The sequence below is a fragment of the Tinamus guttatus genome, unplaced genomic scaffold, assembly GCF_059628265.1.
Source record: "Tinamus guttatus ecotype Peru unplaced genomic scaffold, ASM5962826v1 Tinamus_guttatus_pri_ptg000044l, whole genome shotgun sequence".
Classification (NCBI taxonomy): Eukaryota; Metazoa; Chordata; class Aves; order Tinamiformes; family Tinamidae; genus Tinamus; species Tinamus guttatus.
Genome location: NW_028288578.1, coordinates 564,217 through 634,703, shown reverse-complemented (window position 1 = coordinate 634,703; position 70,487 = coordinate 564,217). Strand labels below are relative to the sequence as shown.

The 70,487-nt window shown below is 43.9% G+C and overlaps 3 protein-coding genes across 4 annotated transcripts; 2 read left to right on the top strand and 1 right to left on the bottom strand.

Annotated features, from left to right (window-relative positions):
- Positions 1–18,756: 18,756 nt before the first annotated feature.
- On the bottom strand, positions 18,757–32,660 carry CMPK1 (cytidine/uridine monophosphate kinase 1). Its single transcript, XM_088536787.1, has 6 exons — positions 32,504–32,660; positions 23,797–23,943; positions 22,796–22,948; positions 21,532–21,608; positions 21,346–21,442; positions 18,757–20,715 (listed from the first exon to the last, which is right to left on the bottom strand). The coding sequence occupies exons 1-6, from the start codon at positions 32,576–32,578 to the stop codon at positions 20,674–20,676; spliced, it is 591 nt and encodes a 196-aa protein (XP_088392913.1). The 5' UTR covers positions 32,579–32,660; the 3' UTR covers positions 18,757–20,673.
- Positions 32,661–35,485: 2,825 nt separating this feature from the next.
- Positions 35,486–51,119, top strand: STIL (STIL centriolar assembly protein). The gene is made up of 14 exons (XM_010212774.2): positions 35,486–35,591; positions 35,702–35,889; positions 36,794–37,041; positions 37,839–37,922; positions 38,050–38,136; positions 39,775–39,922; positions 41,083–41,192; positions 42,023–42,137; positions 43,001–44,062; positions 45,240–45,381; positions 46,162–46,387; positions 48,007–48,199; positions 48,789–49,042; positions 49,889–51,119. Exons 1-14 carry the CDS (start codon positions 35,495–35,497, stop codon positions 50,712–50,714), a joined length of 3,780 nt encoding a protein of 1,259 aa, XP_010211076.2. The 5' UTR covers positions 35,486–35,494; the 3' UTR covers positions 50,715–51,119.
- Positions 51,120–52,336: 1,217 nt separating this feature from the next.
- Positions 52,337–63,810, top strand: TAL1 (TAL bHLH transcription factor 1, erythroid differentiation factor). 2 transcript variants are annotated; one of them, XM_088536560.1, is made up of 6 exons: positions 52,337–52,434; positions 54,894–55,018; positions 56,503–56,539; positions 57,648–58,076; positions 58,475–58,566; positions 62,772–63,810. In XM_088536560.1, coding segments are annotated over exons 3-6 (942 nt in total). In that variant the 5' UTR covers positions 52,337–52,434; positions 54,894–55,018; positions 56,503–56,537; the 3' UTR covers positions 63,191–63,810. The 2 variants fall into 2 exon arrangements, with proteins under 2 accessions (XP_088392686.1, XP_088392681.1); XM_088536555.1 differs by having other exon boundaries at positions 52,338–52,434; positions 56,390–56,539.
- The last annotated feature ends 6,677 nt before the right edge of the window (positions 63,811–70,487 follow it).

Genomic DNA, 70,487 nt, shown 5'->3' with positions numbered 1-70,487 from the left:
ATATTTTCCATTTAAGTGCAACTGTTTACTGGAAGAATTTGAGGAGTTTTGAAAGCAAAAATTGTTTTTAAGAGACACTACATGGAAAATGAGTGCATTCAATGCAGATGTACCCAAAATAGAAGAAATCATTATGAATTGCTGTCAAATAATTAAGAAACAATGAACTGCTCATTAACTAGGGTCTCCCCTCTTCTAAATAGAAGACTTCTAAACTTGTCCCCTAACTTAGGGATGAGTGAACTAGTTGTAAACAGTGTAGTCAACACTTAGATGTCTGCAGGATTTTTAGGTTCATTAGTTTTCCAATGCCAGCAAAAAAAAGTGAGGAAGTGTTCCTTGGTCTGGCATGCGATTTGTGACTGTCACATTTCATACATTTGCACATTATAAGACGTTTGTTACAAAACATCCCAGAGGACTTGTAGTCTTGCAACCACGTAAAACATTGTCTGGATTTAGAACAGGGTAAAACCCGTGGGAGCCCAGAATTAAAGGAATGATGCTGTTTGCTTGTTTTCCTTAAAGCAGGTAACTCATTACTAAGCAACAAAAGCAAGCACAAAACTTGCAGGGCTTCCAAGGTGCTGTTAGTTTTGCTGGCCAACAGCAGCTTTGAGGCACTGCTCACATATTTGCACGTATTTACACGTGCAGTGGGTGCATTTCTCTCTTCCGGAACCCACCACAGACTGTTGCTACCTGCCAAACCCCTACCGCACCCTGCACAGTAAAGCTGCACTTCACTAAAATCTTTTTAGTATGATAAAATTATTTCTTCAGCTAGATGATGCTTTTGTCTCCCAAATTTCTGCCTTAAAGAAAAAAAATGAATTTCATCAGTATAGTGATATCAGTTATATATAGTTATATCTTTTTAGGCTGCTTATGTACATATCTCCCATCTCTTTCCAGCTGATCTCAGCCACCTTTGGGATATGAGCCCCAGAGTCCCTCATCCCCAGATACTCCTTCCAGACAAGTCTCCAGGCAGCTACCTGGTCTATGCAGCTAGGGCTCCATCCCCTGGGGCTTTAGGTCTCCAAATCCAGTCCTGTTGATTATGAACATGGGGTTTGGGCATGCAAAAGTGTGGAAAAACCTCTCTGTTCTGCAATCTGCCACTGGTGCCAGAAATCTTCACCTCCCTTCTCCATGAGCTGGTACCCAGCCGAAGGACAGATCGGTTTTGATGGGGAGCAGAAATGACTCTAAGCCTTCCCTGGGCATTTTTCCAGGAACTCTCTGCCACTTTCCATCCAGTCTCCTGCACTATTTCCCAGGGCCAAGAGGCAGGCAGGCACCCTGCAAACAAGTCACCTGGGCTCCAACCCAAGCAAAGGATGTTCCGAGGATGTTCTACACTTTGCAGGGTATAACCCTCCTGTGCCTCATACCCTAAAACAGCACCATAGGAGCAACCGATTCCAGCCCGTTGCTACCTAGGTAAGAGTCTGACATCCTTGATGTTGAAGGTTGATGGGGATTTTTTCCATTTGCTGCAGACACAGGTTTGATACCCCATTGCTTTCAGTCAGCAGCACTCGAGTTAGCCCACTGAGCCTCAAATTGACAACTTTCCGCTCAAAACCCGATAAGTAATTGGGGGATCTGCTAATAGGGCTTGTCAAAATCAATTGGGGTTAAACACCTTTAGCTACAATAACAGTCATCTGACCCCAGGCTCCAGAAATTGCAGTGCTCAAAGGAACCTCAGAGGTTTATTCCTGGCTTCCCACTGCTTTGAGGCAGCTAAAACAGCAGACGATGCAGAGCCGGGTAATCCATTCAGCCCATCCCAGTGATGCACCAAAGTGACAGCTCCCAGAGTTTCTGCAGAGCTGGCTCCTCCTGGGAATTGTATGCAGAGGGGCAAATTTGCTCAACAAAACCTGTGCAACCAGAGTTTTCTTAAATTAAATTGCCTGAAGGAGAAGGTAAATAACATTTAAGTGGAGGAAAGCACATTAAAACCACATCTTTGATACACTGACCGATATAGCCCATGCTGCCAACGCCTGAAATGATAATATTTTTTTTCTTAAATAAATAGTTCGCAGCAGGATCCCAGCCTCCCTCAGCACAGGGAGGCTTCATGCAGCAGCAGCAGTCGGATTTGCAGCCCTCATCCATGCTGACAACAAATGCTTCCTCTCTTTGCAAGACCACCATCACCTCCTTCCTGGGAGCCTCCTGCCTGCACCTCCTTCCCTGCTGCATCTGTGCAGCACCTGTGACTGCACAGGCATCACGAACCTCAGGGATGGCTCCTTGGAGACCTAATCCTTGCCCTAAGACCCCCTTTTTGCCTTTGCTTGGAGCCCAAACTGGGTCTAGAACGCTGGGCAGTGTGGGGGCTTGTCCAGTCTGCACAAGAGGAATAGACAAGTTGTTAGTCACCAGCAAACTCCTGGATCTCTGCACTGGGCAAAGAGCATCTTGGTGGACTCAGTGGATATAGAAAAAAAGGGACAGATTGTCACCTTTTAACAGATATTGTTTCACATATGTCACATTTGGTAAAGCAAAACTGAATCCTTGCTGTCCAGCATGCTCTTCCCCTAGCACCAGCTGTTGGTCTCCTTTTGCAGAGGCCCACCAACCTGCACCTCCTCATGGGCTCATTTCTACCAAAATTCAAGAAATATTAAACATGGAAGGAAATTCAGAGTAAATCCAAGAACTCTGCACAGCCCCACTCCGGCTGTGCTCCAAAATGACCAGTGTCTGAAGCCTAAAACAACCGTCATGAGTCGATGGGCGCTTTGTCCCTCAGAGCAGTAGCTGGTGCCACATGGAAGGTATTCTGTCTAAATTAACTCTCCCCTTAAAACCTGAGCAAACATTTTCAGCTTGAGACTTAATATCCCTGGACATGCCTGCTGTCTCCCAGGTGAATCCCCAGATAAACAAGGTCAGCTCAGCTCTAATTCGGCTGTAAAAAGCTGTCAGTCAGCCTAGGAGGTCTGGTTACAAGGTCAAACAAGTTCTGAAGGTTGCTGGGGCCAAATCTGGCCTGTCACTCATTTTAAGTGCAGGAAGGTTTGTTTTCTCCTTACAATGTCAGGTATCCCAAATTTGAGATTAGCTGTCAGCCACCACAACATTGTCTTAAAAAAAAAAAAAGACAAAAATAAACATGTGCGCGCACATATCCCTGGCCCTGAATAATTCCACGTGCTGCTTAACCTGCTTGCAGCTGGGAGATGAAAAGCAGCCTGTCCTTCAAGAAGACAGAAGAGATATTCTCCCACATTTTGTGACAGTTCCCAGCACAAAAGAACCCCTCAGAGCACATAGTAACTTCGTTCAGTCAAAACACACAGGTTTGAATCATGATATCTCTACCAGAATAATCCACTGCTGAAAAGCCACTTTTTCCAACAGGAGGGTAACAAGAAAGGGCATCCTTCACCTCAAGGTTGTTGTGAGCAGAATGCGATAGTGGAGGCTGAATTCTTGGTGCCATGAATGAAACAGAGCATCTTTTCAAATCCCACAAGCCCTGCATGTTGCTACTGCTCTACATCATCCAGCTGGTAGATGCAGGAGGGACTGACAAGATTAGATGGGTCAAAGGAACCAGAGACAACATGAAAGGCTCCAAAGTCCAGCAAAAAGGCACTGGAGACCCACTTTTGACAGAAGAGCCAAGAGGATAGGACAGGATGGTCCATCAACCCTGCTGCTTAACCACAGAAACACAATTTGCCTCTCTTTTTCCGCCAAAGCACCTTTGACTACTAAAAGCTCTAGGAAGTGGGAATGAAGTCAATCACCCAAGGGCATCCAGGCAGCCTTTGCTCCTCTCTCCAGCTGCTCTGGCAGTACCAGTGGCACATCAGATATTAGACAGCAGAGCAAGCAGATCTTTGGATAGTCACTGGGTGGGAGTAGCATTAATTATATTAAATTGTTCTCCTTATGATACCTTTAACCACAACACTATTTAAGGCAGAAGTAGTCTCTTCGGTTTGGATAGTGCAGAAATAAGTCCACAGGGAAAGAGGTGGGAATGGACCTCTCAGGGCAGATTATCCTTCTCAAAAAAAAAAAAAAATCAAGAATCACAATAAAAACTCATTTGATTATTCACCTCCCACTAGCTCCCATGTTATCTCATTTCACCACTTCACCTTCACAGTGGTTAATCTTTAAATTGACAGCATAAATCAATCAAACTTTTTGGGGAGTAGCCAACACTGGTGTTAAACCTCTCTCCCCTTCTTTGGTGTTCAGCCTTCCTAAGGCATTTTTGAGCAACTTACATAAACACTTTGATTAACAAGCTTGGGGGAGGCAAGTGCTTTAAGCATCTGCTGTATGTTCTGTCTCTGCCTTGATTATCCTAGAAGCCTGTTGCATGGGATGGTGTTAGACAGGCATGAGAACTGGACCCGTGCTTCCACATTTGTCTGGAAAGCACCTGGACTGCTTTCAGGTCTGATGTGTGGTGCAAAGAGCTGGGTCATTTCAACTTCCAAAGCCTTCCCTTCCTGCAGACTGCCCAGGGAACATGGATAGTTAGATTAGAAAGAACCTTAGAAATAAAGTTAGAAATAGATGAGCAGGGGTCACCCAGAGCAATCCATGCAAGAAACCACATGGCATGTGCCAGGGATGTCTCCGCAGCTAGAGGGAAGGAGAATTTTTAAGTCTTTCTGTCAATAGAAAAGGATGGGGAGCAGGGAACCATCCCAGCCTCATGAAAAGAAGAAAGATAAATAAGCTTCCCAGGGGAGGAATTATTAGGCTATATACAAAGAGGCAAACCTGAAGGGACTTGTGCCAGAAATGCCTAAGGTGAAGCAGGCTGATGATGGATAGCTGCAACCTTCTGCTGCAACAAGACTGTAGCAAAGAGCACAAGGGCTGTTCTCATCCAAACACCCAGAGTCCCCACTCACCAGGAAGGGTTTGGGGGTTTTCCTGTTGTCATAGCCCTCAACTTTGTGTCATCCTTGTGCACAAGAAGTGCAGAGATCTCTGCCAACCTCCTGCCCTGCCAGAAGGGCAAGGTGTGAAGCAGCCTCGCTGGTGGTACCATGAACCCCATACTGCTCCCTAGCCAAGGTATCCAGAGAAAAGGCACCTTCTCGTTAGGGCACACAGCTTTTCTCTGCAAGACCACCGAAAGAGCCTCTTCACCTGAAAGACATCTCTGAGATTTTGTTAGAAAGTGGCCATTTCAGATGCACTGACTACATGACTAAAAGCTGGGTCATTGGATTTGTTTACGGGAAGAGACATCCAAGTAGGTCAATATTCATATGCAGCTGTACAAAGACTTGGCTTACCAGGTAAGTTGCCACTCCAGCTGCCCACAGCTCCACATTAGAGTTCACTGCTGCTCCCCATCCAGGGATTTTTGTTCATTTGTCTACTTTAACTTGAACTGTTTTGGTTACCCAGCTAAAGGTGAAGCCTTATAAAGGGGTTACAGCTGCATAGTACAGGTGGTCAGTTGTGGCACAGCTGGAAGAGTAATGGGGCTGGGGATATTGTTTTTTCAGCTTAAAGAAAATAATCATCTATATACTTAAACAAAAAAAATCAAGATAACACCACCTGCTGTCCATCCAGGAGCAAACTTCCCATGCAATAACTCATGATATAAAAAACAGAAACGAAATAAGCAAATAGCAGAACACTACAGAACGTCAAATGCGACAACCCATTACATGCAGGGCTCCATCTTTTCCCCAGAAAGTTTCCACTCCATGCCGTCCCTTATAGGAGCATCCCGTAGCCAGTTAAAAACATCCAGAAGTCTTTTTTTCTTGTTGTTGTTCTTTGAGTTCAAGGCAAGTTGTTCTTTTCAAAAACAAAGAAAAAAAAAACTGTACTTGAGCATTGCCAGTTTTTCAAATTTGACTTTGTTTCAGAATCTCTAAAACTGTGTTTTTCAACAGTTGAATCATTCATCTTTTTCCTATCTGTCCAGGACTTTATCTGGACATAACATTTATCTTCCCGGTCTCAAAGCAAAGGAGCAAATAGTCATTTCTTTTGCTCCCACAAGACTTTCACAGCATTTTCTGGCACTTTCCCACCCAGGCTGTGAATGTGTTCAGGCACTGAGCTTTTCTCGCTTTGCAGCTCAGCCTAAAACACCCAACACTCAATCTCTTCCCAATATAACATGCTAGAGAAAAAAAAAAAAAAAAAAAAAAAAAAGCCAAGCTGGTCTCATGCTTGCCTCAGTGTCCCTGGATTTGGCAGCAGTAACCTCACATGCTGTTTGTCCATGCACATCTTCACTCATTCCTCCAGCAACTTACCGGTAGATGCAGCTCCCTTGTCACCTGCATGTTTCAGCTGAAAAAAATTCAAGCTCTGGCAAAGGCAACAGAGCTGGTCCTCAGCTCCTAGTATCAGAGAAGCTTTGGACAAAGTTTGGCTCCTTCTACATACTCCCAATTTTCAGGAGACATCATTCTCCATCCCAGGGCACAGCATGATAGACGTGTTTGCCATCACCAGCAAATATAGCACACTGCAACCCAAACACATTCACAGTTTAAAGAGCCTGTTCCCCACCTCTCCTCCTGCCTCCGCCTGCTTGAGTTCAGAAATAGCCAACAACTACTAAGCACACCGACATAAATGTTAGTAGATTGATTCTAATAGGAAACAAAAATGTTTTGAGAAAAGCTGATTGCCAGGAAATAAAGTCATTCCAAAATTTCAGTGGGGGGTTATAAATCTCTTGGTTCCTGCCTTCTTCCAGAATTAAGGTTTTACAGAATTAAGGTTGCTGTTCGGAGGAGGAGGATTGCAGATGCTTGTTTCCACTTTTCATTAAAAAGGGCATAAATACTTGCAGTAAGTTGAAGGGTGAATTTTCTTAAATCTTAATTTTCTTAAACACTTAAACCTTGTTTTACAGCATTAAAATAAAAAAATCTGCATGGCAACTCCTAAAAATCTCCCAAAATCTTGTACAAAAAACTCAACTTGCTAGCAACCGACAAACACGTAACTCAGGTGGTTGCACTGACCACCAAAAATGCTTCTTCCAGCCCTGCTTTCTGTCATCCTTTTCTCCCACCAGATCTTCACTGCACACAAAGGTCCCTAGCAAAGTCCTGAACCAGCCTAGTCCTCCCTGCATTGGAGGAACAGCGAGACAGGTTTTGAGAAGTCATGAAAGTGAGCTTCTCTCTGCAAAGTCTACACCTAGACCCGAATTCAGCCTTTGGAGAGGGCAGGAAGAGGGCAAGGCAAGACTATTAAGTACAAGGGGAAGGCCAAGGTCTAAGATATCTGGGTATCTAAACCCAGAATCTAAAACAGGCATTAGTAAAACAAGAACCTGGGCTCCAGTAGACCTCAGTTGTCCATGTCCAATATTACCACCACAAAAGTAAGGCTGGCTCAAATCCTGATGAGGACACACACAAGCACACTAATTTACTCGGCTTTACTCAATGAGCTAATTTTGCATTCACAGCTGTCACTGTCACACTCTGCTGTATGCTAATGTGACCTTTTTCCCAGGACAGCATAATCCCCATGTTCTCCTTTAGCCTAACTTTCCTACTTTTAGGTCCTTAATGCTGCAAATGTGGTCCACAACTACCAGGTAGCTCATCAGCATCTCATCCAAGGTTCTATGGTGGCTCCAAACACACCGTGTTACATCAAGGGATCTGGACTTCTCACAAGGGAAATCTGGACTGCCTTATTTTTTCCAGACTACCAGAAGCAGCAGCTTTAGCAGCTTTAAGTCCTGCTGAGAAGCCTGGAACCAGCTCTGAAGACCATAGGTCCCCGCTCCAGATTTATCCTCATTTCCTCAAGGCTGAGCTCTCTCACCCTCCTCCTGGCATCTTCTTATACTTTAAACAGCAATAAAACCCCCAAAACAAGGTAAGGGAGCACCCACTACATCTTCTTTTAAAGGTGCAGAGCTGCCGTGCCACCCCTCCAACCACAGTGGGGTTTTGTTGTGGACCTTAATTTCAACCAGACTCAAATAGTATCCCCAAAAGCTATACATATATATATATATATATATAAACATTTGTGTGGGTGTATATATATACACATGCATAAATAAACAAAGCAGGAATAATGAGATGGAACAAGAGAGCTGATGACCAGCACCTCCATCTTTTATTTAGGCAGAGACCTGCATCCCCCTCAAACCTGATGGCCACTGCATGTGAAGCAGCAGATACACAGCTGGGTTAGATCTCCTAATCTGCACACATTGGAGACTACTTTGCAGTACTCACAGGTGGAGACAATTTCAGGCAGCTGGGCCCAAGATCAACAACACACATTTGGAGAAGACCACAGAGCGCCAAGTGCCCCTCCTGGGACCAGCCTGGTGCACTGCAGCCCAGCAGCACTGCATGCAACCCTGGGGGAACACAAGTGGGGAGCAGGCACCTCAGCCACGTGCCACATCCTTTGGCTAGTGGCCCTTGGCCAGAGGAGCCTCCCAGCTGCCAGGTGCACACGCTGGGATGCCTGTTTCAGTAAAGCTCATCTAACCAGCTATAAATACCAACCCTGACTTCACATTCCCTAGCAGCTCCCAGCCTTCTTCCACCAGATGTGCCAAGACAAGCTGATGCGAGGCTCCCTAATCTGCACTTTGTTGGTCTCTTGGGGCCAGTGGAAGCCCAGATTAGATTTTACAACTGCCTTGAACGTACACACAACCAAGATAGTCTAGAACCACAAGCAACTGCAGAATGATTTAGGAGGCCTTGAAGTTGCCAATTATTTATCTGGCTGATGATTTAGACAGTTTTACTGGCCAAACATTAGGATGAACATGTGGAACTAATCAGGCTGCATAAAAAAAGATCAAATTAATGTAAAATAAGTTAAACTATACACACAAAACTAAACCTGATTTTTCTTTCCAAAAAGAATTTAAGATACTTGGCTTGTTTAGGTACTAATTTTTGTGTTTAAAGTGCAATATGTGACAACAGAAAGCTATTTCTACAAGAACAACAAAACAATCTCTTTGCAATGAAAGGGGATGAGTGTTTATTGAGGCTCACTCTATTCATGACATTGTAATTTAAAAATAAGAATGTCAAAAACAATAATAAACCAATTCCCTTTTTGTTATCACTCTAAAATACAACAATTAGTGTTAAATCAACCAATACAAACACATATTGATGAGCAAGTTTTCCATTAGCAGGTATTGCAAGTCTGGTGCCTGTTAAAGAGGCAGACAAGATGGTTTAAAGGTACATGTTTGCTATCCAGCAGGTTTGGGGTCTTCTGCCACAGAACACCCAGATATGCTTCAAAAAGTCACATATACTCATCCTAAAAAGATTCCCACTTTCCACAGTGCTACAAGTTTTGTACTTAAATCTTTAGGACTTGGGACTCATATGCTTACCTGTGCAGTCCAGATTAGAGCCCTCCTCCCCCTGCTCCTCTAGATAGGACCTGGGCTAAACTCTAGCAAAGCATCAAAGGCACAAATATGGGCAAAATAAGAGCTTTCACTAAAAACAAACCCCAAACCACATATTTAGCTAAAACTTCATCCTTGGGGAGGGAGATCCACACACCATCAGCATCAAAAGCTCTTCCAATTTTTCTTTAGAAACATGCTTGAATATTATTGTATCCTGCAGCATTAGCTCATGCTGAAGTTTGCTCATTGACAAGTAAAGCAGATCTGTAGATCCTGAAGAGGCTGACAGGGCCTGGTGCTCAGTGACCTGCTGAAGGACTCCACTCTGGTGGCTGTTCAGTTTGGGGTTACCACTGCTGTTCCCAGCTTGGTCTCTGCTCACTTCTGAGCAGGAGGTTCCAGCCCTTGTCCAGGAATGAGCCCAATACTCACAGGGCAAGAAGGATGCAGACATGCAGCAGTCCTGCCGAGCAATTCCTCCTTCAGGAAGGAAGGAAAGTTGCTGCTGCTGCTCCTTTTAACTGATCAGATCTGGAGGTGCAATCATCTTTTCAACATGCAAAACAGATCCTGTTCGTTGGCCCAGCCAGGGAAATTGGCAGGGTCTGGAAGGGATCACCACTCTTCCCAGTGCAGGCAAGAGGGCCACAATGAGATTAAAACCAGGAGACCACCACAGTTCAACAGTGAAAGGTACCTGCTATGAGAATTCAGTTCATTCCCTGCAGAGGTCTTATATTTTACATGAGATGGTGCATGTCCTTCTATCAGATATAACATTTGCTCTCTGTACAGGACCATCCCCAAGAACCTCCTAGCAGCTGCTGGTAAGCCGTTTTCTACTTCAAACCAAGCAGTTTCACAGTTGCATTTCCCATCAGAGAGCAGCAGGGGACTGATTCCCACCTGTGTCACCAGCACCCAGCCCAAAGCAACACGAGACAGAGGGGTGACCTCAGCCAACAGCACCTCACATCTGTGCGGTGAGGGGGACCTGCAGACATCCCAGGTGCCCATCACTCCTATTAAGGAAGGAAGACAACAGGAATTCAGGCCACTTGGAAGATTGAGAGATTACTTCTTCCCCCTCTCTTCAGCTGCCAGGCCCAGGCACAGTTAGCTGGGCACTAAAGTTTAAGTATATGAACAGCCCATTTACCTCTGTTCATGTCACACACAACCACGTGCTAAAATGCACAAGTTGCTATGCCCAGAATTACAAGTTTCCCAGGGAATGGAGGTGACTTTCCCTGCACAGGGGCAGCACAGGCAGCTACATGCAGGGAGGCTGCCACCAGACTGCTAAATCACAGCAGCAACATCCTCCAGCAAGAGAGATTTAACTGGCCTGCTGCAGGTGTTTGGCAACTCACTTACCTTCCATTTCTCTTTCGCCTCTGGTCCTTTGCTCTTTTTCTGATTTTAAGCTTAAAAGGATGCAATACAGAGATGACATGTGAAGTACCATACAGTACCTAGAACTAGAAATGCATCCTGAAAACACTTGCAAAACTGCAGTTGTTTTTATTTATTTATTTATTTATTTCTCTTTAAATTAAGCTCTGGGTGCAGGGGGGGAGAGGGGGTGACACAGAAATCTTAAAATCTTAGTCTAATTAAAAATAAATAAATAAATGCTTCAAAACTTTTTAATCCAGTTTCATGTTCTTCTAGTGCCTGGCAGCAGGCTTTTTACTCACACAGGCTTTGTGGTGCCCAAGTCCCCTCAAGGAGCTCTTGAGTGACTCGGGAGATTCAGAGAGTTTAATATGCAGTTATGTCAGAGCAAAGGGACCAACAAGCAGCACAACGAGGCTCTGCAGCTCAGGAACCCCCCTGTTCTAGGGAGAGCCAGAGTTTTGGGCTTGGGATTCTGCTCTGGCTCTTACAACACAAGCCCTACAAAACACAAGGAGGTATCTCAACTACATATACTTGACACAGATTAATAATAATAAAAAGACACCCCTGGCAGCTTTCATTTACACAGTCACGCTCAGAGCATTCAGAGAAAGCAGTAGTGGTAGCTTTGCCCTAGGATTTCCCCAAGCAAACTAAAGCAGTAATAGCTAAAACCAGAGACAAGCCCTCACCTCTGCTCCTTGGATCCCAAGGGTACAGCACAGCATCTCCTTCCCCCAGAGGAAGGATCCTGAGCTCCCACTTGCACTTTATGACCATCAGTGACTAGAGCAGCCAATAAGAAGCCAGTGGGGAAAACCCCCTCTTCACCACAAAAGCACCTGGGGGATACTGTCTACCTGCTGGAACCAATTAGGCCAATTAGTAGCTCGTTAGTGTGACCTGGTATTTGTGCTAGGGCCACCTGCAGGTTTTCACCAGAACCTTTTTCTCTCCTCTACCCTTTAGCACCTCCCAACACCTTCATATCAAGCACCAAAAGTTCCACATGAACTTAAGGAAAAATTCTTGACAGTGAGGGTGCCAGAGCACTGGAACAGGCTGCCCAGAGAGGTTGTGGAATCTCCTTCTCTGGAGATCTTCAAAACCTGCTTGGACGCAGTCCTGTGCCACGTGCTGTAGGTGACCCTGCGTGTGCAGGGGGGTTGGACTAGATGATCTGTAGAGGTCCCTTCCAACCTTAATGATTCTGTGATTCTATATAAGCTGTACAGAAATCTCCATTTGCAGCAGCAATGACCTGTCTGCTCTCCTGTGAGCTCTTTTGCCCCATGCGCTCTCCAAGTCTCATCAACAACTTAGCAAGAGCTAGAGTGGGCACTGAGACATCCTGGGGGCCCACCAAAGAAAAGACCTTCCACACAGGGGCCTTATCACCTCCCCAACTTCATCGTTCCTTTTCCCCAGATCTAGCATTGTAATGGGACCAGGCAGCATGGTATTTAAGACAGTAGTTAATTAATTGCTCATGGTGGAGGAAGGACGACTGAGCTAATTAAGCATCTTAATATTCTTTCCATCTTTTCTGTCAGCTTCAGTGATGGCACTCTGCACACCCGGGCAGCAAAAATTTACTGTTCTGCCCATCACACCATCAGTCAATGGATATGTCACTTTTTACCAATTTTCAAAATGAGGTTTATCACCATTTTTTTCATATTAAGGTCATTTGTACATCATCATTTTAATTAACTTCTGTTCCTATTAACTTTTAAAATACATGCTATCTGAGACATAATTATCTAGAATTTTTCATTCTGCAGTGGCAGACAGGCACTAGAAGGTTGGAGAGAACTACTGAGATATGTCATATCTCTTGGGAGCTGGTCTGGACTCTCAAACTATTTTTGCTTCTCAGACTATGCCTATAATTGTGTTAACTTGATCTTGAGGCACTTGGCTTCCAATATGAACAATTTCCCCAGAAATATGACATTTATGAGTTACCCAGGGGAAAAAAAAATCTCTTCTAAACATTTTGGGCAGTTTGTTCAACATCCTGACTAATCACCAAAAATAGCTTTGTGGTAAATCACCCTCAAACCACTGAACTGAGGCAACAAAGGTCTTCCAGTGCCTCATAAGCCTCCCTTTATAAGGGACCTTGCCCTGTTAACTGCATTGAGTGAGAAGCTAATTTGATTAGATCTGAGCAGCCCTTTGCAAGCAAAGGATAATTCTCCCTTTGCCACTTAGTTGGCCTGTGTTTGTGATGAGTTTCCCAGTCCCTTTGTATATTAATTTCCCCATCTGTAATAGAGGATGCAGCAGGTTGCTTAAAGAATGGGTGCAGGAACATATCTAAGTGCAGAGGGATAGGAAACCCACTGCAAAGGACCTGCTAAACTCTTGCTTAGCACCCAAAAGCGATGCCCTGCTGCCTGCCAGTGCTAACAGAGTGATGTAAAGCTGGGCCAAAGTGTCACTAGAGCAGCAGGTGGAAAACAGGTTAAACAAACGCATCATGGCCCTGACTACAAGTTGGCCAGCAGCTCTCCAGTCATTCTTAGGGGAAACAAATTAAGCTGCTGCCCCTCCTGAGATCCTGTCTAGCACAGGGTTTTGCAAGAAGCAAAACAGGGTGTTAAACCTCAGCAAGATACTGCAGAATAAACCAATTACACTCTTGTCCTTGCTTCTGAAGCTGCAGAAATGTCTTCTTCATATGTCTTCTCCTTCTCAGACATGTTCCTGCAGATCAGCATAGCTGAGCATATGTAGGGGATTCCTGCTGGTCTTGGTCCTGCTCATGGCCCATGTTCATAATTACTGGCCATTTTCACCCAAACCCATTAATCAACAGCTCAAACAACGTAACTCAAGTTTCAGCTCTGTAGTCAGTCATTTTTGTCTGGATTTCCCCCGTGGGAGGGAATCAGAGCTACCACCCCTCTTTCCTCAGTAACTTCACTTCTAGTGCTCCTTTCTGCCAGCCCAGGACAGATCTCCCTTCTGGAGAGTGGATTGGGGCACTCTGGGATGGAGAGATGCCAGGAACATGTCTCAGCTGTGGTTCCAGATATGGGATTTCTTTCTCTAACGAAAAATTTCACCCAAGTCAATCTCAGAAAGTTGCCTAGTTAGTTCAGGACAGGAATCACAAACCTATTATGATGGAAGTGGCACAAAACATCCCTGATAATTAAGTGGCTCTGACTAGTTGCTTTCATTAGATGCAATTAAATAAGCTGACAAAAAAAGCATATCTTCATTGTTGCCAAGATACTAATGTAGCAAATCTCTCTGAACCTAAAATAAGTTCAAAATTATCTGTTTCTTTATTGGGATTTTTTTTTATAGCTCACCAAACCTAAAACAAAACAAAACCAGACTTTCAGATCATGTATTCCAATATATGAGAAGTGCTCCTCAGCCTATGAAGGACAGTTTTAACCTGCCTCCTATTCTCTATGAGCCTAGCACCCCTCCTCGTGGTAGATTTAAGCAATTGCGGTACGAGCCAAACCACATCGCAAGAAACTGCGGCTCTGTTTCCAAAAACAGTGAGGCTGAAAGACTGAGTCAGGCTTCCAGGTTTGGCAGCAAGCACCGTCTTTTCCAGGTTGTGAACGTCTACAAGCTACAGACATAAACAACTTTCCATCTCACTAAAAGTCAAATATAAGTATGCGTTTCAAACATAATTAAACTGGAGGGCATAGATATGTGTGACACGTTGAAACAGTTCAACTACCCAATCTTAATGTTTGTTTAAAGGTTACTTTTGGATGAAAACTGGTTATAGAATAAATAACAGATGCTGAAGGCAGCCATTATGTATTTTTGCAATTAGCAGAAAATCTTGGTACTTTTCTTAAAGAACATACATAATTTTGTGGGATGTTTATTGCTGGAAGCCATCTCTCCTCCCTGGCAAGCGCAGCATCCAAAAGCCCAGGGAACTTTTATAAGAAGTTGCTCATGGTAAGCCAAATGCAAAGCTTGCTTCAGGAATAGCACTTAAAATCATGAGCTCTGTGTCACAAACGAGCAGCTGAACAAATGCACTTCTGCAGAAAATTTCAAATGGACAAAAACACAATAAAATCAACTGCTTCTATTTTCCTGTTACATTTCTGATTGCCCATCTGCTGAATATATCTTTATTTGAAAAATGCTTCCATAGTGCTGTGCATTGCTGTTGTCATCTATGCCCAGAGGCTCCTCCTGAGGTTCAGCTCTGGTCTCCCCTCCTGGGATAGGGAGATGCTATTCCTTGGGAAACTTATCCCATCCAGAAGCTGTGGCCTGGAAAGAAGAATTCAAATATGGAAACAGCTACAATTCCCGGGAACTATCGCAGCAAGTTTTCTTTATGGAACACTCAGCTTTGCTATTTAAAAAACAACCACTACCACCAAAAAAGACAGCTTCTTGGGGTAAACCGAATGGTTTTCCATCAACATCAGAGTTTTGGGTGGCAGTATTTGAAGGCAAACAAGCAACAGTAAGAATAAGCACTTGGGGCAGTTCTCTAATATTGTATCACTTTGGATGCACTGGATTTCATGGCTCAGACAAAAACATCTCTGTGTGGGGTGCAAGGTGGAGCTGGCAGCTTAAATTCACACCATGTCAGTCCTCCCTGCGGAAGAAAAGGTACCAAGGATTCCCATCCCACCCAAATGGGACCTCAGGAGGTATTCAAGCAAGGACAGAGGCAAGTGGGTTAAAGCATAACACAGACCTCAGGATATTTGGTGACCACAATGTGGGGCTTCAATGAGATACCCTTTAGAAAACAACAGGGGTAACATTCCATATAGCATCCTGAAGAGATATCTCCGTGCTCAATAAGTAAGGAGGTGCATTACATATTACACCCTCCAAATGATGACTTGTTAGATCCTGGTAGTTCCTGAAGGCTCCCCAGAAAGAAAAAGCTTTACAGCTGAGATTTGACACAACCGAGAATCTTCCAAAAATCTCTCCTCACTTCTCATGGCGTTGAATGGATGTATATGTTGAACACAAGTAGCTTAGCTGTGTGTACAGAGAACGAGCAATGTGCTCCATGAAAAACCATTACGGACCCCGTCCCCACACCACATTTACTCTGGTAGCTGCACAGAACCCAGCAGCATGCCACTTCCTAGCATAAAGACAACACTTGCATTGTGCTAAAAAGCCCTCAAGTACACAGCAGATGGTATCTTCTGGGCTGGCGCCTTGTATTTTCCAAGCGTTGTCTCAATGCAGCAGCTATTACAAGAAACTAAACCAAACCCTTCTATTTGTAAATTAGAAAGAAAAAGCCCAGCTCACTGGTATTTGGTTTAGGACTGAGCAGTTCACACAGTGCTTAAGGAGTATTTTAGACAAAAGCAAACTTTCTGCCAAGCATTTGAGGGGAAAGAGAAAATTTCTGCTTTGGTGTTTGAATGCAATTAAAAGCCAGGATGACAGAGCAGCCTGGCAGTGCTGCCCACAGTGAATGAGCTGTGCATCCAGCTCTTCACAAGCATGACTCAATTTGCCTTCATTCCACCCAGTTTAGTTTCTACAGCTTTACCCTGGAGTCAAACTCCTGCTCCCACAGCTCCCTGCAATTGAAGGTGGCAGAGACGAGAAGGGGATACAGCCAACTTCTAGGCAGCGAGTGCTTTCTACACAGCATAACCATGAAAGAATGAGCAGACTAAATGCAAGTATAGCTGTGCAGGAGAGACATGTATCTAAAGCTGAAGGCCGATTTATGAGGCAGAGTTGACTCATGATCTTCCCCCCCTCCTCAATCATCTCACTTGCACCCACCAAAGCGTAACAGGTCACTGCTCCTGCCCCGCGACCGAGGCTTTTTCATGCAACTCCTGCTGACACAAGACACGCACTGCTGATCTCACTCATACAGAGAGAGGACAACAGGTACTGCTGTCATACACAGAGATTTTCCATAGTTAAAGTAGCAGCCAAGTACTAGCACAATGTGCTTTAAGCCTCTTTTGTAACACATAAGGTATTAAGCTCACTGGCAGAAACAGGAGGAGGCTCCAATTCCTCCAGCTAATGCTACTCAGAATTTTTCTTTTGCAAGGTATATACTAACTGGTAACAGCACCCCTTCCCTCTTCTGAAGGGCTGCTGTAGACTGGAGAGGTGAAGAAAAGACATTAAAAGGCAAAACACTAAGAGGAGAGAGAAAATACTTCAGTTGTGCGGATTAGAGGACTCAGTGGAGACATCTGTTGTCACCAACAGAAATACTCTATAGACCACAGGCAGAAAAATACCATCTTAACTAAGTGATCCATGAAAAATAGATGAGAGCAGCAAGATTAAATTCACCTATGACCCTAGAAAAATAGATGAGAGCAGTAAGATTAAACTCACCTATGACCCTACATCTCCATTGGAAAATCTACAGTGGTGTGCAGATAAAAGGAGCCCAAGAACTACCAATCTACAAAATCAAAAGTCTTACTATTTTTCTTACACTCTCATTACCTGATCAGATGAACCATCTTCGCATTATCTTGCCGTTTTCATTACTATTTGTTAACTCCCAGGATCTTTGGATCATGCTCTCAGGTGACCACTGTCCAGGTGCTGCTGGGTTCATCTGGCAGGAACAGCCCCTATTCCAGCTTCTGCCAAGACGACTGAGCAGTCACAGGCTCAAACAAATCTGCATCGCAGGAGGGACAGAAGCAGTACTGAACTTCAAACCAAGTCAAAGCTGCACTAAGCTGTAACTTTCCTAACCATAACAAGACAACAGTTGGCAGCATCCAAACTGAGGTTTTTCCATTCAACTCTCCTCATTCTCCTCACTTCAGCCCGGGTGGCAGCACTCCAGTGTTGGAAAACACGGCATTTTGTACAGGATCTTGGAATTCCCTCATGAACCATCCTTTCTTATTAAGGGCAGATGTTGCTAGCAGGGAGTATCTTGCATTGAGGCAACGCTCCACTCCAGGCTTGTGATCTTCTGCACTGTAAAGCCTCCCACCTCCTCTCCGTCCACTCCACATCCCCACTCCAAACCAGCACCTTTCAGACAGGGACTCAATGCTAGTCTCTCCCTTGTGAGAATGGGAAAGCTACTTTTGGGGCAGACTAAACTAGCTCCTACCACTGCTTTGTCCTCAAAACTCAGCTCCCTGGGAGGCTCCAAGTCCTCAGGGTAAGGTTTCAGCACTGGTTTTTAAAAGACAGCTTCGGGATATACAGTTTTACCAGCAGAAGGTTACCTTTCCTATCGGAAATTTCCCTGCTTTTCCCATCACTGCAGTTCTTTCCAGCATAAAATTTCAAGTTCAACACTTTGTTTACTGGAAATCTACATGTGAATGAACAGCCAATTTTGTGACAAATCTTTAGAGCCAAATGTGAAGGCTTTTAAAACAAGCCTGGCAATTTCTCAGTTTCTTTTCTAGAAAGCCTCTTACACGATGCCAATGCTGCTTCCACTAACATCCAATACACTTTTGTCCCTCGAGGCAGAATCATGACCTATGTCCAAAAATAAGTTTGCAGCCGAAGTACCTGAAAAGCACACATTTTAAAAATTACAAATACACACACGCAATCTCTATATATATAAAAATACCCCTTGTGACAGATGATTGCAGACCAAGCACTCATATTAAGCCACTAAACAATTTATTCGATATTCTCAAATTCTTCGTACAATTTTGCTGTGAAACAGGTACAACACATTTGTGTATTACCTTTAATCTTCATTTCAATCACTAAGTTCAACTTGAAAAAATTGGCATTACATTTAATGGCATCTTAAATAAATAAAATGACAAACAAAAATCTGATCTTTGCACAGACACAGTACAATCCACTCCAAATTCAATATTGCCAATTTTTTTTTTCTAAAAGCTTGCTGTAATATTTTCTTTTTTCTTTTTGGTTTCTGCACTTAAATACACAGAAGAAAATATGATGAGAAAAGAGATCATCTATTCTGAGCAAAACTTGTAAAAAACACAGTATTTCAGAAATAAAAGAAAATATCTCTCTAAGAGTAGAGAATCCTGTTTGAAGTTTTTATGGAAAAATCCTGATTTTAACCTTTCTATCAAAAGTGTAGTTCCGCTGGATCCTATCCTATGTCAGTATATTTATACAATAGGAATTAAATTCCATGATCCTTAAGGGGAAATTCATAAAGGGAAAGCAGCAGCCTCCCAAGCCAACAGAAGTAGCCATGGTCCTTATTTTCTGCAGCAGTAAACGTGGTGTTTGTGCTCAGCACATTTTTTCCACCGCTGCTGGACTGGAAAAAAATATGGTCATTTTCTCTTTGCTTCTGTATCCTCTCTCCTCCCCAGTCCAACAAACCTAAGACCCTCAGTGAAATGAGAAGATGCAAATACAAACCTGCCTACATGGATGGGCTCGCAGCATGAGGACCAACGTGCCTGATGGCAATCAGAAGCTAGACTTAATTCAAGCTGACTTTATCTAAACAGGATTTTAAAGAAAAGCTGAATCCCAAGATTTCCAAATTGCATTTCCCTGTAGCTTACAGCATCTATAAGCATATTGCAAACTAATTACAGTGTCAGTTAATGTAGCAAAAACCACCCTATTGCTAAAACTAGTTGAAATACCCATCTTCAAACCTTGCAGTTTGCTTCAATGAAAAATTAACTTAGGGTGTGCAAGGAATGCATGATTTGCCCGCCACAGACCTATGACAAGTATTCAAGTCATATGGGGAAAACCAGTTGTTTTAAGCAGAAAGCAGAACTATTCCACAACTGTGCAAACATTTAAAAAACTGTTTGTTTCAACTACTGATGCTGACTGTACCTCCCTATTCAAGAGAATGCAGTAAAGAAGGATCTGATCTGTTCACAGAACTTTTTAATGCAGATATTTTCCCCCAGCTGACCACATCTTAACAAAAGTGCAATAATTTACAATATCCTTTCAAACAAACAGCTATTAAAATTATACAATTTTAGGGAAACAAATTCACATGTTTAACCATAAAAATATTTCTCCAGGTAATAAACTTCAGAGTATTCAGCAACACAGTATTTCAATAATAATACAGAAAATGCTTTCCACTGGTTACAAAAGACACAATCAGAAGATTGTTTATTACATACTATTTAACAGTTGTTCCACCTCATAAAGACCATGCTATAATTAAGAATGTAACTATCTTATCCCAAATAATGAGCACAGAGACAGTGGCCTGACTTTCAAATAATATTCTTATCCTTTTGCAAAGACAAGTAAGAGGTCAGGGCCATGTTATCCAGGTACTCGAGGGCTTACGACAGTTTAAACCCAGAATTGTAAGAAAGCACCACTTTCTGTGAAGTACTTCATATGCCTATTGCTAAACAGCATATAAATAGTTTTGTGATAACTGCTAAAACAGATTCTCATACTAAATGTAGTTCAATTCACAGAATTCAAGTTTGGGAGTAACTGGGAAATGAGTGGCAAAATTATACTTGGAAGAAGAGCATCTCCTAAATTTGGTCCAAACACCCAAAGGACAAGGACACACAGGTCCCTCATTGCTTAACACTGATGTTTACCCAATCCTAAAAAAAGAAAGTAAGTGTATGGCAAAAGGGCTGCCCACGAAAGGCACAGAACTGTGACAGGATAAGCGGTCTCTTCAGAGAGATGTTTTGACCACCGATGTTTCTGTTGTGTGAATAACTGAACTAAAATTAATGAAGAACCCTTAAATTTGTCTACTATAGCCAGGAGAAATGATTTCCTATTTAGAAAAGCAAATTGATTTCTAACTGTTTTTCCAATCATCACTGAATGTGTGAAATAAAAGAACTTTTAAAACAATTACAAAGAGTGGACTGCAGTAGCAGCTATCAAGCAAAATTCAAGCACAGGTTTAAGGTGAACCTTCAAGCTGGGAACTAGCCTTCTTTTTCAAAAATTTGTACAACATTTTCAAACACCTAAAAGGAGAAAAAGATTGGTTAATTTTATGAAGTATTAAGTAACCAATTAAGTCCAGTTAAACCAGCACACAAAGTAATTGATGCTATTTTTATACATAATACATATGTCTCTATAATATATATTGCAATACTAAATTATTATATAGAGATGGAAATATATATGCATGGGTTTTCAGAATATTCATAATTTTTAATAGCAGAATTGGTATCAAATCCAGATTTGCCTCTGAACTGCTAATATTTTAATAGGTGTTCAGATGTCTTACATGTCTGTCCACATGCATCGATGTGTGCTCTGTAAGCAAACTCCAATGGATTCCTTTCAAACAAAACATCACTTCAAAAATATATTCTAAAAAGTTAACAACAAGCACACAAAGAATTTCTAGAATTTCTAGGACTAATAAAAGTTTAGGTTCATCAATGCAAGTTGCTTCTAGATTTACTTAAAATACTCATTAAACTTTATTTTAAATTCTAAATTACAGACCAAATAATAAGCAACCTATAAACAACTCTGAGGAACATCTGTAGTCAGATGCATGTATTTGTATCTCAGTGTCTCTCCACTTCAAACATTCAAGCTAGAAGAGAAATCTCTATTATGAATTTGCATTATATACTTACCTCGTCAACAGATTTAGAGGCATCCACTTTTCTGACTTTCCCCATTCTCTCGTACAAGTCTATTATAGGCTTTGTAGACTGCAGATATGTATGAATTCTAGAGAAAGTAAAGGGGAGGGGGAAATTACTACATAATAAAAGAAAAACAGGAAAAAAGGAAAAAAAAAAGTATTGTATTTGTTTTACCTCTTTTCCAGACTCTCACGATTATCATCACTCCTACCACTGCTCTTCCCCCTTTCAAGACAGCGACCAACACATATCTACAAGATAAGAAATCCAGAGGGATTAGCACAAGAAATAACAACATGCAGTCTTAAAAACATAAACAAAACCTCTGAAATATAATATTTTTGAAAGATCTGTTTTATAAGCAGGACATAAAATACTGGACAGATCTGACTTACATAACTTTGAATTCATATAGAAAGCTAAACTCTTCCAGAGAAAAAGGAGGATAGCTTTACAATTCACCAGCTATAACTGAGCCTCCAAAAATATGATTGAGGTCAGGAAAAATAAAAGCAAAATCTCAAGCTTTGTGGTGTAACTAGGTGTCCAACTGGAGACATTTAAAAAAGAGAAACACTTGACCCTCACGGATGTGTTCTGCCTTTCTAAAAAGCACTAATATATGCTTGAGGGGAGGAAAAAAAAATTAAAACACCTAAAACAACCATCACCAGACGTTCTCCCAAGAATTCATGTAAGGCTATATATCAAATTATTAGAAGTTAAGCTGTTATAACTTGATGCTGCATTTTTTAAAAATATATCTAAATAAAAAATGAATTGTAACTATATTTAAACTACCAATTAACTCAGGAAACTAGGGCAAAGGGTAAGAGGAAGAAATTCAGTTTAAGGTTTAGGGATTCTTGAATCAGTTTCCTTCCCTCAAGGGCAATGACTTAAAGAGAACGCATATCATGGCACTTGTTAAATGAATATAATGTATCACTGTCAAAATGCCCTTGTAATGACTTGCTGAGTAAAGTGTTGATTATTATGTTTTCTAGCAGAGCTCACTACTATGAAAATTAAGATTTATGCTATCAGTACTTCAGAACTGAACATTGGTAATGATTTCACATGAAAAAATAGTTAGAGTATATAATGGTTTCTGAAAATTAACCAAATAATTGTTTAAATATATATACATAAGTATATATAAAAATAAAGTTTTTATAAGAATACAACTCTTTGAAGTAGCTGTTCAATACAATTTATTTGTACAAAAAGGGTAATTAATAATTTGCTATTTCAAAAACACACAGTTTTTCATCTCCCGAAAAACAGTGTCAAAAATCCTTGAAACTCGCAGACCTAAGTCTTTCTCCTACTCTTACACTAGCCCATTAACACTAAAAAAAATCAGTTTTATTGTTCTCCTTGAATGAGTCTCACAATATAGCAAGTAAGGAAGTTACAGAACATCACAATTCATTACCTCATTGTCACAGTCAAAAAAGAGAACAAAAGAAACATCTGCTTTTCCGTCCATGGTTTTATTCCAGCCTTGAAGATTATCCTCATTTCTGGGAAATCCATCAATCAAGAACTTGTTCTTTTGGGAATTGGCAGCCATTGTTTGATCCATAGCCTGATGAAGATAATTCAATTCAGGGTCTCTTGCACATAAACCTATTTTTCTACTGATTAAGTTACCCCAAAAATGTTCAAACAGCAAGCTAGGAAACTTATCAGGAAATTATTGCAAATTAAAAACCAAACAAATTAGAAAACTGTTGTCTTCAAGGAATTTTAATTATTTTACTGATGTACTAATACAGACTTCTTTCAAACTGAATTTGTTACTTTACATGGCTTAAATTTGATGACACACACAACCCTAGCTTTAAAAATTTATGTTCTTCAGGATACTGAAATGTGTTTTTACAAAACAGAAAGTGCCAGTGTGTCCCTGGCCTAGAGTTAAGTTCCATGAGCAATAGAAGTTCCTCCAGCCTCAAGAGAGATATTCTGGCAGAGATTTGGACATCTAATAAGGATAAAGGCCGAGCTATTCCTTTGGAGGGAATATTAGCAGATGTTCTTCCTTTCTATCTGGCCGCCCAGTTTGATTAAACTTACAGAAACTTAATACCTGTAAGGCCACTAGTCTTTTATCAAACACAGATGAACTAACCAACAGGTTCAAAAACTAGTTGAGGGAAATAAGAAATATAGAGCTACACAAGAACATGTGCATTGGCTCATTTCCCTAGAAAAAAAATCTTTTTAGAAAGTTCTGTTCTCAAATATCATCACCTACTAGTTGCTTCCCAGCAAGTGATAAGCATGGGAGAAGCAGAGCAGGTGATATGCACCTACATGTCTGTTGTTTCATCCTACTCACGTGGCAGGGCAGGCAGCACTTTCAGAACATGCCCACTCCTTTATTGCTTAGTCCACAACAGTAAAGGAGCAAGGGATTTGCCCTCTCCTTACCCTCTTCAACAAGCTGATTGTTATTTCCACCGGTACAATTTCACCCTCCTTAATGTAGTTCTCAATGAGTTCTCCATACTGTGAGCCTGGCCTTTTTCGTTCGTCTCGAAGGAGGTCGCCAGCAGAAAGGTGTGTGTAGCCATATTTCTGAAATGCAAAAATGAACAGACATATAAACACTAAACACACGCAGAAAGTTTCAGCAGCCAGCAGCATCAGTCACGTGATCTCCTTAACTTCCTAGTGACAGATCTGTTTTATCTCCACAAAAGCTGAACAGGATATGAATTCTTGAAGAAAATGGTCAAGATTAATTTGCCCACAGACATTCATGATCCATTTTCAAAACTAATGTTGACATCTTTGAGAAGGAGACAGTCTCAAAGTCTCCAAGGTGCTTCTTGGAATGCTGTGTGTGTGGGGGGAACATTTAGCGATCACTAGACTTGACAAAGTCTACAGCCCATCCTAGCAGATCAACTACTTAAAATGTTTAAATGGTTATAAGTCACTGGATAAAGCTTCATTTACTGAGTGAAGAGGTTTTGCCAGCGTCTTTCCTTGGCAGGGTTACAAGACAGGCATGTGCTTTTAACTAATTAGCTACTTTAACTAAAGAAAAGCACATGAGCCGCCTCCAGCTCCTGTGAGCTTCAGCTGAATTCATGTTTTGAGCACAGCACTAACTCCAAAATTCATAGGTTTTTGTTGTGGCTCAGACACCAGCTTCCTGTTCTGCCTCGGTCAAGTCACTGACTTTAGCATTGCAGGTGCACTGACGCTTAGAAGCAGCAGCACCTGCTGCTGCTATGAAAACACCCCTGCACACAGACCCTTCCCAACGCAGCCGCACGTTCCTGCCCCAGCACAAACTCCTTCCACTGGATGGACACGAGTGTCCACTAAACTGCAGAGCACTCTAACCTGTATTAACTCTAATCTATATTAGCGCTTTAGTTCAGATTGTGCACGGCCTCACAAGACAGATAATACAGGGGCATTAAGAAGCAGCATCATTTCTCTCAGTGACTGAGGGAGACTGCAAACCCAGAGCCCCAGCTGCTTCCTCACCAGAGAGGTACAAGGACTGACAGCAAGTCTCAGAAGAGGCTGAGAAAGGGGACCTCATGCTGTGAGGACAATGTGCACACTAAATGAAATGAGCAAAGCTGTACAGGATTAAAATATTTTAAAATCCGAATAAAGTGCCCCTGCACATGCTTCTTGCTGCACTCACTGTGCTTCAGACCCCATCTATATGTGCCAAGCACATTCTTCAGGTAGCAGGTGTTCTTCTAACTTACTTCAGGCCAGACACCGAACACAGTCCATCCATCTGTTAACTGGCCTGTAGGTAAACTCTCTCCTCTACTTTTTTCCAACTTCACTAAGTTAATAACCTAAACTAGCTCAGTATACAGAGTTTTTCTGTTTTGTTTTTAAACCATTTTTAAATGTTTAAATTCTGCATTCTTCATGTATTCACTCAGAACAAACAAGAAAATGAGACAAGGGCATCACTCCATAGCTCACGGAGCAGAAGTCACGCAGATCCTGAAGGGACAGGATCAGCCCCATTGCTGTTTCCTGTTCAACTCCCACATCTGCCTCCTCTAGGGCCAGCGACAGGAGCTCACGTCCCCTTCACACCCTGCGTGACCAAACCTGCTAGTCCAGCTGTAGCTGAATGCACAAGTATTCCATTACTGCTAATTTTATTTCCGAATATGCAGTTCCCATGTTTCCAACTTGTTTCCCAGATAGAAGCTGCAAGCAGTTGGCATTAAAAATTAAAAAAAAAAAAAAAAAAAAACGACACATGTAAATCTGTCCTTCTCCCACAGTAGGTAGTTGAGATAGACACATGAACCTTACATCAGAATTAGAGAATAGCTCTTGGTGGAAGCTCGGATATTGGCTACTACCATCTCACAGTGATGAGGTGGCAGACGGAGGTAAATAGCTAAGCTGGTGCCATGAAGGGAAACAGAGCAGTGACATCAGATTTGAATGCATCGATTTTACACTAATATACACTCAAAACCACAATTACCCTTTTCCTTGACCTCAAACTATAGCCCCCTCCAAAAGCCAAAAGTTTTGTTAATATGAAATATCAAGGAAAGCCATTTGTTACATTTGATTTTCCTGCCTTGGGCATTGAAACTATGACAAATAAATACTCAGTGCTAAATTACACATACACTTATACCACAGAGAAGTAAACACATAGTTATAGTGGAATTTTCACAGTACAAAGCAATAATTTTCTCAGCTCATTTAATGCTATGATAAAACTACCCAGTTTTGGGTAGTACTGATTGTACTACCCAAATGTACCATGCTCCTTGACCAGATACAGTCTGCAAACAGGCAATAAAGACATCTCATTGGTGATTACCTCTGCTAGCTACACATCCAAGAATGCAAGACAAACTATACATACATATAATTGGCATAAAGTTCTAATGCAAAACAACAGCATCAAAAAATAGTCTTGAGGGGTATCAGCCTGGCTGTAGCAACAGCCCCTAAAAAAAATAATTAAAAAAAGGAGCCTGAACACCATAATAATGGGACTAAACACTTTCTATGGCTGTGAGATTGGGATTTAGAAACCTGGCTACCAGAATAAGTACAAGGGAATTACTACACAAGCCACTAAGTGAGTTTAAAAGCATTTCGGTTACTTTCTAGTTCCACTCTCGGAAGCTTAAAAAGTTAGTTCTGCTACAGTCCTAATTTAAAAAAGGATATAATTACCTAAATCTCCAAAACTGTACGCAGACAAAAAAAAGGGAAGATTTTACTCTAAAAAACTGAAGAAAAAGGTCTACAGACATCTGTAAAAGCTCATCATGCTTCTGCTTAAATGTGCATTGCTTTTCAATATGCCTATTTAATTGAAAATCCAAATATTTAGCTATGAACTAACCAGAGTAAATCTTTTTTATAAGCACAAAACTTAATTCTGTTGAACTTTACATTAACAAGTGGCTCTTCTTGCTACAGTTAAAAAATATATATATTTTTAGCATTACATTTCTACAAAAGAGAAAATAGGAGGCAAATATAATCCCTTCGGTTTTTGAGGATTACAAAACCATTTAATTTTCCTTGGCATTTTCCTTTTCATGCATGAAAAAGAAATTGAGTTAGACAATCTTTGGAATTCTGTCCCTTTGCAAACTAAAATAGTTTTGAATGGCTGAACGGGAAAGCAATAGTTAGAAGCATTTTAAAGTGCTGCTGTATGAATAGATTTGTTTTAAATAACTGTAAATTGTATTCTAGAGTAATTTTCAGAATGGATTAACTGGGTTGTAAGAAAAGACAAACTGCTCTTTGAGAGACGAGTGACAAAATACCTGTGTAATGAATACAAGAGGCAATGACAACATGTCAGTTTAAACAACACGAACAAGCAAAGGAGAGATGCTTAACTGCTAAACAGAAGGCTTCAGAGATGCAGTACTCATTCTTGCTATTTTTAATCAAGCCACGTGTAAAGGGCCCTTATAGTTTTCTTTCATCTTAGGTAAGATAAACCCTCAGCAAATGCCCTGGAGTGGACAAAATCTTAACAGCCCCAAGAGCTGGTAAAAAGAGTTTGTGATATTATGGAGCAACGACCTGGCAAAAACTCTCTCATCTTGCTGAAGTCTGGACCGTGTCAACATGACTTTCCTTAAAAGCCAAGTGCATCTTGATGCAATCCTCAGAACATGACCTATTGCAACTCCTGTCCAATTTTTCTTCTCTGAAAGCAGAAAGGGAGCAGGACTGACTTCCAAATGGAAAATTAAACGAACAAACAATCAAAAAAAACTTTCTCCAATTCTTTTAATGTACATATAAACAACAGATTCATAATGCTTGCTGATAATTGAAAGGAGGAGTCAAAATATGTATTATTTTTAACTCAAGATATTTGGATGCCAAGTTGCCTAAAATCTGGAGATATTTTTAGACCTTGGGAGGAAAAAAAACTAGAATACTGTTTTATATAAAGAAAAGAAAGTTGCTAGTGTACAGGTTGGTCTTGTTATTTCCAAAACTGTTTCTGTTTGGTAAATCATTATCCCAGTCCATTGCAAAGATTAATAATGCATGAAAGACAAATCAGCACCCTTGTAAACATATTTTTTCCTTTGTTTCTGAAAACCACAGGGGAATGGAAAGGCAAACTTAAGTTTTTTACAATCCCATGCAGAGATGGGAACAGCACTTAGCAGTACTGCACAAAGCAGAGCAGACCACGGTTTGCTTATTCTTCTTGTTAAATCAGTCCCCACCCAACAGAGCAAACAGGGAAATGTAGGCAGTTGCTCCACATCCCCAAGAGACTGCAGCATCCTGGAATAATGTCTCTTCTCTGTGTGCTGTAGCTACTTCTAGCTGTCTTCTGCCAGCCAGGATCTGCAACTTCCACACTTCAGACAAAAATGCTTTGCTTCCAGTAAATACAATAGATAAATAAAGAATACAAATGAAAATATGAGTCACAGTTGTGCAATGCCTGAATAAGGCAAAGTCTGCTCTATCAAATTTCCCAATGCACTAAGAAAGGATCATGGAGTCACGCAGCTGCTGCTGAGGCTCCTCGCAAAACCAGTTTTTGTTTAGCAAAAGGTTTATTTTTGATTCAATTCCCTGTGGTGAGCAACACACCAATCCACCGTGCATGCAGTTCAGAAGTTATTTATTTAGGTGAGCAGAAGCCAAAGAAAAGCAAGAGGAACAACTTTTTACTTTGACCTCGACTCCTATCTTGACTTATCATAGTTAATCAGAAAATGAAAGTCAAAGGGCTTAAGATTTAAACAAATAAAATAGGCTGTTATTGCCCTAGTTCTGGCTTGCCATATGTCACGCAACCTTAATAAACAACTGCAATTTGCTACAAGTTCCAAGACACACCAATGAAGAACAAGTTTAAATCCTGCACAGTCTATAACACCAATATTCTAAAAAATAGAAGACACTTGTCTGTCTTACTAGCAATTACCATGTGGAATAACTTTGGGATATAGGCTGTAATGTAGTAACAGACCTTCTTTCTGCTTAGTCAAATAAAAAAGTAAAAATAAAAAAAAAGGTTAACAAAAGTCACACAAATAATTTTGGATTCTCCCAAATCCAGTAAGGAATCTCCCAGTAAGGAAGGCTGTGTGCTATAAAAGGGAAGCACATAGGGATAAATCTTAAACACCCACAAACACTTACCACGTTTCAAAACAGCTCTAAAGCTCAATTTATCAAACAATTATGAGAACCTAAGGGTAAACTTAACTTTTTTTGGAAAAAAAAATATTTCTCCTGCTGGCTTTCAGTAAACAATGAACAAAGGAAACAAAACTCAAGTCAATTGCTACTTTCAGAGTACAAGTGTTTTCCTTTGCTTAGTTTTCTTTACTCTAGGAAAGCTCCTTATCATATATCCCATAGTAACTTAACACCTTTCATTAGGATATTGATATATGTCGTTGCAAAAGAAGAAGGTTAAGCACCCTACCTTGTGGGATTACTTTAAATTTCAAGACAAATACACAGCATAGTGCTGCGGTGGAAAATAATTATATTTTGGTTACACAGAGATAGAGACATCTTGCACGGCCAACATTCTTACAAAACAACCTTGTTTGGAAAAAAAAATATACAGCTGAAACCTTGTTTGGGATAAAGACAAATAATTTAGTTGTTATTCTTTTTTCTCTGAAGAGCTTTGTATTACAGGGAAAGGTTCATAAAATTTAAAATCTAAATTAACAACAGCATACTTTGTACAGATTTGAGGCACAATATTGTTTACTTACAAGGTAGTTATGGCAAACTCAAGGAAACAAGTAAATTCACCAAGGAGCAGCAGAAATATTCACAGGGTCCTATGCACACGTGTATCACCATCAAAAGCAATAAGGTTATTGCACATCAGAAGCAATAAGGTTATTCTGCGTTCAGATGACAAGATCCATCAACCTGCTCGATTCCTTTGGCTCACGCAACAAGCTATGCAACAGTTTCAGATGATGTCAAACTCCACACAACCCCACTGTAGATGGTTCAAGGAGAGTTGCTGATTTGGAGAATTGAAATGGAGGGAATTCTACTTTCATCTCTTTCTACATAGGATGAATTGACACAGAGAGGTAATTATGCCAAATTCACATTCCATGAGAAATCTGTGAGTTCACAGAACATACACAGAAATCTGTGCATCAGAGGAAACTCTACTGGTTTAAGTGCCTCTTTGACCCTTACCCATGGGTATCCTAATCACTTACCTGCTGTTCTCTTTTGTACATTGTGTCAATACTCATTTCTGCTGCTTACTCATCTTGCTCCCTCAAATCACTCCTCCATTTTAGTCCAAACCAGGCAGGAATACCTGTATGCTGCAGAACTAAGAACCCTAGCACACGTATATTAAGCTCTTATGATTTAGGCTAACACTTAGCAAACGTTATTTTGCCTAGCCAACTGTCTTTTCTCGATATTACAACATAGTCAGCAAAACAATAATATTACTTCTTTGCAAGACTGTTCTGAGCTAACTTATAATGCCCCTTTATTCCTCAAACCACTTACAGCTATCCTTGTTTTTAAGCAAAATCAGTTTAAGCTAAAATCATACAAGATCTCATCTGAGCAGAGGCAATGGGATGTGCTCTGCCCCAAATCTCCTGTACATACAGCAACCTAGAAACATTTATAGCTCATACCGACTTATTTTGTTGAGCACAAACTTAATATTTACAGCAAGGTACCAGGTCAGATTCACTTCAAGCATAAACTGATACAGATTGGTCTATTTACAACAAGGATGAATGGGGTTTATTATTACTCAACTAGAGGCTCTTTTCTTCACTCTTCTCTGTGGCAAGCTGCCAGTGGGGGTTAAAATCCAAACAAAAATACACTTTTCACCCAAAGCAGCACTGACTGCATAAAGGCTATTCAGTTGCCTGCATAAGGCTCTCCAAGGAGCTCTAAGAGCCTAGGCAGGACGAAAGCTTGAAGAAAAAAAAAAAAAAAAAAAAGGTGCTAGTCTCCCCAGCTACATTTCATCCACACTTCCTTGTTCACGCTCCTGGGGAAAATGTTTTCCATCAGGCTGCAATCAGACCAATGTTCACTTCAGCTACCTCAGCCCTTCTCCTTCCAGGCTTAGCCGGCCTCTGCCAAGCAGGGTCCAAGTGAGCAGAAAAGCCAATTGCCACCACCCACGTAGGACCTGCAGGCTTGAAACTGTCTGCCCAGAACACGGGACATCAAGAACATCTTGGTGAACAGCGAACAAGAAAAGCAAAGTTAAAGCAAACATATTTATTATCAGATGATTTCCCTTTCCAGGCTTATAAATCAAATGTAATGCAGTACATGCAAGCTAACCTTTCCCCTCCAAACTTAGTTTTTAGATAAAAGTACAGTTTAAATAGCAATGACTCACTTGAATACCTCCTACAAAAGTGATCTTTACCCAATTATATCAGGCTATCAAGTCCAGTGTATTTATATTTCTAAACACAGGGAAGCAACCACACAAGATACTCCAGTCCTGAGGCTACATTACTGGTTCAGAGAAAGCCTTTAATGAAAGCCTACAGAATTTCCCTACAGTTTAAGCACATTTGTTTGCCATGTTCCAGATACAATTTGACCTTAACAAAATAGCTTTAAGACAGCCATGAACCTTTCATCCCACAATTTAATTTAGAGAATAAGGTGGTTTGAATGACAGCATATAATTTGAGGTTAAAAAGCCTTCAGAGCTCGAGTTATAAAGGCATTTTTTTCAGTCTGGCCTAAATGGACACGGCCAAGTCGTACAGCAGTGAGGGCTGGGATATAACAGCAGCCTGGAGAAACACTGCGGCACCACGAGAACAGGACACACAGAACGTGCCTGTGCTGGGATTTGCGGCTTTTTCCAAGAGCAGTTTCAGAAACATGGGCATTGCTACAGTCCTTAGCCATTTCTCTAAGTGGAGGTATGGCTGAGTCTCAATCCTTCAAGGCTTTCAATTAAAAAAATATACACATCTGCCCCAAAAGAAAAAAAAATCCACAAATCTAACACACATGGGTGGGGAAGCATTCAGGCTTAATTATTTTTGCAACTATCCAACAAAAGACAATGCAATTATGACTTTTCCACACCACCTATATATTTGACCTTCTTCTCCAGGCAGTTGCTCTGGAACAAAATACTACTAAGAACTTCAAATGCAAATGCAAATGCAAAAAAAAAAAAAAAAAAAAAAAAAAACAGCAGAATGGATTCTCACCCTTACTTTCAAAGTATCTCTTTTAGATGCTTTGAAAAGAATGAGATAAATCTCACGGGATCGAAGTATTTTTTAGCTTCCAGCATATTCTGTCAGAAAACAATATTTCTGTTTGATTTTAAAGATTGAACTTTTGCAGCTCACGGGGGTGCCACCGGGTCGGAAAGGCCGCTCGTGGCAGCGTCCCCTGTATCGGTCCTTACGTTTAGGGGACGCACTTCATAACACGGGGACCTTGACGCTCTGATTTGCAAGTCACGTATCCGCCCGGAGCCTCCGGGATCCGCATCCTGCTTCTCCCGGAGCGCCGGCTCCGCAGCGCGACCCGCGCCCGAGCCCCGTCCCTCGCCCGCCTCCATCCGCGGGGGGCTGCGGGACGGCGGGGGGCGCCGCGCGGACACGGGCCGGGCCGCGCTCACCTCCACGATGCGGGCGCACTGCGTCCCCTTGCCCGCGCCGGGCCCGCCGAGCACGAACACGACCACGGGCTTCATGAGGAGGCGCAGGCGCTGGCGCAGCGGCAGCAGCAGGACCGCGGCGGGGCCGGGGCAGGGAGCGAGGCCGAGGCGGAGCCGCCGCCGCGCACCGGCCGCCGCGCTGCGCCCGCGCACGGAAAGTGCTTCCGGTGGCGGCGGCGCGCGCGCGCTCCCGCCCCGCGCCCGGCGCCGCGGGAGCTTCCGGGAGGATGCGGGTGGAAACGGGGGCTCGGGCACAGAACGAGCGCGGCCGTGTCCGGGCTGCGTCCAGCCCCCGAGCCCTGCGCGTAGCGCGGGCGGAGCTCCCGCCGGCAGCGCGGGGCGGGGGGCCGCGCGCCCGCGGATCCCGCAACCTGCTCCGGGTTCAGATTCCACGAGTCACGGACACGCGTGAAAGGCAGGGCGCGGAGGACACGTTTATGCCTAATTAGCGGCTCGCTAACTCCGGCCGAACTTGCCGCGTTCGGATGCGGGTCCTGCTGACCCCGTTTCCCGGCCTTTTCCCCCAAGGAGCGAGGCGATGCTCGCCTGCCTCTGGGATTCGGGCTACGTGGCCGTCACGGAAAGGGCCTCCGCACAGGAACAGCCGGCACCACAACGGGCGTGGGCGGCGTCACCAACAGTCGCTGCGCGGATCCGGGTCTGGGCGTAGCGGGGCGGCTCCCGACCTCAATAAGCCTGAAAGGCACCGCGGCCCAACCGGCACTGCGGCCTGGTACGAGGGGCCGGGCGGGCCCGGACCAGCTCCCTCCCTCCCTCCCCGCCGCCTCTCCCGCCTCCTCTGCCGCCATGGCGGCTCCCTGAGCTCCGCTCCCGCCGCGCTACCATGGCAACCGCGCCGCGACCTTTACGCCTGCGCACTCATCGCCCCGCCCCGCCCCGCTGACCGTTTATGAGAACGTCGCGTTTTTAAATCCCCAGCGCGCGCGCGCTGACGGTTGGGCCCCAGGGACGCAGTGTGATTGGTGGAGTGCGGAGCTTCCCCCGCTCCTATTGGGCGCCAGTAGGTGGAGGAGGCGGGAGCACGCGCAGCTGCGCCTTCCCATTGGCCCCGAGGGTTTGGCGGCGCGCGGGGTCGGGCTGAGGAAGGCGCCGGAGCGCGGCGGGCTGAGGCGCGCGGGGCCGCCGTGCGAGCGGGGCCGCGGCAGCAGGTGAGACTGTGCCCGGGGCCTCCCTGCCGGCAGCGCGACCCTCGCGGCGCCTGTCGGGCGAGGGAGCCGCCCGGCAGGACCCCGCCGTGGCGCTCGGGTTGCGCTGCAGGCGCCTGGTGGGGTCGTTGCTCTGGTGCGCGTTGGCAAAGCCCTCCTGGCGCCGCTGGAACCTGCTTAGGGGGCGAAACGTCCCCTGGAGCCCTTACTGCTCGCAGAGGAAGCTCTCCGTGGGGAAACACTCATGGGATGTTGGCCAAATGTTCAGTATTTGACCTAAAGTTAACGAGGGCTTTAAAAATCTGCTTGTGTAGGTCAATTTGTGATTGTAACATTAATTTCTCCAGGTCAGGCTGGAGTGTGATCACAACTTGTGTGTTACCTTGTTTGGCTTGAAGACAATGCTTTATTTTAAATGTCTTTGCCACTTAAAGAACAAATGCTGATCATAAATATGAGTAAAAACTGCAGGGGTTTTGGTAGCCGACCTAGTATCGCTTCATTTTGTGAGCTACTGTATCTTGCAAGCTCGTGTTTTGGCCTCTGTGTTTTTTAGGATCGTGTGAGGGAAATGCCTAGGGGAAAATTGCTGTCCCATGCTGACTTTGTGTTTCATATCCTTGACAACTTTGTGGGGCAAAGTTTCTGCATCAGTGGTTGGGCATTATAACACAACAAACAAAAAACCCTTAGGTAGATTGTTTGTTTTTACTATTGGTTTATTCCTTTGTGCATTTTGATAAACGGTACAGGAAAGTATTAAGTTAAATCCATTTTCCTTTTTTTCACTCTCTTCTCCCCAGATTTGTTCGGAAAGGATGGTTCCATTCAGTTTTCCTTTGTCCAAATATGCACTTTGGGACCCAGTCCCTATGGGAGATGTCATTGGTTCACATATCAGCTATTACAGGTATAAATAACTTTTTGAGGCAACTGTTTCTTAGATCAAGAGTTTTGAGTCATGGTTTGTTTTCCTTTTTTGGGCTTGCTGTAAGGGATAAAGCAAGAACAGTCAACATCTTCATAAGAAACACAAGTGTGTTATGAGTATATAGGGTTTTTAATTGGAAATACTTGAGGATTTCACTTTGGGGATGTATCACAGTAATTAGGGTTTAAGGTGCCCTTATTAAGTTACTTATTTTTCTCCAGGTGTATGTTCTTCTGTTATTGAGACCCCTTAAAAAGAGTCTTTGTTCTTTTAAGCATCCGTACTAAATATTCTGCTAAAATGAAATAATTATATGTTAAAATTAGTTAAGCTTTTTTGTCCATTGTATTATTTTAGTAGACTGTTTAAGGGTTCTGTGTTAGTATCTAACTTCCTCCTCCTATTAAAATAATTCATAGTTGATAGTCTTTATTTGTTCTTGTAACCATGATGCCCTTTAGCTGGAAAAGCTCTTCTCTTTCCCCCTTATTTATTCTACATAGAGAACTATTTTCGGCTTTGTTTGTTTGGCTAGTTAACTCAAAATGTACTTGTTGGAATGGTCTTGTATTTTAACTGGAACAGAATGCACTACATCTTTTCTTAAACATCAGTGATTAAGGACATACACAGAATACCAGAAAAAATTCCACAGAAGTTTTATACATGTTGTTAACTTTTCCATTTTTGCTGTTAAATACTTCAGGCTTTTCTGTGTACTTTACTTTTATAAGACAGAATTCCTGGTAGTTCTTGCAATATGTAAAATCTTTCTTTATGATAGAAAAAAAAAGTGAACGGTTAGTGTGTTAAACTTGCTTATTGTCTTTTTGTAGAAACCCGAAATTGTCTATAATGGAGAAGACTTTGCGCCTTGCCTATCGTCATGCTAAGCAGAATGAAAAGCAGTCATTTTCCTGTTTTTTGCTTGGAACTCTTTTGGTGGATGAAGGTAACATTAAAATTCAGGAAGGCAGTACTGGGTGTCTAGCAAGCAGTTATTGATGACTCAAGAATTTTGGTATTTTTTTATACATACATATATATTTATTTTCTTTCTAGATGGGGAAGGCATAACAGTAGCAATTGACCGTTTTGATCCTGGTCGAGAAATTGCTGGTGGATCAGGCAAAATTCCAACTGCTTCTCTTCCTGGAGACTTTTTGATTCCATGTACAATTAATTCATGGGGACCGTCTTCAGATGACACTGTAGTGCACAGTGCTGAAGATATCAGTTTGGCTTTTGAGGTAAACCTGGCAAATTCTGGTTTGATTATTACACACATGAATTTAAAACACATCCAGGTAGCGGATTTGAGGTGGTGACTGTCTGTCCGATTGTGTGAAATGAACTGCTTGCTGGTCATTAAGGATCTTCTTAGAAACTATTAAAATCTGTAGCCTTCGCTTACTTAAGGATCACCCTCCTGGATATCAGGCTAAACACTTGCTCTCTGACCATAATTTTCCAGCTGGTTGGTCCGCCAACACAAAATTAGTAACACAACAAACTTAAAGAAGAAAAAGCAGCTTTTTCTTTAAATATATTATGTAGGAGTTGTAGTGGTAAAAAGCATTGCTAGGCGAGTGACTTGTAAGGAAATGTTTATCTGTGTAGGCCAGGAGCTATAGCTAAAGTGTATCTCTGTCTCTCCTGTATTCTGCTGTAGAGGTACAGTCTTGTGAATACACCCCCCATTCCTGTAAATGTTTTCCTATAGTTATGTGTGTATTTATAGCAAAAAATGAGTATTACTTTCCATCTAAACTTTCTCATGATGATACATGCACAGTTAAGATACAAATTAAGTGCCAGTAAGTTTTGCCACATCACCTTGAACCTTCTGGTTGCCTTTTTTTTTTTTTTTTTAAATTAGCTTCCATTTAATTTAAGTAATCTCATGTTTTCAAAAATATTGTAAAGTAGTGTTAAGATATGCAAAGTTTAATATTTCTGGATGAATTTTGTGTTATTACTTATGATGTTCAGCATAGCTATCGACTTTAGACCTTTTTTTTTTTTTTTTTAAACAGTGCTTATTGCTGTACTAGCTATGATAGATCATTTTAAGTTTCATCTGCAATAAAAATTGTGTTGTGAAAACAAAGTCTCTAACTTTTTTTTTTTTTTCCTCCTTCTCCTAACTTCTAGAAACTGCAGCACAGCCTTTGCAGTAAAGACTCCCTGGATCTTTCCAAACTGCTCACTGTTAGAGCTCACATTGTTTTCACAGAAAACCTAGATAATCTGAATTTTAATTTTCATTGGGCTTCTATAACTGCAGCAAATATCTTGGAATACACCCCTCTGAAGTCTGTCCCAATTATTCCTACAGCCCTTGCAAGAAACTTGAGCAGTCCTATGAATATTGCACAGGTTCAAGGGACTCTTAAATGTGGGTAAGTACAGATTATTGCTAAAACTGCTAAAGTTGCATGCCAGTTGGTTATCAGTTTAAACTGGAGAGGTGGGAACATCAACCAGTGCTTTGCTTGCTAATAAGCTAACTGCAATAAAAAGAGTGTGATTTCTAATACCTAGAAAAATTTAATATGGAAACAGGAAATGGGGTAGAGGAAAAAATCAAACTGTTCAGCAGGAACTCTAGCCTTTGACTTGGTAGAAAGACCTTCCTGTGTGGGACAGGTCAGAGGAATGAGACATTTCTAGATAAAAAGCATCCAGCTTTTTGAACATCAGTGCTGTCCCTAAAATGTGAATCAGGTGAATATTAATAAAAACTGAGTGTGTTAATTAAGCTTATAAGACCACATTGGGGAATTCTCATTCTGCCTCATTACCAATAGGATTACCTGAAATTATTTCACTGATCTACGCTTTAAATGTTTGACTAGCACTTTGTTTGGAAAGACACCTTGTAAAGCCCTCTGAATGTTACTGTTCATATTTAACATTACTTTATTTCTGGATTTGTTGTGACTACCAGAATATTATGTAAATGTATGTAATAATGCTTGGATATGTAGGGAATGAAAAGCTGAATAGTTCCTGTAAGTATGGAGGAATGGTCTGACATTTATTTTTTACAAACTTTTTTTCTTGCAGTATTTCCTAAAAATGCATTCTTCCTGCATTTTTTTTACAGAAAAATAAAGTAATTTGATTTCCAAAATACTAAACTACACACACAGATACACACACAAAGCAAAAATGGAGTTTTTTTTGTTTGTTTCAGCTACCTTACCATGGACCAGACACGAAAACTGCTGCTGCTGCTGGAGTCAGATCCCAAGGCTTATACTCTGCCGTTAGTTGGAGTGTAAGTGGCTACGTCTGTGCAGTTTTAGCTTAATGCACCTATTATTTTTGAGATGGATTTGAATGAGTACATAGTAGAAGCTTGTTAATGTGACTCTCTCCAACTGGATATTTCTTTTTACTTTTAGTTGGATGAGTGGAGTTACCCATATCTGTAGCCCTCAAATCTGGGCCTGTTGCTTGCGGTATTTATTCAGCTCTTCAATCCAGGAAAGGCAAGTGACTGATCTACAAAACAAACTACTGACTACTTAAATGTCATGCTGTACTCATGCATGTGTGTGATGCAACAGTGTCCCTGTTATATTTAGGGGAATTCTGTGATTCCTGTGCTTATATAAGAAACAGGATAATCTCATTTAATTTTCAATCTGCCTTTGTTTTCCACTCAATAACTTTCTGAAAACTAAAACTGCAATGTGTTAAAAAGTTGTGATAATGCTCCAAAGACTTAAGTGAGTAAATATTAGTATTTAGACTAAAATGCTGGCCCTTAATGATAAGAATCAGCAAGCAGGAAACCTCAGTTTATATGGGAGGAGGGTGAGGCAGGGAGCTTTGGTTTGGGGTTTGAACTTTTCTCACGAGTGTTTTCTTTGACAGAGGTTTTCTCCTGGGTTGGTATCTAACCAATGAAGTATATTGATTTGCACTTAATATTGTCTTTTTAATACTAAGTATTTTATTAATGTAGTTTGTGTTTTTTTTTTTAAAGCCTTTGTTTATTTTAGTAAATAATTCTTCGTTTTTTACATCTTTTCACTTGTAGCAGTTGTGAGGTTCTCTTTGCAGGGAATCTGTAAGAGAGGTAGTGCTTAATTGTGGTTTAGAACAATTCTTCAGGTAACTAAATTTTTGTATCTGCTCATGTTTTTTTTTTTTTCTGGTCAGCCATGCTTGCTTTTAAATTATGAAATAAAAAAAAATGTTAGCTGCAGTTGTGTGTATGTTTGTAATTACTGAATATTTTTTTTCCTGAAGAATTTAAGTACACTAAAATGCAGATAAGGGTCCAATTAGATTATATGATTGAGATAGGCTAGTTAGATGCTTGACTCATTAATTTTCACTGATGCCATCTTGGAAGTGGATTAGTCTGATTCAGTGAACCATGCAAACAGAATTAACCTCTGTACATGGTCCTTAATCTGTGTCATAAATTATTCTTACATCTTAAGAATTAAGAATTTAAGTTGTGTGTGAATGTGCTTCTCAAGCGTCTTCTCACTGCTTTCTCTATTGCAGATATTACTTCTGGCAAACAAGCCCAATACAAGTGCTACAAAAAGAAAAAATATTCTGAAAGTAGTAGTACCTTTTTCTGAAAAGACACATTACTGCTTCCGTTGTTCTCGATCTTTTTTTGTTTTGAATATTGGGTGTGTTTACTCACTATTGTGTACCTGTAGAAAACACTTCAGAATGATCATTCTTTTTGTTTTCATTTAAAATCAAAGAACGTTGAATATTTAAATATAACTGAAACAAAGTGTATTTACTTGACAATTCAATAGAAGTCATATCTTAACCACAATGTTAGAAACGCATGATTTTTGTCTATACTGTGATTGAAGTCTTCCAGGAATTCATTTAAAGTAGTAAGTGATCCTAAGGGATCTAGAAAATATATTCTTGCTCTTTCTTTGATTTGCAATACTTTTTACACTTGGCAGCAGTCAGATACTTTCTGTAGCTCAGTAAAACTCAAAATGCAAATGATGACTCACCAGTCTGTTGTATCAGGCATAACCGTTATAGTTTATCGAGAAACTATTTTTAAGAGCTTTTTTTAAAAAAACATATTTTTTAAATATATGTTTTTTAAAATATTTTTTTGTTTTCTTTAATTTTAGGGTTTTTTCAGAATCTGGGCGTTTTCTTGTTGTGCTTTATTCGCTGACACACAAAGAACCAGAGTTTTATGAGTGCGTTCCGTGCAGTGGACAGACTGAACTTGGGTTTCAGCTCTTAACTTGCAAAGAAACAATCCACCTCTTCAAAGTAAGTGGCTTGGCTTCCTACTGTGCTGCTGTAGTTTATGTTAAAATTCAGTATTTTAGTGCTTGCCAAGGAAGTCACATTAGTGTCAGCCATACAAAACTACAGTGTTTGAAAATTATGTAGCTCTACTAAGCTAAGGGTTTTGCAGCAATCACAGTAAAATCAGGTTTTGCCTCAATTTGAGGGATGGCATTCAAAGTCCGGACTGTTTATTTCTTTTAATAACATTATAAATTTGTCTATTAAAATGCAGTGTGCTATGTTCAACTTTGATAGCACATCTTCTTGTTAGTGACTTTTTGGTTTTCTCAGCAGAAATTCTGATTTCCTACAGTATTTCTAGGTCTGCTGTGCTATGCTTACTGGCTATTTATTTCAGGAAAGCAAAGACAGGTAGTACTGTTCTCCTTGAAACTGAGTGCAAAAGGAGAATAGGTGGTTACTAATCTGCCTACCTCTTGCTGTGCTACTGTAACAAAGCAAGAGCAATTTTGTCTTTGTACAAAGTAACCCTTGAAAGCAGTTCATTGATACTGAACCTGAGAAGTGCACGTATCATTTGGGAAATTGTAGGGAATTTCTGTTGCTTAGATGTTTCCCTAGCTTAGAGAGAACCTGAATTTGAATTGTTAGTCTGTTCAAAATATGCTCCTGTATTCTGGCAGAGATGCAGCTAGCATAGTGTCCTGTGCTGTTCTACTTCACATTCCCTTCCCAAACACCTTGTTCTATTCAGGACTGTATTTTCTAGGTAACCTATAAATACAGCTTAGCTTCCTGAGAATCACAAGGTTCTTAGTAACAGACATGAGCTTCTACACTCTCCAAAACTTTCCAAGCTGTGATGTCTGCAACAATAATGTAGAACAGTTGCTTTTTCCTATATTGGTGAGGGTTTATGGAAGTGTTAACTAAGCAGTTACAGCAAGGAAGCATCTGCTTGTGCTTGTAACTAGGCCAACAACTTTACAGGATAGCAGGGGAAGCAATGTGAAAAGGGAAAGAAAGTTGCCTGCCTCTCTGTACTGGTGGAAGGTCTGAGAACTGAAAGCAAGAGGACAGGCAACAAAAAAGTCAAATATGAACTTTCGTAAAAGTATTCCTTTGAGTAGTCAAGAACTGAATATTTCATGCTTCATAAACACAGAATTTCATTTCAGAATGTTGAACCTTCAGACAAGAGTCCAATCCAGTTTGAGCTGAATGCAGAGAAACAAAATGCAGAAACTGAGTTCTTCAGTAGGATCTGCAGGAAACTTCCCATTAGAAGGTAAATCTTTCTGATATCATTTATACACCAAAAAGGAAGTATTTGGCCTCTACTGTGCACTCTTGCAGGTTAGCTGTCACTACAGTAATTTTCTCTGACACCCAAATCAGTAAACAAGCTTTTGTTTATTGCCAGAGTTAATGTTCTTTAACTGTGATTGTCAAGCTCACCAACTTCGAGAGAAACTACTGGGAGTTATACTCTTTATTGATGGTTGAGTTCCTCTGGTGCATGTTTCTAAAAAGACTTTACTGATGGGGCTTAAGTTTATTCCATGAAGTCTGTGAGATCCTTCATTTTTAACCAAATCTCTAATTACAATCTGCTGAAGTTGGTTAAAAGTCACTCTTCCCTCTGAATTTTTTCAGAGCTAAAACCTGTGTAGGCTGAAACTTGAGGCTTATTTTGGAAGCCACCTTCTCCACCTAGTTTGTATATTTTTGGCTTCAAAATGACCTTTATTCTCCTTTATATCACAATCTTTACCTTACACTTTCTATCTTGGTAACATAAATCAGTGCTTCAGTGTTAGACTGGCACTTAAAGTGTGTATATGTTTGGATATACATGCTGGCAGATAAGGTTAGTAACTTTTTGTCAAAAAAGAGCATTTCAACTTTATTTGACTTCAGAGCTGCTTGTCATTTGACACTCCCTGGCTTACTACTGGTAACTCCCTGGCTAAGAGATTTATAACAACTACTTCTTCAAAAATGGTGCTACTACTGTGTGTGACTTTGATAAAATAATTTGAAGCTTCATATTGCAGCAGTTTAACACTGCAAGCATGTTAGACTTAAAACACGCGTTGTTTAACTTATGTTTTTTAGTCCTCCTCAAGGCTCTTCACCCAATAAGTTGTCAGCAAGTGATCATGACTCTGGTGTAGAAGATGAGGATTTATCCCCCAGACCAATTCCAAGTCCTCACCCAGTGAATCAACAGGTAACTTAAATAATTCCTCTTGGCTTATCAGATCTTAAGATGTGAAGAAAAAAAAATGCTGGCTGAGTGTAAGGAGGTAGGAGAATATGAAATTTAAGAAGCAAAAAGCTAGTATTAGCAGGTGGAAAATCAAACTGAAGAAATGAACCCTGAAATCCTAAGCTGTGCTTAGTCATCCTGCCTTTGAGCCAGCAGCATAGGCATCTTAGTCCTTACATGTGCAAACACTTGAGAACAGAGATAATAGGTTCTATTGTGGGAGTCCTGCTATCAGTTACAAAGAAAAGCTGCAGTGTCTTCGGCAAAGAGAGAGGCAGTGAGCACTACTGCATGTTTCTGGGTAAGAAAAAAATTCTCTAGTTTATCTTCTATTTTACTGGAGTGTATCTAAACATAAAAAAAATATATCTGTAGCAAAGCATATTTGAAAATCCACAACAATTGTGTCCTGCTAGACCTGCACTGGCTGGAGACTTAGAATGTGCTGTGCTTTGTTTGAATAAACAATAGTAACAAGGATTATGTAGTTCCCTTTCTGAAGGGGGAAAAAAATCCATGTCCTGAAATACCGTCCAGGCCATTGGAGAGAAGAGCATTAACTGAGTAGGCAGGGCTGTTATTCTGTATGAAAGTTGTTTTGCCTTTTAAGGATGGTACTAGAGGTCTTCTATTTTTTTATGATTCTGTTTTCTCTAACATTTAGAAAATTATTCCATGTATTATGAGTTTGATCTGGTATTGGGTAATTAGTTGATTTTCAATTAAAACATTTTATTTGACAGATACTAGGAAATTCTGCATATGAAGAGCAGAAAGATGGAATTCAAATGGTTAAAATTTTGTTTCTGTCATCATCCATCTAGGTTACTAGGATCTTTCCTTCAGTTCCTGAACTCTCCCTTGTTTTGGATGGGAGCTTCATAGAATCAAGACAGTTGCCTAAAACTTTGGGCACTTCAAATGCCAAAAGTCAATCCTCAGTGCTACATCAGCCTATGAAAAAGAAATGGCCTTTGGGATCTATGCATTACCCTGCTCAGTGCTCTGATGACAAACCAAGTTTTGCTAATATAGGAGACTCCTCTTCAAGGCAACTACCAAGCCATTTAAACCAGAAAATTCCAACATCAAGGGCTTCCAGGGGAAAGCAAGCTCAACTACAGCAACAGTCTCACTGTAGGAAAGTTGGTCCTCAAACAAGGAAAAGTTCTGGATCTTCTTCCTCTTCTCCTTCAACCCCCTGTAGTGGGCCTTCCCCAGATGCATCTGTGCACCAACCCAAGAGGCTATCAGAAAGACTGGCATTAAATCCTGACGGAGCCACGCAGCAGGAAGAGCCTGCTGTTAGAAGAACTTCGGTGTCCAGCTCCAAGCAGCTTTCTTCTGCTCCCCACCCATTCCTGCACAGCTCTACTTTCACACCCCAGCCCTGCAGAAGGCCCTCGGAAGTGCAGGTGCCTGTTCAGGTGCCATCCTGCTGCCCAGCCAGCACATGCAACTGTCAGTTCCTTGGTCCTGTCCAGTATAATCCAACAAACTCATGGCAACGAATGGGGAAAATGAGCTGCAAACAAGGAGCAGAAATCCAACCGGAGATGGCTCAAGAGAATCCATGTGCAGCGTTCCATCAAAATATAATTTGTCCAAATATTTGCTGCAATACAGGATATGCTACAAGTAGCCCTATAAACTTGGGATATCATGGGAAAATGGGGAACTGCACTCTTGATAATAGCTTATCTCCTGGCGTAAGGCTGCCTTCAAGCGCGAGCCCCTGTAGCGTGCAGTGCTGTGCAGCGCATTCACCGTGCACGCACATGCCTGCTTCCAGAGCAGGATCAGATAATGGGATGATGGGATTATCTCCAGATGCTTACCGGGTTCTTACAGAACAAGATAGACAACTAAAATTGCTTCAAGCCCAGGTTTGTTGAAATGGCTGCTTTCTCCTCTGCCCTCCTAGTGATTAAATACACTTTGAAATCCTTTCCCTCTCTCCCCTCTTAGAAGAATTAAGAAAATTAACTGTTAGCTATTCTGTCAGGGACAAGAGAACTTGTGAGACCAGGACCAGCTTTGGGATCCTGGTGAACTGCTAGTTGTCCCTTACAAAAAAATGAAAATGTCTCTTTTGTAACTAGACTCTTTTTGTCTGCGAACTAGATTAAATCTAACTAGATTTATTTTTTTTATGCTATAGTTCTATAACACGTGTATTTCCATTTTAGAAGAATTCTGTATCTAAAATGATTCTGTAATCTAAACTGATCATATTTCCTGTCTAAAGCCAACTTTACTGTTTGGGCCATATACTTTTCAAAGTTCATGGTAGAGTGGAGTGTGAACTAGCATGCAACTCTGCACACCTTGAAGCCTGCAGCTTCCTGGGCTTTTAAGGCCATTTCTTAGAAAACTTTAATAGTCTGTCTGCAGCAGACAGGCAATATTTGACAGGTATTTATTGCTGTGTGCAAACTGCTTTTTGGTTGTCTAAGTATTTGAAACAACCTGGTATTTGATATTCTGGTATTCGAACGACAGATTAAGTTCACTCAAAATAGCAACCTTTGACACTACTGGCCCTGAATTTAAGCTTTGTTGCTGATGGTGACTGATGGGAATAGGGAAATTGATACAATTGCATACTGCGCATGTTTTTCCTGCTTTAATCTAGAACATTGCAACTGAAATATGCTTTAAATAGTTCTTGTATGTAAAATCAAGCTGTCAAAGCATGGGTTGTGAGTGAGGGGAGAACCCTCCCCGCTGCCTCTTCCTTTTTTGTGTGAGTGCAGGTAGGTGAATAAAAGGGACAAAAAAATTACTTTCAGCTAGTGTAGTGCAAATAGTCTTTGAGCTCTCTTTGTGTAGCTCAGCCACTATGCCTAAAACCTTCTATTTGCTAGCTCTGCCAGCATAAAAAATGATATTTTGATTCATGCTGCACGCGCTACTGAGAACTGGAATGTTGTCCGGCTTCTGAGGCAGTGCAGTCTGAATTTGAATCCAGATCTTAGAGGAGACAAATTTAATAAATCAATGTTGCCTGTTATATATTACTATGTTTTGCTGTACAAATTAAAACCATTCTGCCTGTTACAGATCCAACGCTTATTGGAAGCTCAGGCTCATCAGGCTTGTCCCTCTGAAGCAGCTGCACCCAGTGATGCTCCACAGCCGGAGAAGCAAGGGGAATTGGTTGCTATGGAAACGAGAAAAAGTGTGAGCATTGCTGTGAGCACAGGTAATACTGCTCTTGAAGAGCAGCCTTGCATGGCTTTCTGCATGTTGCTGGGTGTGGGTGTTTCTTTTAGTGTTTTGCAGAAATTCTTAAAGTACAAACATGCATCTAGGTGCCTAAAACAATTGGAATGTCTGAATGTCTCCAAAGTTTTTTAGCTAATGTTTGCAAGTTTGGGCTGGAGCTGCTTTTGGGCTGTAATAGCAGTGACTGCTCTTGCTGGAAAACTGGTGTTTTTTTTTTTTTTTTTTTTTTTTCCCCCTAAGAGATTCAGCAAGGTTTTGCATGTTAAATTGTGACTTATTTAAAGAAGAAAATGCAATTTGTTTTTGTAATTAATAGAATGGAAACTTGTCTGTTTTTTTTATGAAATGTGTTATTAATTGTGAGTTTCTATAAATTATGGTGTGTTTATTTTGGAGGGAGGCCTTCTGAAATCTCCTTAAATTTAGAGTTACACAGCTGTGACTGGCTGCATATTAATGTATTAGCCTCTGTTAGCCCCTTGGAAAATATGGTTAATCTGGAAGAAATTTTCACTTAAAACTAGATCAAGCTTGAATGCCAGTATAAAATACTTTATTTTCTAAATGCATGTTTTTGAGGAAACTATCACTTAAATGTTACCTTGGCAACTCTTGGCTGTTCTAAACCTTAACTCACTTTTATAATGGTGAAAAAGAGACTGGATGTGAGGAAATGATTGCTCAAGTTTGAGGAAGCCAAAGTATCTCAGAAGCCACAATTTTCCTACATGGTAAATCACTAATTGCTCTTTTCTAGGTGCTAGCTTATTTTGGAACACACCCTGTGAAAAACAAGAAGAGTCCATCCCACAAGGGAAGAAAGACGATGAAGAAATTTCTAAGGAAGATATAAGTCTTTCAATTAATGCTGAACAAGATGCAAGTAATACTAGTATTGCTTCTTCTTTAAAGGCTGTAGACATACCCAGTTTTGTAGACAGTATCCATCTTGTTGAAGAAGGAGCTCATCAGAATACATTCCAGTAAGTAACTAGAAATAGCTTGTGCTCATATTATAAGCTAAACTGCCTTTCTTAAGCAATTACTCTTCAATGAATTATGAATGGTCACCTGATTTCAGTTACTATGTTCTTTCCCTTAATTTTTTCAGTCATGCCTCAAGTTACAGTTCACCAGCACACAACTGCCTTCAGAGTTTTCATCAGTCATGCACATTTGGCTGGCCTACTGATCAGCAGCAGTTCCAGGTTAAAGGCTTTACCATGCTGACAGTGTTTCCTTTCTTGACTTAATCCTGAGGAGAGAGGAGACATTACTTTAGTCATTTGTTTTCCTACAGTGACTTTTTGCTGTCAGTGTTCAGAACCCTTTTAATTATGAGGATTTTAGATGAGGACTGAGGGTTATATATCTATCCCTGGAGCTTCAGCATGTTTCATACTTAGTCCCTTTGAATTTCTGTATTGAATACAGGTGCCAACTTATATCTTCTTCCTTATTTTTAAACACAGATTCTTCAGCACTGTTGCAGTTGCTCTCAATCAAACTTGAAAATTGATTTTTAAAATATTTTCAATCCTGTATATGGCTGTTATTTCTACACAGGGAACAGCTCGACAGTTCGGAGCTTAATGGTCTAATGTTCTCTGTGAATATAAGAAGGCAAAGCAGAGAAAATACCCTTCCAGTTAAATTAAGTTCTAAAGCAATCATCTCGGGAAAGATGCTGATGATTAAGCTCTTGCTTAAATATTCATAGTCCTTGATTACAGTATTATCTGCAAATGTATATTGCTACTATAAGTGTTATTGATTCAAATCTGTCTTTTGAACATCTCATTTTAGAGAGATGGCATCCTAAGGTTCAGCTTGGATTTATGCATGTGTAAAATGTCTTTGAGTATCTTATGGTAAGAATATAGAGTACCACTCAGTTTTCTTTAAGGGAAGTATTTTAGGGAATGATGAGTAATTGCTAGGGTAAAAGTAAAAGTAGATTGTCAGTTCATAATCTACTTTGACTATCTAGTATGGCACAATTTAAGCCTTATCACTTTGAACACAGTCAATTGATCAGTTAGAATCTGAAATTCTATTATCTTACGCTTGTATATTGAGAAGGGACTGGAAGTGGAAGGAGGGTGACCTCAGGATCTCTTTGGTATATTGATATTTTTGACATGTCTAATCTCATGTCTAAATACGACATACCCGGTAATATAACTATACCAGCTAGCTAGAAGCATTATAGAAAGTTATAATCAGGAATACTTATTATAACTCAGGAACATATACTATTTTTATGTAGAACTTTGTGTGAAAGTCGTTGAACTTCATTCAGTTTTGACTGAGGCCTAGGAACCAGCTATGTTTTCAAGCCATGTTTTGAAAAACAGATCGAACTCTTGCAGTTCCACACTGCAGTGTATATTTCTCCAGTCTTTAAATTACTTTGGCTCCTTTTCACAGTTTTCTTCTTTCAAAGTCTCAAGTAGAAGACAAACCAAGAAATGGTAGAATTTATTCCTAAGACACTTTTTTCTTTTTTTTTTCTTCCTTCCTCTTCTGATCGACATGAAAAGATACATTACCCGCTTACTGTTTTCTATTTAAAGGAATTATCTTGAATGTTCCCTTTCAGAAATACAGATGTCCCCCAAGCACTTGTCCGGAATTCGTCGTTGGAAGAGAGCATGAGCATGTCTTTACAGAAAGAGCCAACAGAGGGAGTGAGCAACCACTTGGTGGTAACAAGTGAGCAAAGCCCAGAACCCGCTGTCTCCTTGGTGCCCCAGCATCCATCAGAGGATCAGAAGCTTTACCAGGACTTACTGGTAATTCAGTTAAATTTGATATTCTGAGCTGAATGCAACAGTCACAATGGCAATACTACAGTTGCAATGCAGTATTTTCACGACTGAGAACTGCATGTAGTTTTCAAATGTGTATGTTATTCTCTGCAGAAAAAATATATTTCAAGCTAAGTTTTTGGCTCTCTTAGGGCTTAAATGGTTAATGTGCACTTCTCTGTGCATGGCTAGCAAATAATTCTGCGCTTTGGAAATAATCCTGAGCATATTTGATAACTTTGCCCAACTAGTACCCTTTAAAAGGGTAGTACCCAACATTTTACCCCAGAAGTGCTTAAATCAGATGCTTTTATCTTTAATAGCTGCTTGTTGTGCTTTCAAATTGAGGGCAGATTCTTACAGAATGCTTGAAATTCGAGGTATTTCAGTATTGCACTACACTGCTTGAGTTTACATAAAAGTATGAATAGGATCCAAATTTGGCTTGACTGTCAAAGTATTTAGCTATATTGTAGGTTGTACAAGAATAAAACAGGATTCTGGATTAACATAATTCCTGCATGTCATGATGTTTTTTCCACACGCTCTTTTTTCTTGCTCCCCTTTTCTCTAGGGCCAAGTAAACCACCTCTTGAAGTCCTCTGAAGAACAAAATCGTTTGCCTGTGAAAGCAGGGTGTGCTAATGACGGTGGTCCTACGTATCAGAATATTGATGATACAAGAGAAAAGGACTCGGAGCCTGACACAGATGTGGTGGATAAGGAGAGTGTGATCAGTGCTACGCTCAAGCAATTGCGGAATCTTGGAGTGGCAATTGAATCACCTGGTGAAATGAAGGAAAATACACACAAAGTGGAGAGTGCCAGGTAGAATTCTGCTTTTGAGTAGCAATTTTTAGATCCAACCAAAAATCAAGGTTTGAGTCCTGCTAACAATAGCAGAAATCTATTGTCCTATAAACTGAACAAACTCGATTTGTTTAAATACAACGTAAGTGCTGTAGGAGCAGCAGGAATTGGGTTCCCTGACTGTTGTGCGGAGCATGTGCCAAATGGCATGAATATGCCAGAGCTTGTTCTTCCAGCCTGAAGCTAGATACCTAATATATACAAGAAATGAGTGTGGCAAGTAAGTATGAGTATTTATTTGAAGGATGCCTCAAAATCTAGAAGCTTCCAGGCTTTTGGAGACAGGTATATTTTCCCAAGAGTTCTCTATAGTAAACAATATATATAAAAAAAGGGATTAGCATGTAGTGCAGGAAAAAAAATCATTGTTCAAAAATAATATTCTCTTAGTTACTGGGCTTGTATCTTTTTATCTAGATATAAATGTTGGTTTGGGTGGCATCATATAAATGAGCCTTAAGGTCAAAGACATCTAGTGTTAACATTTACTGAATAGAATATGCCAACAGCTTGAACCTCCCTTAAAAAAGCTAAAACCTGCCAGAGGCAGGTTCTTGATATATCGATTGTGTTTGGTATCAAATCAGAAGAGAATATCATTAGCTCCCTAGACCAGTATTTGGATACTACAGCTGTGACTTGCTAGCAAACTGTGGTTTAGTATGTACTAATGTATGGTCTGAGCTGTATCCTTTGGAAGGAAGGAGAAATCCACATAGCGAACAAGCAGAAATTATCGAATTAGATTGTGAAACTGATAATTCACTATAATGCTGAACTAACTGTTTTGATGCTTCATTTCAGTGTTTTAGCGTGCATAAATCCTGACGCGGTGGTTCCTGGACTAAACTATATGTCATTTGCCAATGTCAGCATGTGTGGCTTAACTCCTAATGTTGCGGATCTGAGCATGGAAGCCAACGCTATAGCACTCAAGTACCTCAGTGAAAATCAGCTCTCTCGACTTTCTCTCAGTCGCTCGGGCCGGAATCCTCCTGCAGATTTTTCTTTCCAAGATGTCTTGCATACGAATGTGGACAAAAGCATGGTGGGTCTGAGCTTAATTTCACCAAACAATATGTCTTTTGCAACAAAGAAGTACATGAGGCGCTATGGACTGATCCAGGGCAATGACAGCAGTGAGGATGAAGAGGAACTTCAGGTTCAAGGCCGCAGTACCAGCACTATCAAAAGTGAAAACGCATTGGACAGGAACATTAACTGTGTGCTGGAAGGCTACAGCTGCTGGGCTGAGCTTTCCAAAAGAACGGGTGAAAAACTTCCCATTCATCTAAAAAGTCACAGCAGAGAGGCAGCTGATGAAGCGTCTCCACCAGAATTAAGCAGCTCCGTATTTAAAAATACTACAAATGAAATTTTGCCTCCCAGAGCAGAAAAATCAAATGAAAACTCGAGTCACATTTTAAAGGACTTAAAATTGAAACACAAATTGCTACCTGGGAAGGTCGAATTCACTGAACAACCTGGCAGGAAAGATGGAGATATCGAGGTCTTCCCTGGGAAAGTACATGCACCAACCCTTGAACCATTAAACCATTCAGACAGCATCAATTCTGTTGGCACCATTCTTGATGTAAAGCAACTCAGACAATTGCCAAAGTTGTTCTGACCATCCCCTAAAACTTGTAACCACTCTTCCAAATGTAAGAGGAATTCCTACTTAAACTCCAGGAAACCAAGGATTAAGCTATTTTTCAAGAGGTCACTGGTAGCAATAAACGAAACTTGCAAAGCTGAGCTTTTCTGTCTAGTTCTGAGACAGCTACCACTAAAATGCTTTAGTTGACGCTGACCAGCGTTGAAGCATGTGGGCACTTTTGTTTACAATTAAACATATTTAAGTATCTGAAGGTGAATCAAATGGGAATAGCTTGAGCATAAGATGTACCCTAAAGTAATTTTAATAACGATACTTAAATATTTTTTTGACTTTTACTGAACACTGACTTTTACTTGTCTATGCCAGCCATAGATACTGTGTGTAGCAGAGCAGGCAGTAACAGAGTTAAAGCACTAATTTCTAGAAGTTTGCTCAGACTGGATTGCTGTTTGTGTGGAGCTTGTGTGGGGTGGGAAGGGAAACATAACCATGGCCTTATTTTGTGTAATTTCTTTTGTTTTTTTGGACAAAATGTCACAGGTAATGGATTCTGTATATATTATAAAAATCTTGTAAGGAAATTTGAAAAATTAGCACTTTTTATATCTTTGCAACTTTTCTGAATGAATGTTTTCTATTTATTTTAAAAGTACATATTGATCATAAAGGTCAAATATTCCATTAAAAAAGTAATTTTATTTGATGTGGTCTTTTTTTTTTTCTTAAGGTATTTGCCCCTTCCATGTATTTACAATGGTTAACTAGAAATGTGAGTGTATCACCTAGTGCTAAACTCAGGAATTCTGGTATTGGGTGGCAGGGTAAACAAAATAATTGATTTACTCTTTTCTGCATTAACATACAAATTAGTCTGTCATCAGCATTCTCTAATGTTACTGAAATGGCCTTTTTTCATAATTCTGTAATAGTAATACAGAATTATTCCAGTTGCTAAATTATTCATTGTTTAAATGTTCCAATTCTGCTAAGACTGTCTTTTGGCTTTTTTTTTTTTTTTTTTTTTTTTTTTTTTTTTTTTTTTAAGTGAAATGGATATTCTTGCGATTATGTTTTGCAGGCTACTTTATATCCTAATGGAAGTAATTTGGATTTTATATCCCTCTGGTGATGGAAAAGCGACCTCACCTGCTGCTGATTTTGACAATTCAGGTGCTTTTGGCAGCACTGCCCCTGCCACCCCTGCTTGGCTTGGGGTGCTCGGGTGTAACGTGCTACCTGGAGAGCAGAAATGGGCACTGGAAGTTGCAATTTATTCCCATTTCTACTGCTCATTACTAAGAAAGACAATTTAAGGAGGGTAGAGCCCTGAGTTTTCCCCTTAACTCAGCCCAGAGCTGCTTGAGCTAGTGTCAATTTGACCACACCTTGCATTTTAGTAGTGACGATGGCTTGAAAGAAGTGCAGCTTCTGCTTCTGCAGGGGTGAGATTAGAGGTTAAAACACCCCCTGGTAAAGCCCTGGGCTCCTCCAGTGCAAGTTCATGCTTTAAGTGAATCCCAATTAATTTATTACAACAAAATAAGACTCTTTTCCAGTATCTACCAGTCAGGTAAACTTGGTGGAGTAAGAAGTGGGGTGGACTAAACTGTTCTCCCCTTCAGAGCGGGGAAGGCAGCAGCTCCCTCCCTGCTCTCCAGCATCGTCAGAACTTTTTCCTCTCACAGCAGCCTGTTCCAGCACCAGGAATATTTGTTTCCCTTCAGGAAAGGTGCAACTTTTTCACACAGAGGAGGATGGGGAGGAAAAAAAAAAAACCTTTCTCTGTCCCTAAATCTAATGGATCTGGCACAAGTTTAGTCTCTGGCAGGCTTTTTCTGCTGAAGTAGTCAGAAAACAGTTAATGTTTTTGGACATTCTACGGCGATGAATGAGGCAATTCATACCTCTGCACTATTGTTTTCGGGGTTTGTTCTTTGTTTCCTATTGTAAAATGTCTGGAAACACAGGAAGATGGCAGTTGTATTGGTCAATATTTCGAAGACTTTCTTCAAATGCTTGAGGGCTGCAAAAACAGTTAGACAAAAGCCTTAAAACTTGCACCCAGCTCAGGCCAGGGGCGGGTGTTATGTTAAGTTATGCAAATTATATGATCCTAGAGAGCAACTTCAAACAAGTGAAACATTAATTAATAGAACAACAACAACAAAACTTTGTTAAAACTACTTCTCCTTTCATAGTGCAGCTGTCAATGATTTAAAGACGGGGTCGTAGGGGTGTTTGGGGGTTTGTATGTGTGTTTTCCTCTCTAACACATTTACTGCACTGTGGACTTGAAATACATCCAAGAGAAACCAATTAGTGTCCTGTACCCCAATGTGTGAGCGTTTCTTAACTCTTTTTGCTGCTTTCAGTGGTAATGACTGTTCAATGCCGCCTTCTGCAGCCAAGGGGAGGGTTTGAAAACAGGCTCTGAGCTTCGCTGCTTGCAGGGCAAAACTCAAGCGCGAAAGTGCAGAGGGGGCAGCTCTGCCTAAGGTGGTGGGAGGGGGTGTTTTGTTTTCCTTGAACGTAAAATAGAGAAAGAAAGAAAAAATGGGGGGTGGGGGAGAGAGAAGAAGTTAAAAAAAAAAAAAAAAAAAAGGAAGAAGAAAGAAATAGCCTTGAAGTAAGGAAGAAAGTAAGTAAGGAAGAAACCCCTTGTCCCTTTTGCTTGGGAAGCCTTGGGCCTGCTCCGAGCTCCCCCGTCCCTTCGTGTCCGTCCCTCGGGCCGCGGCCTTCGCGGGGCCGGGGCCGCTGCGCGCGGAGCTCCCGGGGGGCCGGCGCGGGCTGCTCTATCTCTGACGCTTCCTGCCGCTCGGAGGAGCCGCTCCGCTCACGCCGCGTTTCCTGGCGGGCGGCACGGAGCGCCCGGGCGCGTCGTGACCGGCCCGCACGGTCCGGCCCCCGGCGCGACGGCCCCGCACGCCGCGCTCGGGAGCCCGGGGGGCCCGCGGGAAACCTCTCCCACGGCCGCGTCCAGAGCGGGGGGCTCAGGGGAAGGAGGGAAAGGAAGAATAACAAGAATAACAGCTCCGGCATTTCCCGCCGCCGGGGCGCACGCAGGTGGCGCCGGGGACAATAGCGACCCCGGCGCCCCGGGTCCGGCAGGTGCGCGCCCCGCGCTCCCCTCCCGTCGGCTGCAGCGGAGGGACAGGGACACGGTGCCCTCACACCGGCCCCGAGGCCGCCGCAGCCCCCCGGCACCCGCGGCGGGGACCGAGGGGCTCCCCTCGACGTGCTCAGCCCCCGGGCTGTCCTTCCCGCCCGCCTCCGCTGGCGACTTCGTTGACGTTTGGCTGTCCGGGGCCAGTGGGGAGGACACGTGCCCCGAGCGATCGAAAATCCCCCCTTGGCCCCTCTCTTTTGGACTGACTGATGCTGGGGTGAGAACGGGAACAACCCCCTGAGCCCTCAAGAGCTGCCCCTTGCTCTGTCGGTAGCACCTCGGATTTGGGGCTCCAGAACTGTCCCACTGCCCTGCAAAAAGCGGGTGGCCCCGTACCCGCCCCGCGGGCTCGCCCCGTGTCCTCCAGGTCCTGCGTGGGCTCTGCCCGCCCTCAGCTGGTCCCTCAAATCAGTCCCCCCCCACCCAGGGTTCGGTAGCCCCCGAGGGTCGCCCCATCTCACGCGGGCGGAGGAGCCCGGGCAGCCCCTCAGTGGCCACGCGACGAGGAGCTGGGGGTGCCTTTTCCCCAAAACACCGTGTCTCGACTGTGTTTTATTTACCTCCTCTCGTCCCAAAGCCGCCCACACCCCTTCCCTCTCAGCATCCCCAGCAATTTATTTTGGCTCATTAAATTTAATTAAGAACGGAGTAGGTGTTCCATATTTAATCAAAAAAAAATGCAGGGGCATAATAACCTCCAAGAGGACTAAAATAAAGAATCGCTATTCAGATGTGGGCCGCCACAGTGCAATTTTTTATTACTTTTTTTTTTTTTCCTCGCAGTGTCTTTTTAAGAGCATCTAAGCACACACACATAAAAAGCTAGAAGGCATGCATTCCGGAGTTATTCCTATGCATATCCCTGCAATAATTTTCCGCTTTCCTTCGATAAAATTGCCAAATAATAATGAATCATTTCATAAATAATGGGTTTAGAAGCTTATCAGGGCAGGCGGGCCACTGCTGGGGTTTTATCTCTCTCGGCCACATTGCAGTAGTGTTCCGCTCTCCATACTAAATAGGAAACTGGACGTGATGTGGAATTAGAGCCTACCCAGCTGAAGCCACCCAACACTTACTACAAATATAGCCGTGATGCGTAGGCCACAAAATGGCTCCACTCACTTTTCCCAATGAAAAGCAAATGGTGAGTGGAGAGGGATCCAGCCCTGCGACGGGCTCGGGCTGGCATGGGGGTGGCTGGGCGTTTCTGGGGGGGAAAAAGGGGTGCGCGGGGGGTCTCCCGCACCATGCAAGGTAAAAAGAGGGAGGAATCCAAAATCTGAAGCCTTCTCTGCCGTTTTTTTTCTTTTTCCGTGTTTTTTAATTTCATTTCATTTTATATTTTTCCTTTTTATGGAGGAGAATAACAACAACAAAAAAACCGCTTTTCCCGCTGGGGAATACGGGGATGGGCTCCCCCCGGGGCTGCAGAACGGGGGTCCGGTCCGGCCCGGCCGCGGGGGACCCGCCGGGCCCGGGGGCCGCGGCCCTTCCCGGAGGAACCGCCCGGGCCCTTTTGCCGCTGCCAGGCGGGGTCCCCCCCTCTTTACCGCGCTCCCCTCCAGCCCTTCGGGGCGATTTCCCCGCGAAGGGCGCGGAGCGAGAGGCGCGTTTCTGGGGTGGAAATTTCCTGCCGATCCGCGGCTGGAAAACAAAGGTTTTTTTAGGGCAGAAACAAGCGGGGAGGGAGTTAATGAGCCCCCATTTTCTCCATGCCATTAACCCCCAACGAATGCAAAAAAAACGCGGCTTTGGGCTTATATTATATTATTTTATTCGTTATGAAAGTCTACAAAAGCGAGAGGCAACACCGTCGGGATTATTGGGATTTTTTTTCCTTTTTATTCGTTTTTTATCCTTTTTTTTTCTTTTTTCTTTCTTTCTTTCCCCTTTTTTTCTTTTTTTTTTCTTTCTTTTTTTTTTAACAGAGGGAAAAACACCGCTTTCGTGATTTCGTTCGGCGCGGGGGGGGAGGCTGTTCCCTTCCTGTTGATCCACTAAAGAGAAAAAGGGCCGGGGCCGCGCGAGGGGCGAGGGCGGGCAGCGGATTCCGCACGGAGGGTGGCGGCACCGATCCCCCCCTTCCGACCTTGAACATTTAATTTTTCAGCCCAGCAAAACAGGTGTGGGAGAAAAGCCGCCGCTTTTTTGAGGGGGAAACGGCGTAAAAACAACCCCATCGCCAGTCGCGGCGGCTGGGATTTCCTCCCGGCACAACGGGGCACGGAATATGTCTAAAAATAATAATAATAAATCGGTGTAACGCTCGGGGCGCTTTTAATTTTTTTCCCCCATGTTGTGTTATTTCATTGCGCGCGAGGCGGCGCGGAGGTCGGGGGGGCCGAGCCTCCCCCGTGGAGGCCGCGCCGGGCGCGCTGCCCACGCGGGTCTCTCCGCGCGGCCGTCGGGCCGGGGCCTCCTGCCCGTGTCCCCTGCACCCCTCGGCACCGAGGTGAACCCGGGGGATCCACCCTCTCTTCTCTTCACCCCTCTCCCCGCCTTCTCTTCCTCCCAGGATTTAGCAGTTTTATCCCGATGCGGGTGTCCTTCCTCTCTGTAAAGTCGTAAGTACCTTGAGGTGGGAGGAGTAAATTCAGCCTGACACTGAGAGCGCTTTTGTTGAAACAGGAGAGACTTGCGGTGTCCCTACTTAAATATGACACATGTGAGTAATCTCTTCCTATACAATATCGGAATAGTCAATTAGATTTTCTTTCTTGACGGCTGGCGGGGAGGGGGCTGGAGGGAAAGCAGAGAGCTGGTGCTTTGGATTATTTTTTCCTCCCCAGGAGAGATGGAGAGATATGAGGAGAGAGAAAAAAAAAAAGGGGGGGGGCTTTCTCTCGCAATTCAATGGTCGGGTTCAATTAGCTTAGCAGAAACGAGGAGGAAAAATACCCATCCCAAACCAGCAGGAAGGTTGGGAATGAGACCCGAAATGTTCCAACTTTCTGGTCCCCGAAGTCCCTTATTTATAGAGGGGAGAATAAATAATAATAATAAAACACGCCCGAAGAAGGTGGCGGGAGAAAGTATGTGGCAATAGTCGCGATACCCCTCCCGCCCCTCAGCGCTGGGTGCCTTGTCCCGATAGCAATCGTTATAATTGCGAAGGGAGCGGGGGACGTTGCAGACAATAATCCTGCGCGGCCGCGTACGGAGGCTGCTCCGTGCACAGCGCCTGGCCTCTTCCTTCTTCCTGCATTAGGTAATGCACGGGCGGGAGATTTGCTTCGCTATATTTTATTTTAAACCCCTCTCTCCAAAAGCGACTTGAGGTATATTTTACTGTTTAAAAAAGGAGAAAAGAACGTAATAATAATGGTGGTAATAAGAGAAGGACAAATGAGGCGCCAGGGACAGGCCGAGCGGCGGTGCCAGCGGGGCTGCGGGCGGGTGCCCCGCGCCGCTGTCCCCCGGGCGCGGCGGCTCTGGGGGGAGCAGCGACCCCCGCTTGGGACCACGGACAAAGCGGGAGGCTCGGGGCGGGCAGCGCGGCCCGGCCCGGGGCGCGGAGCCCCTTGCCCCGCCGCGATACCCCCCGCGGAGCCCCGCGCTGGCACGAGGGGTGCGGGCGCTCCGCGACGTCACGGCCCGGCGGGGCCCGAGCCTGCCATGACGTCACGGCCCGGCGGGGCCCGAGCCTGCCATGACGTCACGGGCGGCTCCGCGGGGTGCGGGCTCTGCGCGGCGAGGACGGGTGGGGGGGGGGGTCGGCGCGCGGTTCGTGCCGCTCGTGCGGGCGCCCCTCACCGCTGCCTCTGTCTCCGCAGGACGATGGACAGGCCGCCCGCGCCGCCGCCCCCCAGTGACCCCCGCGATGCCCGCCCCCCCCGGCGGCACGAGTCGGAAGCGGAAAACACGAGCGAGCCGGAGAGCAGCCGCGGGGGGATGGAGGCGCCGGGAGACCCCCAGCTGCTGCTCAACGGGGCCGCCAAGGAGGCGGGCCGGCCCTCCCCCGGGCCCCCCGCCGCCGCCGTGCCCGTCATCGAGCTCGTGCGCCGGGGGGGCTCCCTGGACATAAAAGGGCGCGAGGCGGCGGGGGAGGCGATGCAGAGAGCGCCGGGCGCCGAGCCGTGCCGCGCCGCCGAGGCCGCCTGCGAGGCGCGCATGGTGCAGCTGAGCCCCCCCGCGCTGCCCCTGCAGCCCCCCGGCAGGGCCATGCTCTACAACCTGGGCCAGCCGCTCGCCACCATCAACAGGTCCGTGTCCCTGCGCCCGGGCCCCGCGCCCGCTGCCCCCGGGGTTGGGAGGGGGATCCTTTCCCTGCGCGGCGCTCCGCGTGCTGCAGCGCGGGGCTGCATGCTGCTAACTTCCCGAAGGGGAAGGGGAACAAAACTCCCCAATCCCGACGAGCTGCCGTCCTTTCTAGACGAGAAAACCCCCAGATATTCCACGTTTATATCGCGGTCCCCTATAGAAACGTAGCGCGGGAAGGGAGAGGGGCTTGGAGTAAAGGTGATGCTCGTCGGGGGCAGCTTGATCTCGGTATAATATTGGCACAATCGGCGCCCGCGGAGCAGCGCGGGGGCCGCTGTTCCCCCGTGCGCGGGCGCTGCCGTCGGGGCTGCCCTCACCGCCCTCCCCTTCTCGCCCACAGCGGTTTCTTCGGGGAGCCCGACTCCTTCTCCATGTACGGCGGCAACCGCGTCAAGAGGAGACCGTCCCCGTACGAGATGGAGATCACGGACGGTGAGAGCTCTCGGGCGCTGCCTCCGGGGCGCGGGTGGTTGTTGGTTGCAGGTTGAAGGGGATAAATTGCTGCGCAATGTCCCCAAATCTTCACGGGAGCAGAAGGTCCTGGCCGTGGCATGGGAGCTCTCCCCGCTCCCGTTAGGGCTGCCCAGCCAAGCAGGGCAGCGCACGGGTAATTACCTCCCTGTTCTGCAAATTGTTTCGTGTTTAAATCCAGAGGAGCCACTAAATTTAAGTCTTTGCTGGAGCGCGAAGGCTGGAGCCGGGCCATCGTGCTGCGTCCGCAAAGCCTCTCAGCCGAGGGACTTCCACGGCGCAGACCGCAGCCTTGGGCGGGAAGGTCCCAACTGCCTCTAAATTGTCTAAAAGCGGCAGAATAAGACCGTGCTCAATTCCGTGGGGCCCAATCCGGATTGCGGCCGGTACCTTTGCTAGCCCACCTGAACCTTGTGTCGGTCTAACCTGGCGCCGCTGCAGAAACTGCTTGTGCGGGTGCCAGGTTTGAGTCAGAACCCGCGAGCAGAGGCTGGAGATGAGCGGAGAGCCCGAGATGGGGATCCCTGTCCGCAGGCTGAGCGGATTGCCATGGAAAGGAGGCAGTGGGAAGGCAGGATAGGATCCCGCTGCCCTTGCAAACCCCTGCCTGTGTTTGCAAGCGGCTCCGGACAGGAGGAAACGCCGCATGTGCAAAGGGCTGTTTCCAAGATTAATTTGCACGTGGAAGAACGACACGTTTATGTGCAGCCTTGGCAGCCCGCACAAATTAGATCATTGAAGCATTTTCTCTTTAGCAATTTCAAGCGATGTATTTCAGTCATCGAGAGCTTGAAATTCCTTCTTTCTTTTCCCAGTCTTTTTCATTCTACCTAGTTAATCTGGGATTAAATCGAATCATAATCAACATCTTTTAAAAATATGAAATGATGAAGTCGTTTCATTTTCTGTGTATATCAGTCTTTCTGCTCCCACTTTCTGCTGTCTATTCTATTTAGACCACGGGGCAGCGGTGAAAGTGCAGCACGTAGTGCAATCAGCTCATCTTATCTTGGGCTGGATCCGCGTATTTAATGGTTACAGTTAAAGCTGTGAAACCAGAGAACAGCAGTGTCCACAAAATCACGGTCTGAGTAAAGCTTTAGACTTACCTACTGTTAAGTTAGGTGTTAAGGGCTACAGAGAAGCTGTATAAGTAAATTGTCAGGCAGGTGTCTGGAAATGTGCTGGCCAGGGAACAGATCAGGTGTGTTAAGTGGGCTTGATCCTGCAGCCCCTGGGTCATGGGAGCTCCCAAGACTGGATAAGAGTTTTGGGGGAGAGGATATAGGTGACGCCTCCTGAAAAAGCGCAGTGGGGAGGGAAGTGTATCCCATGCTGAGGCATCCCCTCGGGCTGCTCCAGCGCTCTGCATCTCTGCTCCACGTCTTAGTGCTCCAGAGATGCAGGAGGGCAGGAGGGTTTTTCAGAGTGGATGGTGCTGCCCACGTCTTGCTGCAGCTCCTTGGTGCTCCCTGGGCTTGGTGCTGCAGGGGACATTGTGCCCCCATGGGCCACCCGCTGCCTCTGCCAGGAAAGGAGCAGGAGCTCAGGGACCTGCTGGTGGTCTGGCAATGTCCCCACATGTCGCCAGTATCGTCACGCCTGCCGCATGCTGGGGACCCTGCTGGCACCAGGGCTGCTTTCCCTGCCTCTCCTCCCTCACTGCGTTAGGAGAAACAGCACCAGAATCTTTGGGCAAAGGGGCTAAAGTGGGAAAAATCCTGGAACTCCCCCACTAATGAGAAGGAGTCCCGAAGCCAGGCTCAAAACTGCAAGGAAAAGAGTGATAGTTTGGGCAACTGTTGTTTAGCTTTTTGTGGAAAAAAAAAATTGGTCCGTGGAATAGGTTTACAAAATAGAATTGCATAAACTCACAATAATAGAGAAAAGGACCTGCAAAAATATTCATTAAGTTTGGAATCTCACCTTTTTACCAGCTTTCCTTGGATCTTTATTTACAATTTAAAAAAGCATCAATCAGCCAGAAAAAAATCCAGACTTTTTTTTTCAGCCATTTGCTTAGATTAATTATGAAGCAAGTTTCATTATGAGGAAAAAAAAAGTCTTCTGTTATAACACCGATAAGCTATGAAGTGTTTCAAATTTCTCCATTGCTTGAAATATTTTGGTTAGACACTCATCTCTGTCTAAAAGAGATATTTTAATTCAGTTACTGGCTTTGATGCAGGAATCAAAAAATTCAGTAGTGTCGAAGTCTGTGTCTGCATTACAGGTTCCCTCAGATAAAAAGAGACAGGTTAGTCTTCTGATTTCAAAATTTACAAATAAATGCCTTTTAGTCATTAATTTCTGATGAACAAAGTATATAGTTTGTGCCTGGGAAGACTGGTGCTTTGAGATTTTTTGAAAAACTAACAATATCTTAAGCTTTTTTTTTTTCTCAAACTTTCTTAAAAAAAGAGGAAAAAAAAGGTAAAAGGTTAAAAAGATTTAAACTTCTTCTCCCTTGAACTACCTCTCCCTCTAGATTCAAGAGTGACTTCTCTTTTAGCTAGAAGGAGGGTGTCAGTGTTGAAACCCTTGTGTTATTGCAGCAGATGGTACCGTGTTTTCTAAGGGTGCTGGGCTGCCCCTGCCCATGCCCGTTGCTGCCCAGTGCCTTGCCCCAGGGCAGAGCCACTTGTGCAAGTTCAGAGCGAGAGACATTCCCTTTCCCTGAGCCCTGGCACGCTAGTTACCTCGAAGGACCATGCCAGGCTATGTGAGGGTGCAGCGTTGGTGTTAATAGAGCACTAGATCTGGATCTGGGAGGCATGAGATGAGTTGCTTGTATTGGCATCCCCTGGCTTATCTGGGTCCTTATTGAAGGTCCTTCTCCACCCAAACATCTGGGGAGACTCTTGCTGAGCACTCGGCTGTCAGCAGCCCAGGAAGCCCTCAAACATCCTGCAAGAAAGCAGGGGAAAGAGGAAAGTTGTCAGCTTCTACTTTTCATTCACTTTGTTTTATGGCAGTTCTTGCTGTTACAAGCAGGTTTGAACTTACTACGGCTTTTGGGGGCAGAAAGGACATGTTTTCTCCTGTGCCTTGACAGATATCTGGGCTTCTTCCTCTCCTCTGAGCAGTGAGCAGGATCCTCTGTTAGGGTCAGGTGGATGCAGCCTGTGCCCTAAGATCCTGTCCTGCAGGGCAGGGACCTGGGGAGATCTCAGACCTCTCCATTTTACACTTCTTTGGCTGTTTTTTTTTTTTTTTTTTTTCCCCATAGGTGAGAGGGCAGGGAAGATTCCCAGAGCAGAAAAGCATCTTGTGGAGATGCTATGGTGACACCTCTCTGCACATCCTGCCCCTTTGGTTGCTGGGTGAGGGCATAGGTGTCAGCTTAAACAACTAAGCAGAGTCAAGGTGTTACTTGGACCAGGATGGATCAGTTAGGCAAACATTTCAGAGGTTGGACATCAGGGGGAGGGATGACATATGAGTGGGAATATCCCAGCCTATCCTTTGGTGTCTGACTCACTGATATTTTATTCAAATGTTTTTGCTTTATACTTTGTGGTTTTTTTCATTTTGTGTGATACTTCCCATCTTAGAGGGTTCTATTGTGGTTGATCTTTGACACTTTCATGAAATGACTGTGTCCTTCTGCTTTTAGAGCCTCATGGAGGCAAGGGTAGAAAGGACACAGTAAAAAGTACTCATGGTAGAGTCTTCTTACATAAACTGGTTTCCATGGTCCTAAGGATCTGCAGTCCTGATAGTGATTTACAGCCTTGGTGAGTCCTTAGGACAGTGCTCGTGGGTAGATGTCCCTCCTAGTCATTGTCTCACCTGTGACAACAGGACATACTCCGACACTCTGCAAAGAGAATAGATATGCCATGGGGGTACATCTAGTCTTACCTGAACTTTAGCTTGTGCGCCATGGCCTGAACCTTCCTCCTTAAAGAGCTAAATTTAGGCATTTCAACAGATACCTATAAAAACAGAAGCCAAATTTTCACTCCCATTGGATTGATCAGAAGCTATGGATATCTCAGCTCTTCAGGTCAGCATCCAGTTAGCTCTGAACTCCTATTTCACTGTTTGATGATAAATTAGGTGACTAAAATAAATCAGTTAAACTGGGAAAATTTATCCTGTTCAGTGCAGTAGTAAACAGCCTGTAAAGTGCTGCTTCTAATTCTGTGCCATTGCAATTACAGGTCCTCATACAAAAGTGGTTCGACGCATTTTTACCAATAGCCGAGAGAGGTGGAGACAGCAGAATGTCAATGGAGCCTTTGCAGAGCTTCGCAAGCTCATCCCAACTCACCCACCCGACAAAAAACTGAGCAAGAATGAGATTTTACGCCTGGCTATGAAATACATCAACTTCCTGGCCAAGCTGCTCAATGACCAGGAGGAAGAGGGAAACCAAAGGGGCAAGGTGAACAAAGACTCTGGGATAGTCCAGGAAGACCTCCTGCAGGACATGTTGTCTCCTAACTCTAGCTGTGGAAGTTCTTTAGATGGAGCCGCAAGCCCAGACAGCTTCACAGAAGAACACGAAACACTAGATTCAAAGCACACACGGAACCTGCATCACTCTATTCTTCCTGTAGAAGGCAACGCGCAGCGATGATGACCTTCCACACTGCTCCTGAAGCACGAAGGGGAAAGGAAGACCTACTGGAATTTGTACCCTTGGAATTTCTGACTCTGCATTTACAGAAGGCCCCAGGGACTTGGACTCTGAGTTCTCACAGCCCCAGGATGGAGAGGACAGCGAGCTAGCTGAGAACAAGACCAAAACAGATCGACGTTCAACATTTAGGTACGTGATCGTACAAAGAAGAAAAGCATTGAAGTCATCTTCATTGTACATATTGCTCGTAATATGACTCTGTGGAGGGGAACAAAACCTGGCCAATACCTCTCCAGCATTTAGAGGGTTTTCAGACCATTTGACAATTGTCACTTTTTAAGGCAGAATAGTCACCCACCTGAGACACATAACTCATTCACTCCTCTTTCACTGCCCGCTGAGGCCACCGATGCTTTCCAATGGCATGTGGCACTGCAGACTGCTGAGATCTGACAGTGCTAGAGCATTTCTCCAGCCTGTGGCAAAGAAGTATATGCAACTTGTCTGAGCAGAAGCTGTGGCAGCGTGTTCTTGTTGCCTGAGAGCTTTTGACTGTACCTTTCTAAAGAGGTGAAAAATGCCCTCAGCAAAGAACTATTAAAAGGATTAAGACTTTTTCTTTTTTTCTTTTTTTTTCTTTTTTTTTCCTTAAACCTAACTCTGGATTGTTTGGGATGTTATATTTATGACATAGGATTACGTCTGCTTAATACCGTCATGCAGTATCCACTGAACGAAAAGGTACATAGGTGTTTTCTGCTCCCCATTGCCTTCGAGTCCTGATCATTGCGCTGATAATGCTCGATAGGCGAGACCCAAGGCCTGTAGCCTTGAGCTTTCCCCGGGGCTTCTGTAGGGCCAGAGCTTCTTTCAAGGAAGACGAATTTCAGAATTGGAAAGAAAAAAAAATTGCTAGTGAAGCTTTCCTTGGACCTGGGGGCTCTTTTTTTTTTTTTTTTTTTTTTTAATTAAAAAAGTGACAAAAGACGAAATCAATGGTGTAATGATGTGTGTGTACATAGGGTTATAAAAGGGTTTAAATAGTATGATTTTATATTTGGTTTTGGTGTGTGAAATGGTGATTGGTCACCTCTACCAATCCTCACAGGCTGGGTTTCGGGCCCTGGATTCAAAATAAGGCATCGGTAGGATCCTTGTCTGCTCAAGGCTGGTAGGAGGCCACAGCCTCTCGAAATCTTGGGGTGACATGATCATAGCACCGAGGGGATGACCCTCCATTCCCAAGAGTTTAGATCTCTTTGAAATCAATGGTCATAATCAAGTTGATCATGCTAAAATGGGAATAAATTTCCAACCTGATGCTGCCCTCCAGAAAGGACATTTGAGAAGCAAAGCAGTTCAAAAGCAGGAGGCAGTTTCCTGACCCCCTAGAAATCGGTGCTCTTCCTCTGACTGCAAGGATGACACTGATCAGCATGAGCTGAGGCCTTCCCCTGTGCCCAGGAAAAAACAAAAAATAAAAAACCCCATCCTTTATAAGGGAAAATACTGAGAGTGTCAGAGCAAGGATGCTTCCCGTTGTGCTAATTCCTTCTCGGGGATGCTGAGATACAAGGAAACGCAGAGGATTCATGTGTGTGTGCGTGTGAGGACTCAGGCCCTGCGATTTGCAAGTTAGATCCAGGCTCACTTTGGAATTTAGTTATTTCGATCCATTGTTTTTAGCTCTTTTTCCCCGTCTTTGTAAATAGTATGTGTGAGGCTGGTGTGTCTCAGCAGGGTGTGCTGAGCAGAAGCTATTGCCTGAGGAGCATCCGGGCATGTATCCTTGGAAACTAGAAGCTGGGAAGCTTCACTGATCCTGAGTTTGGGGAAAAGGAGGAAAAAAACCCCAACCCTTTCCCAGGCCAAGACTGGCTTTGCACGGAGACTTTTCATAAGGGGGGTTACCTGGTGGGGCTGGGCAAGGGCAGAGGTGCCTGGGGTGGCCGAGGAAGAGAAGCGATTGCTGCCGGCGCTGTGTTTTGGGCTGCTCACCTGGGTCTGAGGGGCAGCAGAGGAGGGCAGGGGGCTTGAGGGGGCAGGAGCCTGGTGGCCCCCAGCCTGGGTGGCAGCTGAGGGTCCCCTCACACACCACACACAAGCAGCAGCCCTCCTGGTGAGGGCGAGAGCCACCATCACACAAATAAAGCGGCTGCTACGTTTTGAACACCCTATGGGGAAACTGCTGCAAGGAAAATCACCGATGCTCACAAATTCCTCATTCCCCACTTATTCTTTATTTTTCTTTTTTGGTAGCCGAGAAGTTAACAAAATGGTACAACCTTCCCAACACGCACACGAACACCCGCACACACACACACCCTGCAGCCTCTCAGCCGGGCACACCGTAGGCCTCCCTGGGCTATGTATAGTTGTACTTTAGTTGTGATTTGAATGGTACATTCTCTCCGTCCATCTTTCCTCCTGCCTGCTGTACGTCTCGGTGTATGGAACATCAGCCTGGTTCTCTTCGAAGCGGCACTTTCGGTCCATGTCGTACCGTGTGATTGAATTCTCTTCTGACGATTTTTTTTCCCCCAATTTTTCCAGCCCTGTCCTTTTTTCCCCCTCACCCTCCTCTCGTATTTCTGCATTTTTTCTGCAGAAAGGAAGGAACCAAACCTGGTACCCTGATTCTTGACCCACTGTGGATGTGCTATTTAGAAAACACATTTGTTGTAATGTGTGTGTATATATAAATATATATATATAATGAATATATCAAGGATATTTCTTAATAAAGTTTTACAAAGCAGCCTCCACTTGCTTTCTTCCACTCTCCCGTCTCATGGTTTAGCTGCTTGGTCTATCATCTCTGTGTTTTGGAGGCAGGAGCCGTCGGATAGCCCATGTCCAGGTGTTTTGGGTTTTACTACCCCCAAGAGAGCAGCAGGAGAAGGCTGGTCCATCCGTGCTTGTGTCCCTTGTGTGGACAGGAGACCTGGCCTCAGTGCAGGCTGAGAGCTGGGAGCGCGAGCATCCAGTTTGTCCAGGGCGTTTTGCCCCTGCGCCGGGTTTTGGAGAACAAGCGGGAGGAAGCGAGCGCGAGGGGCAGGAAGGAAGGAGAGCTGTGAAGCAATCCCGCCGCTCGGGCCGTCCATCCCCCCGGCCTCGGAGCCTCCCGCGTGCTTCCTGCGCGCTTCAGCCTCCCGCTATCCCCACATGGGGATAGGGCTGAGAGGAGTTCGGGCAGGCAGCGCTCAGCCCCCTGTTAGCAGGCAATGACAGCCACGCCTTGGTAAAATATCAGTCTGTATCGCAGCTATAGGGACAAATAAGTTTAAAATCGCTTGAGCTTGAAACATTTGCTAAGTGCGTTACAGGTGGCTTGGAAAATGTTCGTGTATAACCCCAGTCCTCCTGATAACAGCCTGTGCCGTACACACAGAGCGGGCTGCTTAATGGCAGCAGCACTACAGGCTTCTTTTATTTATGTATTATTATTTATATATTTTAAATTATATTTAATTATCTATTTATTTATTATTACAGCTTGGATTCTAGGGCATCCCTCACTTTTTTTCAAGCCCAAAACCTCATCCTCTATACAAGCAAACTCACCTCAGCAGCATTAACAGCCCCGCAGCCAACATTTGCTTCTAGGGTTTCAGGGCAAAATTTGTCCCCAGTGCAAGACGGGGACACATTGAGGGAGCCCGCTGGCTTTCAGGCAACGTCTGCAGGGCGGTGAGTGCCCGTCCGTGCTTATCGGAGCGCCGCGCTCCCGTCCCGCCGCCTCCCGGGATGAGCAGATATCAGGAGCGCAGCGGGTTATCTCCCCTGCCCACCTCCCTCTGCTCCGCGCGGGTCCTCCCGGTGCACAAACGGCCTCAGCGGGTGCGCTGGCTTTGCCAACGGCGCGCTGTTTTCCCCAGCAAGCAAAACTGTCAAGGTGAGGGTTTAAAAGCACTCCCCCAATGTGTATTTTTGAATAACAAGGGCCATGTGCAGCAGAACAGCCAGGTTGGAGCTGCCAGCCCTAGTAGCAGGAAGAGATCTGGACAAGAGATCTGGGCACAGTGTTGAAGGCCCAGTCATTTTTATTTTATTTTATTTTATTTTATTTTATTTTATTTTATTTTATTTTATTTTATTTTATTTTATTTTATTTTATTTTATTTTATTTTATTTTATTTTATTTTATTTTATTTTATTTTATTTTATTTTATTTTATTTTACAGCGGTTTGACCTTGCAAAGCTCCGCCTAGCCTTCAAAGCCAGTTTGCTAAAATGCCTTGTGCTCACCCACTGACCGCATGAGCCGCCTGCTTGAGCTGCGCTGCTTGCGTTAGCCCATGTATCTGAAGTCTGTGAATTCAGATATTCAGATTTATTTTTTTTTTCAGATATTTACACAAAACATGGGGGAAAGCACCAGAATATTAAGGCCCCAGAGTTAGGGACACAGAAAGGACCATCATGAAGGGGGTGGAGGTTGCTGGACGTTGGGGTTGTGCTGCTGGAAGGGGCCCTGGCGAGGCTGGGGCTCATCTCTCCTCACTTTTCGTGCTGCATGAACCAAACCAGTTGCACATGCTGCTCTTAAAGGCAATGGAGATTTTGGCCTCTCTCAAACTGTGGGAAATTTTCTGGCAAAGAGACGTTTCCTCAAAAACCTGCAGCAAGTGCAGTGAGAGGCTCTCTGTCCACTGACATTTCTGGCATTTCTAGCAGCAGAGGGACGGAGTTTGAGCTTTGAGTTACAGAAAATCCCCCTTAGCGCTGCAGAAAGGAAAACAGTCATATCCTGCCACAGAGCCCATCATTTTGTGAAAGCCTCCCGGAGTACCGTGTTTTCACTGGGTGGTTGCGGTATGGATGAAATGGGGCAGCGAGAGAGGAGGGGAAGTGGCCTTTAGATAAAATGAATTAAAAAAAAAAAGAAAGAGAAAAAGAAAAAGGAGAAGGTGGGAGGGACGAAGCCAGAACCACAAACAGAAAGTCACCCCAAACGTGGTCGGTTTTTCATTTTCAAGCCTCATTATCCCTTTTTAATTACAGTTTTTCTGGGAAAATTGTGTTATAGGGCAGACTGCGCTGACACTCCCTGCCTGAAAAAAAAAAAGAAAGAAAAAGAAAAAAAAACCCAAGGAGCTGCTTCTTCATGGGGATTCCCACATTATTTAATTAAAATCTGTGCATTGAACAGCCAGGACCAAACGTTCCCACCGTGGCCAGCGATGAGAACACTTTGCCTCTCCATCATGACAGCCCCTTGGCCACGGGGGCGAGTAATTTATTGCTCACTGGAGCTGCTCAATATGTCCCTGTCCCTGGTGGCCGGGCTGTGCCGGGCCCTGCGCCGCGTTCCCACTGCCGGGACGAGGTGGCAGCCGGCGCGGGGGCTCGGGGGAGCGCAGGGGCAGACGCGGTGCCAGATGAGCCCCGGCCACGGCCATCCCCCTCGCCCCGCCATTGCTAACGGAGTCATCCGAAAAGCAGAAGTTTGAAGGAGAAAAAGGAGAACTTTTCTTCCTGATTCTTGTTTTTTTTTTTTTTGCACCCTGGGGCTGCATGGTGACAGGGATGTTTGCAAGAGTCTGCAGGGCAGAGCGGTGGGGAGAGCCGTGGGCATGGGGAGATGCTCGGAGAGGGGCTGCGGGGACCTGCGGGCATCGCGCCCGGGCTCTCGCCGGGGATGAGGGACCCTGCCAGGCGATGGTGGGGTGCGGGCAGGCACTTGCCAGCCCCTCTCCCCTCGACATATTTATTTTTCCTGGCGCTCAGAGCTATTCTAAGACGCCCCGGTGACCTTTCCGGGGAACAATTTACTATTGTGTTTTGGTGAAGCCTGGCCTCTATTTTTACACTCTGTTTTGCTGATGCGGGGAAAGGGAGCGAGACGGGAATCCAGCAGGAAATGGGAGGGAGCGTCTGGAGCGCAGCTAGAACTGCCCCGGCCCTTTGATCCGCTGCTCCGGGGCCGCAGCGGTGCCCGGCGTGTGGGTCGGCACGGGGGCCAAGCGCTCCCCATGAGAGGTGTCCTCTCGAACCCGCCGGGGCTGACACTGCTGCTGGGGCTGCTTGGCTCCCACTGCTCCAGCAGAAAGAGGCCAAAAAGCACGTGGTGGAGGTGCCGCGATGCTCAGGTTGGAAAACGAAAGCTGTTTTTTTATGGGTGCTGGGTCACTTAGCGTCTGCTGAGAACAGTGGGAGGAGATGGGCCCCTTGAAGCAGGTCGGAGAGGCTCGGCACTGGTCCAAGGTCGCGGGGAAAAGCTGCTTCGCTCGGCATGTCTGTTGCAGAGCTGCCTCTCTGCAGGCTGGAGCCGTTCTCTTGCAACGGGCTTGTGCTTCTGTGCAGAAGCACCTGCGTGTGGCTTTCTGAGGATGCTTTGGGCACTGATTGATGCTCCTGCTGAACGTCTGCGTCTGCTGTGCCCGTGGCCATCCCAAGGGATCGGTGGCACAAGTGCTACCCCATGCTATGTGGCCATGCCATCTAGGCAAGGTGCATCAAGGCCAAGAGCGGCCAGGTCCCAGCGGTGTGGGTGGCCCTACAACCCCGCCGGTGGGCCAAGGCATCGGGCCTGCCTGCATCCCCGGGCTGCATCGCATGTGATGAGCAGGTTGCACATCTGAAGCAGGCTCTGCAGCTGTCATAGAGCGGAGAGCGGCCTGGAAAGTGCTCGTACCTGCTCACCCCACTTGGGAGACAGGAAACCAGCCAGAAGGAGCTCAGCTGGCCTGCAGGGGCTGTCCCTGTGCCCACGGCAGGATCAGGCACGAGCCGAAGCTGCTGCACAGGTGTCCAAGGGACCAGTGCATGTCCCAAGCCCTGCAGCTGCCCTGCATTTGTGTGCCCCTCACTGCACAGCCCCGCAGCTAGAGCACCCACAGAGGGCATCTTGCTCCCTTGGGCCGTCCAGCGCAACCAAAATTAGTGTCAAGGTCCCCCTTGCAAACAGGTAGCCTAATGCCAGAGCATTTCACTCCTGCTGCCAGAAGTGCAACCTGCTGTGTGCTGCAGGAGCTGAAATAAAGCACCCCAGTGCCTCCCTAATCATACACTTTGCGAGCAGCCAGCATCGCTCCTCCGAGCGCTGGTCTGGTCCTGTCTCCAGTGCTGGGACCGGTGCTGAAATGGGTTAGCAGCTCATGCTGCAGATGCTATGGATGGGCAGCGGCTGCCCAGGGTGTAGAGGGCTCTGGCTGTGCTTGGTGCATGTGTAGCTGCTGAATTGGCATCTCGGCCTCCTCAGCCTGCGAGCCACAGGTCAGCAAGGAGCTGAGGTTCAGTGATCATGGGACATGCATGGGACTCAGCAAGGCTTGTGGGTCTGAGCCATTT

Coding starts and splice junctions, on each gene's coding strand:
- STIL (XM_010212774.2), top strand. CDS start 35,495: ATGGAGAAGACTTTGCGCCTTGCCTATCGTCATGCTAAGCAGAATGAA. Junction 35,890..36,793: donor ATATCAGTTTGGCTTTTGAG/GTAAACCTGGCA, acceptor CCTAACTTCTAG/AAACTGCAGCACAGCCTTTG. Junction 42,138..43,000: donor CTCACCCAGTGAATCAACAG/GTAACTTAAATA, acceptor TCATCCATCTAG/GTTACTAGGATCTTTCCTTC.
- TAL1 (XM_088536560.1), top strand. Junction 58,077..58,474: donor CCGCTCGCCACCATCAACAG/GTCCGTGTCCCT, acceptor TCTCGCCCACAG/CGGTTTCTTCGGGGAGCCCG. Junction 58,567..62,771: donor CGAGATGGAGATCACGGACG/GTGAGAGCTCTC, acceptor TTGCAATTACAG/GTCCTCATACAAAAGTGGTT.
- CMPK1 (XM_088536787.1), bottom strand. CDS start 32,578: ATGAAGCCCGTGGTCGTGTTCGTGCTCGGCGGGCCCGGCGCGGGCAAG. Junction 22,949..23,796: donor CAATCAGCTTGTTGAAGAGG/GTAAGGAGAGGG, acceptor TATCTTCATCAG/GCTATGGATCAAACAATGGC. Junction 21,443..21,531: donor CGTGAGAGTCTGGAAAAGAG/GTAAAACAAATA, acceptor TACTTTCTCTAG/AATTCATACATATCTGCAGT.